The sequence below is a fragment of the Magnolia sinica genome, chromosome 7, assembly GCF_029962835.1.
Source record: "Magnolia sinica isolate HGM2019 chromosome 7, MsV1, whole genome shotgun sequence".
In the NCBI taxonomy this organism is placed as follows: domain Eukaryota; kingdom Viridiplantae; phylum Streptophyta; class Magnoliopsida; order Magnoliales; family Magnoliaceae; genus Magnolia; species Magnolia sinica.
In genome coordinates this window covers 76316254-76388342 of record NC_080579.1, presented here as the reverse complement: position 1 = coordinate 76388342, position 72089 = coordinate 76316254, and positions in this window count along the sequence as shown.

Here is a 72089-nt window from a genome sequence, read left to right as displayed (position 1 = left end):
CTTGATTGAATCGAGCTAGAGATGGGCCGAGTTGAGCTGGTAGCTGCTGACTCGCTCACCCAATTCTCTCTCTTCTCTCTCCTTTCTTTCTTACTCTCTCTTTTCTTCTCTCTCTAGTGCAAATCCCGAGGGCAACAGTAGCTTATTTAGAGGCACGAGAGAGAGCTCCAATAGCTGGGAAGAAAATAGCTCTTGTGTAATGCCTAGAATTTCGAGGGTCGAGCAAAGCTCTACTCTCGAGATCCAACACATCACTTATGCAACATGGATAATGATGTTCAGATTTCGTCCATATTAATGAGTTAAACATGAGTGAGATTATACTAAAACAACATATCATGCTCCAGAGATAATGTAATTAAGCAAGCGGGAGACTGAAACATATATATTTGAACAGGTAAGTGTTTCACAACCTCCAGAGTATGATTATGTAGCTGGGCTGAATATATACATGTGTTGTTTCAAAATAAGCAAAATATCAAAATATAAGTGTCCAACTAATCAGTGTGCCCCTGTATCCCATCGAATCAGCACGAGGTTTACATAAACCTGCCTGATAGCTGAACATAAGAGAATTCCTCCTCATCTATGAAGTCCAACTCAGCCGCATAGACTTCGCCATCACCTGCATCTATAACAGATTCTGGTTGGTGTTTTAAAACATCGTCTTAGGGTGGGAGTGAGTGATCAACTCAGTGGTACTATAAGGTAAAGGTTAACATATTATCAAGTCAATCAAGCAGTAATGATAAAGCAGTACAATAATCATTACTAACTACTCTTGTTAATGCAGGGATGGTATGCAGTAATGATGTATGCCCTCGCACAAAGCTCCCTCACAAGCGACTCCGACAACCAAGTTCGTGCATGACAACCTCCTTAAAGTGCACCTTCCTCGCTAAAGCACATGCAATGTAGTGCATGATCGTGTTAGCTGAGTACTTAATTAGGCTTATTCATATAGTAGATTTGGAAAGCTAACGTACCTCCCTTTATATCATGAACCCAAACGAAGGATCCATCTAGGATCGTCAATCCTAGTTAACCACATACGATAGGCAAGTTGTAGGGCATCACCCCTAATGGAAAACAGTCGATGAGAAAATTCATTGTTTATACTCGCGGTCACTACAGGAGGCTCGTCACCTCGGCGTAGGTCGACAGCTCGAACACGGTATCCCATACCACTATGCCTGGCTCACGAGTTTGGGTTGCTCACTGGTCACTACGGGGAGACTCTTCACCCCAGCGTAGGTCGACAGATCGATCACGGTGTCCCATACTACCATGCTCAGCTCATGAGTCTTAGTGGATCGTGGTACTATGGTTAAAATGGGCTTTTACATTGGCAAGTGGTACCTCAGATTCAAGCAGTGATGTCCATACATAATAAACACACAATAGGCCAATCGGTTTGTTTGGTAAGTTCAATTGGTATGAGCACACATTGACTCAATCGACATGGAGCGCATAAGCACCCCTTGTGGCCTAACCACTGTTGACAATCGCTGTGCGACACAATTTTATCGAGTTACTTAATGTGGCAAGACTAATCCAGCCACCTGTACAAGGATTGTTACCGATTGCCTAGGCTACGTTGTAGCCCCAATCTTACTCAAATGCAATAGGTAGACACATGTGATAATCATATCAGCATTTAACAAATAATTCAAATAAATCCCTCATTTGAGCATTTCATCAAACACATTGAACATGTCACCAAACACTTGCATTATATCCATAAATTGCATAGCAGCAAATATGAATAAATGAAAGAAACTATAAATATGATTAAGGTAATTGAGAATCCAATCTTAATACTCTTAATAAATACAAATCATCAACATTTTTCTCAGTCAGACAATTTATCAAACACTTAAGCTACGCTTCACCAAATATATAGACTAGATTAGTTACAACATATATTTTAGCAAATCCTTATACAGAGAGGTCAACATGCATATAATAACGATGAATCCTAGATTAGTAGACATGGAAAACACAAAATCATATTTTCATGTTCATTCAAACATTTCAATAAACACATGAGATGCATATTTTGTTCAACATAGTTCACACATGTATATTGTATCGAAAGTGGCATATCTAAGACAATATAACAACAATTAAGTTAGAAATAAATCACTAGCTGACAATGAAAGCATTAAAAACTATAAACTAAATGTTTATAGTCCACACCTTTTGTCGGAATACTCGATTCAGACTCGGTTCGAATTCTACGTTCTCAAAAATGAAACGATATGTACCTAAATCATGAAATAGGTTAGCTAGTTTGTTGATTACTCAATCTGGATCTTTACAATGATACTAGGGTTAGGTTTTCTTACCCAAATCGTAGCAAAAAATTATCGTGTAGAAAAGTGGGGAGGTGGATCAATACGTGGAGTAGTGGAAGAGAATTGCTACAACAATCTCTAAAGATCTCTCTTCTCTCCTTCTTCTTTTCTCTTCTTTTCTCTCTTCTCTCTCCTAGGGTTTGGAGAAATTAGTACGGGAGAGATGGGGTGGTTTAAGGGCTATATATAGGCCCAAAAGTGGTGTAAATGGCCCCAGGGCCATGTTATACTTAATTTATATCCAAAGGGCGACTGTTTTCGACAAACAAGGTTCATAGGAAGGCCCACTACTCACATACATCATAGTGTAAGTTCCCTGACAATGGATCTATGTCAGGATGTGGTTTCGGTGCGATTAGATAGGACGATTGACCGTGGAGGACCTGCGTTAGATCAACAGATGTACTTACACGATCGGGGCCACAAGTATACAGATTTGTGTAAGGAAATTTTCTTTTCCCATGGGTGAAGTTTGGTTAGAAACCAATGGTCCAAAATCCTCAATTTTGCGTGTGAGTGAATGGCCCAATTCACTTAAGTTTTAATACATTTTATAAAGATATTTGCATTTCTCACACACTTCACTTAGGGCTCAAGTTGTGTATTTCTAGATACTAATTGGGCTCGATTCCCGTGATGGTTGTCAAGCCCAGTAAGACGGATGTAACCCTATAGTTTCGCGGTCATCAGATTCTCAAATGCGGTCTAGGTCCGATATAGAGTTTCAATGTACTCTTGAGAGCGATAGGCTCTTTGGATTTTTCCCAGGTCTTTATGTTGTGTTGAGTTAGTGTTATCGATGGTTTTTAGGTCTTGCCATTTGTGAAAATGGTGGTTCGAGCTAAATCGACCGATTATTTAGTTTTGCACTTAACCTCTTTTCGCCTAAATTTCTACGGGATACGATCCTTAGGTATTTCTGCTTGAGGTGGTACTCGGGTATTTGTACGAATTTTTCCAAGATGTTATAATCTACCCCCTTAAAGAAAATTTTTATCCCCAAAATTAGTACCTTTTCATACTCATCGAGGATCTGAGGGTAGTTCTTACGGACTTCGGCTTCCATTTCCCAAGTAGCCTCTTCCTCAGTGTGGTGTGTCCATAACACTTTCATGAGCGGGATCACTTTGCTCGTAACACTTGTTCCTTCCTATCTAGAACACGCGTTGGTTACAATATATAGGTAGCATCTTCACTTAGCTGCACTTGCTCCGATTTGATAATATGAGTAGGGTCAGGAACATATTTCTTTAATATTGATACTTGAAATACGTTGTGCACGCCTGCGAGTGGTGTGGGCAAGGCGAGACGGTATGCCACCACACTCACTCGGTCTAGAATTTCGAATGGGCTAATGAATCGCGACATACATTTCCCTTTCTCGCCAAAACAAAGTACTCCTTTCATTGGAAAAACCTTAAGGAATACGTGGTCCCCAACTTCAAATTCCAACGGTCGCCATCTTGTATCAGCGTAACTCTTCTATTTACTCTGAGCTATAAGGAGTCGACGCCTGATAATATCGATCTTCTCTGAGGTCGCCTATACCAAATCTGGGCCAACCAGACTCTTCTCACCAACTTCTGCCCAATAATGTGGAGCTCGACATGGGTACCCATATAAGGCTTCGTAGGGAGCCATGCCAATGCTTGCTTAGAAGCTGTTGTTATAAGCAAACTCGGCATAAGGGAGACAATCATCCCAACTATCCTTGAAGTCAAGCACGCATGCTCATAAAATGTCCTCAAGTATTTGATTTACTCGTTCCATCTGCCCATCGGTCTGTGGTGGAACGTGGTACTGAACTTCAGTTTCACTCCCATTGCTTTTTAGATTCGAGTCCAGAAAATAGACGTGAATTGTGTGTCTCAATCTGACACAATCTCCATAGGAACTCCATGTAATCGTACTATCTCTTTAATGTACACCTTGACTAGGTCATTTGCCATATTAGAAACTCTAATCAGGAGGAAATGGGCCGATTTCATCAACCGGTCCACAATCACCCAAATGGAGTCATGCCCCTTTCTCATCTTCGGTAACCCGGAAATGAAATCCATAGATATGAAATCCCACTTCCACTCAGTTATGGGCATGCGCTAAAGTAAATCAGGGGGTCGGTGATGCTTGGCCTTGACTTGCTGGCACATGAGACAACGGGATACTTAATCTGCTATTTGGGCTTTCATGTTGTCCCACCAGTACGAACGCTTCATGTCTTGATACATCTTCGTACTACCTGGATGCATTGTCATCTTTGAATTGCGAGCAGCTTCTAGGACCCTACGTGAACACATCCCGAGGCTAAGTTCGATGTTTAAGTGATCGAAAAATTCGTTGGTCTTTTACAGTCAGTCAATCCTATTTGTAGGGTTCTTTATTGGTACCAGCGGCATATAAGCCCATCTCGAGTGTCGAGGGTCAGTAAATGATGACATGGCTAGTTATAAAAAAGAAAATTTAAGGATTTTTAAAAATTTTAAAATAGTAAAAATTCGGGGTGTTACAATCTACCCCCCTCAAAAACAATTTCGTCCGTGAAATTGCTTAAGGGTAATAAGTAAAGATATTATCATTTTATTTGCTTAATTTTGTTGGTTTTAGGTTCATATACGTGTTAGGGTATATAATAACTACACTAGCTAGCTCATTGTGGTTTACCCCCCTTAAAAATTTTCACCTTTGAGGTTTGAAAACAAATGTCAAAATCATCATTATCGTGCTAAGTGTTTGATGATAGAGTTTACCTAAGGGTGGTATATTATACTCTTTATGATTGGGCTTATACGGAAAGATAGTTGTGCTAGGCTTTGACCTGATACGTCAATTGTCTGCCTGATCAGGGCAGATAACTCGTTGTATCCCTTTCTAATCCTGATGGATCCTGGTCTTCTGCTCGGCCAAAGCAGTGAGTCCATTGGTAGTTGTCCAGGATTGAGAATTGAGTTAAGCCGCGAATGCCTCGTACGGATATGATCCTATAATTCTGAAATCTGAACATCCTAAGTATTTAAGGAGTATTATAATTCATTAGGAGGTTCAAGCCTCATGTTTATAAGGTTGTCCTTTGGGTCTTGTTCAACGAGAGTTCTGGTTTAACCTATGTTAACTTAGTGGATAATAAGTTCTTCCATGGTGCTCTAGTCAAAAGACTATCCTAGAAGGGTTTTCAATATCCTAAAATTATATTTGTATGTCACCCTTTCGATCATATGGCTAGTGGGTTATGGGCAGACTGCAGTTCAGTTTCATTAACTTCGAGAGGGAAGGAAGAGTCGAGAGTGCTAAAATATTTTAGAAGTTTTGAATGTTAGCAACATAAGGCCGTGGAAAATGAAAAAGGAGGGACATCTCCTTGACGCGGTATGAACCTTGACTTCACAAGAGAATAAAAAAAAACTTATAATATTTTAGTGTAGTCTACCTCTAACACAAGCTTACGGAGTATTAAACTATGAAACTCAATCTTACTCAAGGGTCCTAATTTAATTACACAAAAATAACTTAAACAAAAATATATATGTGTATATATATATGTATGTATAATCAAATTTAATCAAAGGTTGATTCCTAGTATGATTATAAATAATTCTTAAATAGACGTCAAATACTAAACTTTAATATGAAAAGATATGACTAGTCTATTAGCAAATCGAAGTTGTAGAAATTTTTGGTTTCAACCCTTTTATTATTTATAACATATTTGTCACCTCTAATTACCATATTATTTTTATAAATTTTATAGTAATCCATTATTAAGCTTACTTTTATTTCACAAAATTTCCTTTCATTTGAAGTTCCATAAAAATTACACAAATTCAGGAAGTACTAGATGTCTAAGACCAACGATTTTCTATATGATTCCACAATGTCTTTATTCTTTATAATATTTTCAGTTAGTGAAATATTTTTAAAATTTTTATGGTTGTTTATCATTAAGTTTAAAGTCATCCCGCAAAATTTTGTTGCCACAAACAGTTGCCCGACCATTTTTGGCAGCGAGAGAGCGTGCTCTCTAACGGCGCGTGGACGGCTGGGATTGCTTAGGAAAACCGGCCCTAGATCCCTCGTGTGGCCACACTTTGGGCCACCATTAGATGATCTTAGCCACTCATGTGTTTTTGAGAGGTGCGGATCTCAAATCTGCATCTCTTTGCATGGGTCCGGACAGACCATAAGGTTTTGGTCGTCTGGGCCCCACAAATCTGATGAATGGTTTGGATTAACCCGTTAGTGGCCGAGGTGGGCCAACTTGGAGGCTGACATTTGTCAGTTTTAAAAACTAATGGGCGGGAGAAATCCCTTTTTTTTTCGAGGTGGGTTAGGTCAGCATTGGTTTGACCCGCTTAACCCGACTGGTGCACTGGGTGCACTTGCACCCTATGTGTGGTCCACTGTGATGTTTGTAATGAATCCTGTCCATCCATCTATCTTAGGGGCCCTTGGCCCAGTTTTGAGGCGGAACTGAGGCCCAGGTGGGCTGTATCACACATCTCAGGCTCTATTTGGCCTAATATACATTGATGCAATGGTTAGATCGATTTGAGAATTTGTTTCAATGATTAATTAGGGGTTCAAGAGGCAATGATTGCTTAGTTGGCTATACACTAGCCCTCGAGGGTCGATCACCAATGCATTGTCTTGATATTTTTTGACCAGGTGATTTGTAAGTTGTTTTAAATTGAGGTGGTTCAGTTAATCTTACCCTCATAACTGTTTTAGGCTCCAACTCGGCCCTAGGGTCTCTGATGGATGGCTTCAGTGGTGACTGGAAGCCTCGTCCTGCATTTGTTGGATTTAAGTCGCCTATTAGTCAAGTTTGAAATCACCTGTTATAGTTTAAGTGGTAACACCCGCGTACCAGATGTGCGGGGTGTTACAGTCTACCCCCATAAAAATAAAAATTTTACCCTCGAAATTACCTGTGGTGTGTCTCTGAATAGGTTAGGGTACTTCTCCATAACTTCTGCTTCCCTTTCCCAAGTTGCTTCTTCTTCACCATGGTGCAACCAGAGAACCTTAACCAGCGGTATCATCTTCGTCCACAAGACCTACTCCTTACGATCCAGGATGCGGATAAGTTGCTCACTATAGGAAGCATCCTCAGAGAGCTCGACCTACTCCCAGCTGACGATATGTGACTCATCTAGTGTATACTTCTTCAGCATGGATATGTGGAAGACGTTGTGAATTTTGGCTAATGCAGTAGGCAGTGTCAAGCGGTACGCCACAGCTTCCACACGATCCAAGATCTTGAACGGCCCAATAAATCACGGTGCCAACTTTCCCTTTTGTCCAAACCTCATCAAGCCCTTCATAAGAGAAATCTTCAAGAACACATGATCACCCACTATGAATTCCAAGTCACGACATCGATTGTCCGCATAGCTCTTCTGTCTACTTTAAGCGATGCGCAGTCATTTCTGAACAATGTCAATGACTTGAGTAGTAGCTTGGACAAGCTCGGGCCCTAACAAACTTCTCTCCCTGACTTCTGCCCAGCACTGAGGGGCTCAGCAAGGGCAACCATGGAGAGCCTCATACGCCGCTATGACTATGCTGGACTGGAAGTTGTTGTTGTACGCAAACTCTGTCATATCCAAGTGATCGTCCCAGTTACCCTGAAAGTCCAAAACACATGCCCTTAACATATCCTCCAAGATTTAGTTCACCCTCTCGATCTATCCGTCTATCTGGGGATGAAATGCTATACTGAACTTGAGTTCTGTTCCCATCTCTTCCTGCAGCCTCTTTCAAAAAGCAAAAGTAAACCTGAAGTCTCGGTCTGATATGATTTCCCACGGAACTCTGTAGGATCGTATGAATTACCGAATGTATAACCTTGCCAAGCTATCGGTCGAATCGGTCGTGCAAATCGGAAGGAATCAGGCAGTTTGTCAGCCTATCAACAATGACCCAGATTGAGTCATGTTTCCTCTGTGTCCCAGGAAGTCCATCAATGAAGTCCATAGAGATACTGTCCCACTTCCATTCTGCCAGCGGCAACTGTCAAAGGAGGCGAGCAAGCTTGCGATGTTTAGCCTTGATCTTTGACACACCATACATTTCGCCACAAAGCCTGCTATGTCCCGCTTCATGTTGTTCTGCCAATACTGCCTCTTGACATCATTGTACATCTTGGTACTACCCGAGTGGATAGCTAACCTGGAATGATGGGCTTCTACCATAACCTCTTTGCTTAAATCGGCATTGTTGGGAACTCATACTCGCTCCTGATACCAAAGGCCGCCGTCCCCACCAATCCTCCAATCGGGCATTTCTTCGCCCTTACACTTCTCCTTCATCTTAACAAGCCACTCATCCTGGTCCTGGGCAGAGATTACTTATCGAATCAGGGTCGGATCTATAGTTAAGAGAGCTTTGTAAGTGTCTAGCTCGTCGAGGGTAAGCTAGATGTTGAAGTCCTGTACAAACTCCATCATCTCCCACTCCTTGACCATCAAGATGGCTATTAACTCGTGTTTCTTCTTCCAGCTCAGTGCGTCAACCACGAAGTTCGCCTTACCCGGATGGTAAGATATGTCAAAGTGGAAGTCCTTGAGCGTCTCCATCCATCGACGCTGGTGCATGTTCAAGTCCTTTTGTGTGAATATGTGCTTCAAACTCTTGTGATCGCAGAACAACTGGAATTCTTCCCCATAAAGGTAGTGCCTCCATATCTTTAGGGCGAAGACTACTCTTACCAGTTCTAGATCGTTCGTCAGATAATTCTCTTCGTGCCTCTACAACTACCTCAAAGCATAAGCTATCACTTTATCATTTTACATTAGCACACATCCCAGTCCCAACTTCGATGCATCGCTGTATACCATGAGCATCTCTCCTTCTTGGGGAAGAGTGAGTACTGGCGTGAAAGTCAGTCTCACCTTCAATTCTTGAAAGACCACTTTTGTGTTTTCATCTCACGAAAATCGATTATTCTTCTTTGTCAGTTAGGTGAGCAGCCGCGCAATCTGGGAGAATTCCTTGATAAAGCGCCTGTAGTACCCTGCCATGCCCTGAAAACTTTGAACCTTGGTGACTATATTAGGCTTCTCCCATCTAAATATTGCTTCCACCTTAGCCGGATCAACTGTTATCCCTTCAGCTTTCACCACATGTCCCAGGCACTTCACTTCTTCTTCCCATAACTCGCATTTACTCAGCTTGGCGTACAGTTGATTCTCTTTCAGAGTGTGCAAGACTATGCACATGTGTTGTTCTTGTTCTTCTCGACTCTTCGAGTAAACCAAGATGTTGTTGATGAACACAATCACGAACCGGTCCAGGTATGGCATGAATACCTAGTTCATCAGGTTCATAAACACGGTTGGGGCATTGGTGAGGCCGAAACACATAACTAAGAACTCGTAGTGCCCATAGTGAGTTCTGAATGCTATCTTAGGGATATCCTCATCCCTGATCCTCAACTGATGGTATCCCGATCGCAGATCTATCTTGGAGAAGTATCTGGCACCCTTAAGCTGATCGAATAGATCGTCGATGCGCAGCAGGGGATATCTGTTCTTTATCGTCACATCATTCAGCCTTCTGTAATCTATACAAAGGCACATCGACCCGTCCTTCTTCTTCATGAAAAGAACTGGCGCTCCCCAGGGGGAAACGCTGGGGCGGTGAAGCCTTGGGCTAGTAATTCGTCAATCTGACTCCTCAGCTCCTCCATCTCACAAGGAGGAATGCAAGATGGAGGCAGTGATATGGAGGTGGTCCCTGGCTTGTGGTCAATACAAAAATCTACTGCTCGCCTAGGGGTCAACCCTAGTATTTTCTAGAATACCTCTGAAAAATATTGCACTACTGGTATCCGGCTAATGGTGGCTTCTACTATTTCAGATTGGCTTAGAGCCTGTAAGCTCTCGAACATCTCCCGTTTGCCCCTCCCCTTCAGGGTGAAGGAGGCTTGCATGGGGACGGATATAATAACTGTCTTGTTATGATAGTCCATGACTATGCATACCAACGTAAGCCAGTCCATCCCAAGTATGAGATCAAATTGTCTAACGGGCATGACGATCAGGTCCACAATGACTTCGCGACTTGCGAGAGTGATGGGACATGCTCTACATACCTTGTCTGTTTCGACGAATTTACCCATAAGGGACGCTACAACTAAGGGGGCATTTGTTCGAGTGGTGTTCAGTTCTAGTTTAGATGCAATAACAAAATCAATGAACGATAAAGTTGCACCAGAATCAAACAAGGTGAGTACAGGGGTGCCATTAATGTGAGCGGTACCATAAATAATCTGGAGGGGGTCCTCTTCAACCTTAGTAGCGGCAACTGCATACACTCGAGGCCTGGGAGCCCTCTGCTGAGCCAGGGGTCCTTGTCTAGGCTGTTAGGGCCTGGGCACTGCCTTGGTTACCACCTAGTTCTGCTGGGGATGGTTTGTCGGGAGTGGGATGCCCTCATCCATCATCCTCTTATAGCAGTTTCAGGTGATGTGGTTTGGTCTGCCATAATAATCGTAGTTCCTGTTGGGGGGCAAGGGAGAAGCTCGCGCAGGTGACAACCTGAACCTCCCTGCTTAAATAGGTGGAGCAGGAAGAGCCTGTCTTGGTCTAACCAGGGCATCTCGGACTGGGGGGCGTGAGTGGGTGGTGCGCTCGAAGTCTTTCTCTACCCTTATCGCCTTATCTACCAATTTCGAGAAATCCCCAAAATTCCATGCACATAGCCGAGACCGTATATCAGGCTTGAATCCCTCCTTAAATTTCTGTAGCTTATACTCCTCATCCTTGAGGGCCTTGGGCATATATCGGGACATCTCATGAAATCACGCCTCGTACTGGGCGACTGTCATGTTCCCCTGCTCTAGCATGAGGAACTGTCCGATCTTCTCATTTTGGTATGATTGCTGAAAGTGTTTCTCCAGGAACTACATCCTGAAGCCAGCCCACGTCCAAGCGTACCCAACTGGCACGCTTCTCTGCACACTCTCCCACCAGTTCTCAGCCTCTCCTTCAAGTAGGTACGTGGCCAGACTGACTATCTGAGCATCGGAGCACTCTAACGGCCTCATCAACTTGGCGACCCTCACCAACTAGTGTTTTACCTAAACTGGGTCGGGTGCTCCCTCGAAGGTTGGCGGCCGAAGCCTCTGAAAGTGATCGAACACGTGAGCACCCCTGACGTCTCTATCTCGAGATGCCACCCTACGATCCCTATCCTGAAGAGTCTCCATCATTAGCTCATGCGTGTCCTGCTGCTATCATGCGATTGTATCCTGCTACTGCTACATAGTGGCGACCATCTACACAAAGGCTGCAACCCCTGTCGGTGAATCTACAGGTGCATCAGTTGAAGGTGTCTTCTGTTTGAAATACTGAGAGGGTAGCCCTGAGGGAATGACTTGAGTGGAAGGAGAGTCTCCACAGCTTCGGATCTAGTATCCATATTCGCCACTCTAGGCGAAAGGCCTGGCGTATACATGGGACTGCGCTCCCACTGGCGCTCCGTCAATGGAAGAGGGTGTATATCAATGGTATGAGTTCTCTGTGACCATAATACAGGTGGCATGATTTCCTATGAGGTCAAAATTTCATGGTTTAGGTATTAGGAAGAAGGCGATTATAGTCAAATAGTGAAATAATACAAGGGTCAGAGGCCCGCTATATTGTTTGTTGCATTCGCATTATGGTGAGCGTCTGCCTTTTCAAGGCATATGACTTTAGTCCCTAAGTCTAACCAATACTCCTGGTTGTAATTTAAGGGAACTAAGGTTTCTGTTCCTAAATTCAGACGACTAACAATATTTCCTAAGGGATCCTAAGTTCTTTTCTAGGGGACCTAAGACTTCAATTCATACTCTAAATTCCTCCTAGGTATTAGGAATTTCTTCAAACGTTCAATTGTGTTATTCTACTAATATCTAAGGGGTCTTAGGTATTTTGTTTCTGTGTTGCTCATCCTAGCTACTTCCTAAGGGAAAATTCTTGATTTTTTCCTCTAAGTTAATCACTTAAGGATTTTGTATTTTGACCCCACAGCCAAGCTATCTTAGACTCCGCTTTGATACCAACTTGTAGCGCCACGATTTTCAGGACCCGATTACGCAACTTGTTTCCTGAAAACCCAGATGTTAGCAGATTATCAAATGGTAATCAATACAAGATCAAAGTGCTATCAACGAAAATCAAGAGTAGTATAAGTATAATCAAAATGAGAACAATATCCTGGCCCACTCAACTGGGGGCCCAATACAAAACCTCAAGTTTCAAAGTGTACTAAAATAAAAATAACAACTAATTTACTAATTCAGTTCGAAATATGTGGTCACTTCCTGTTGCAGCTCATCCTCATATAGCTCTTCCTCCGTTGCGACAGTAGCGGTCCCAAGATCTGTTGCATATTCATCCATCTCTGCACCTGTATCCTTGGTACAGTTAAATAATGATGAATGAGTGGCTAGCTCAGTGTGATTTCCCCTCAAGATTACACACCGCCACCCTAGATAAGAAATAACATAAAAACATCAAGGCAAACAAAACATACTAAATGCAGTCTTATTATATGTATGGATGCGTGAATGCATTATCGACCTGGGGATGCTCATCCATTCAGAAGTTGGGCTGGTCACCCATGTAAAGGCTGGCCATTAGCGAAGCACATCACGTGCATACATCATATACCACATAATGACTGCCTATCGTACATCACGTACGTAAGTAAATATGCCATGTATGCATGATTAGCCGAGCCATTATTAGTCCAATTACAATCAACCGGTTTAATAAAACTCAAGGTCACTGCGGGGGGCCCATCACCTAGTGTAGGCTAATGGCTCAGGCATAGTGTCCTATAACCACCATCCCCAGCCCATGAGTCTACCGCCTTAAGGTGTGTATAGAGCCCATTAACACGTGGCCAATCAACTCTCAATGTAAGGGAATTACCACTGTATGCTAACTAGGAATGAAGTATTACAAACATTAAATACAGCGACTAAAGCGAGATGGTATGTGTGATTCCAATGCGAGTAAACAATAGTAATAACAAACATTGAAAAGGTCAATTCCATAGTCACATAGGTGGAATCACTCCATAGGTGGTAAATCTCATGAATTAAACTGCCACTATCCTTAACCTTCATGTTAAGGGTATAATCTCACCACAATCTATTCCATTACACCCTAAGAACGGACTCTCTTAAAATAGAGGTTTCCATAGAAAGATTTCAAATAACATGTCACTTACAACCAATACAATCATATGGGGGTGCAACATGGAGATTTACGCATGCTTCAATATTCAAAGTAAAACTCACGTATGCATATAGTTCAAGAGTCATGTGTTCATAACTTATCAGTTTCTAAAGCATGTATCTCCAGAAAGCCAATCAAGTCATTCATATGCTTGAGCAATTAGTCAATCAATATTAGAACATTTGCTCAAGCAACTGATCAAGTGTTTTAATAAATCTAAGGCATGCTTTTAAGTTAAGATAATCAAGTATTAAGATTAATTCTAGGATATTTGATTAAATAATCTAATCAATTGGTTTAATCATTGCTAAGACATGTGATAAGTTAACTAATCAAATATTCTAATCAATTCAAATCAATTGTAAGGCATGAGTTAGACTATCTAAGTATTTTAATTAATTCTAGAACATAAGTTAAAGTAAACTAACCAAGTATCAAACCACTTATAAGGCATAAGTTCAAGCAGCTACCCAAATGATTTACCATTTCTTGGTTATCATTCATAGTTACAATAAAGCTATCCTTAGCCTAGCTTGGAGATGGAAAGCCTAAGGGGAAGGAAATCATCACCTAAAGTGTCGTAGTCCTGTCAATGATTCAAGTTCCCGAGATTATGTTGCAGCCCGATATTTCGTAAACAATTCCCTACGGTCATTCCCAATTCATCAGATAGGTATTACTCAAGCCCTTTTAACTATCCAAATCATTACAATGTGTGGGGGTTTGTAAGGACCCATGGACAAGGGAATTTGGGCATGTTTTTAGGGTGTCTAGGCCCACCAATCTTTAGCCCGACCAAGTGGCCTAGGCTGCGCCTGAGATTTCCCATCACTGAGGCCTTGGGCCTAAATTAGCACAGCTACCATGTACAATATATGCCCAAAAATCTAGACCGGACTGGGCCGTTTCTGGCCCAGCGCCCAGCTTGTGGCCCAAATATGGGCCTGGTTCAGCCTAACACTTACCACCCTTTGTGGTCTAGAACTGGGCCAGGTTCGGCCCATAGTAGGTGAGGCCCACCCTTATGTGGTGTGGCCTACTAGTTTTAAACTCAGGTGTGGCCCACTGCCTTAATGTGGTGCGGCCCATTGAGTTCTAAACTCAGGTGCGGCCCACTAATTTCTAAACTCAGGTGCAGCCCACCCACTGGATATGGTGCAGCCCACTTAAGGGGTGTTTCCACTCTAACTCATGGCCCATCTGAAGTGCATTTTGGGCCCAGATTGCAGTCCTCTCTCAGTTGGGTTCAAGGCCTGATTGTGGGCCAGGTAAAGGAGGTTTTAAGGCCCATTCAAAGGCCTGTTACAACCTCATTTGCAGCCCACTCAAGGCCTTGTTTTCAACTCCATATTCGCTCCACTAGAGGCCTACTTGTATCATTTTTTTCGGCCCATCTAAGAGTTGTTTTGAGTCCACCTTATGGCCCATTGAAAGACTAACTCCAGCTCATTCTCTTGACTAGCTTCAGCCCAGAATATAGACTAGTGCTAGCCCACTATATGCAGTAGTTGAAAACCATTTCCACGACCCATTCAAAGGCCATTTTCAGCTCTGATAATGGCCTAACTGAAGGCCATTCTCGGCTCCGATTGTAGTCTAGTTCCCGGCTTCAAATCGAGGCTCAGTTGCTGCAACAGAGTCTGGCCAGAACTAGGCTCTGACCCACACTAATAGCAAACCCAACAGCTATGTGCTGCTAGAAGAAGGCAAACGAGATGAGGGAGGCCATTACTTGGTATATTTCGACGCCGGCTAAGTTAGTTCGACTCAGTTGCGGTCATAGCGGCGAATGCCTGCAAACGTGCATCCTGAATTAGCAAGATACTGTTGAAACGGAAAAACGGACTAAGGTAGCTTCACATCCTTACTTGATGGGTTCCCGGTCTTGAGACCCAGTGAGGCAGCAACCCACTTTCGATCGAGTCGAGGTAGAGATGGGCCAAGTCGAGTTGGGTAGTTGTTGACTCGCTCATCCGATTCTCTCTCTTCTCTCTCTTTCTCTCTCTCCTTCCTTTCTCTGTCTCTTTTCTTCTCTCTCTAGTGCGAATCCCGAGGGCAACAGTAGCCTATTTATAGGCATGAGAGAGAGAGCTCTAACGGCTGGGAAGAAAACAGTGCTTGCAAAGGCTATGTTCGATAATCTATAATGCATGGGTTCCATCTGACCCTGAGGATGGATTCCCATTGCAATGGCCCACCAGGAAAGTAAGTTTTTAGCCCTATTGGGGCCCATCTCGTGATCATGGGTCGGGTGGTTTAACGGAGAAGATGAAGTGGTCGTTAATGGCAAATCACTCCCTAAGGTATTTCAATACGATCTGGTCCATTTGAGCAGACTAGATTGGGCTTCTAATCATTGCAGGGCCCACTTTCTGGACCCCTAACGTGTGTTTCAGAAATTCTCGCGAGATATTCTCATTCTTGTCGATTTCTCGCGAGAGGAGACGTTTCTCTTCTCCATCTCGTACTGCCCTAAGGTGAGGAGCTAGGCTGGCTCCACGTGGGCCAGGGGATGGCCAGCAGCGTGCCAACATCCATTTCCCGAAAGGGAAAGACCGCTTTTTGCTTTTTGTTGCCATGGACGGTTGCCCGACCATTTTTGACAGCGAGAGAGCGTGCTCTCTAATGGCACTTGGACGGCTGGGATTACTTGGGAAAACTGACCCTAAATCCCTTGTGTGGCCACACTTTGGCCCACCATTAGATGATCTTAGCCACTCATGTGTTTTTGAGAGGTACGGATCTCAAATCGGCATCTCTATGCACGGGTCCGGACGGACCATAAGGTTTTGGTCGTCCTGGCCCCACAAATCTAATGAATGGTTTGGATCAACCCATTAGTGGCCGAGGTGGGCTAACTTTGAGGTTGACATTCGTCAGTTTTAAAAACCAATGGGCGGGAGAAATCCCCTTTTTTTCGAGCTGGGTTGAGTCAGCATTGGATTGACCCTCTTGGCCCGACTGGTGCACTTCGTGCACAGGTGCACTCGCACCCTATGTGCTATCCACCATGATGTTTGTGATAAATCTAGTCCATCCATTTGTCTTAGGGGTCCTAGCCCAGTTTGGGGTGGAACTGAGCCCAGGTGGGCCGTATCACACATCCCAGGCTCTATTTGGCCTAATATACACCGATCCAATGGCTGGATCGATTTGAGAATTTGTTTTAACGGTTAATTGGGGGTTTCAGAGGCAATGATTGCTTGGTTGGCTATACACTAGCCCTTGAGGGTCGATCACCAGTGCATTGTCTTGACATATTTCGACCAGGTGATTTGTAAGTTGTTTTAAATTGAGGTGGTTCAGTTAATCTTAGCCTCATGATTGTTATAGGCTCCAACCCGGCCCTAGGGTCTCTGATGGACGGCTTCAGTGGTGATTAGAAGCCCCGTCCTACATTTATTGGATTTAAGTCACCCATTAGTCAAGTTCAAATCCCCTGTTATAGTTTAAGTGGTAACACCTGCGCACCAGATGTGCAAGGTGTTACAAGAAGTCCTTAGGCATGAGGAAGAGGAAGACCCCCATAAGGGAGCCTAGTATGATTGTAAATGCCAAGTAGGGTGATTCCACACTTACCACATGCTAACTAGAAAGTATGGGTCTAATCTCTCAAGTGCTCAACCAAACTCATCAAAAGTTATAGATTGACATAGTCAAAGTAAACTGACGTCATCGCCACCAATGGGGTCTTCTCCATGATACGATTAAGGTTTGGGACCCGAAGAACCAATCCTAGTTCCTCCTGGTTCCTTGACCCTTAATATCTGGTACCCCAAGCTCGACACAAGTTGAAAGGTGTTTACCCGCTCGAGGAATATACATCGGATTAGTAGAGCAGTCAACTGAGGGATGAGCGCAACCATGGCTACACCTAGACATGGTTGCAGAAAATAAAAGCTAAGTTCTCTCTCTTTCTCTTTTAAAATTTGAATATTCCCGATCGTGTTTAAGTGGATTGTGGGAGGGGACTCACTTGATCTCAAGAATCTAATTCATACATATTTTCCCCATGGGCCCTCCTCCATGATCCAATTTGACAAGGACCTACCAAGATGAACATAGGCTAAGGAAAAGAAGTTGTGGCCAAAGAGTTAGGCCCGAGGAGAAAATATAAGGCCCACTTGGAGCACACCTTGTGCGATCCATCTCATATGGAGTCTTGTGCACATGGAATTAAGAATGAGCCAACAAAATGAGGTTATCAGGAAAGGTTGAAATTTTTTAATTCTTTAGGCCCAACGTAGGCCCATCTTATGTTTAAGAAGGCTTACTTTATAAGACAAGGTAAAGAGTGCCACATTGATAAGCATAGTTTAAGGCCTATTCTAAGAGAATAAGAGGGACATGTCTTTAGAAATGAAGAACCGAGATGAGCCAAAAGTCTAAACTTACCAATGGAAGGAAAAATATGATTAAGGTGAGATTTCAAGAGTAAGCCAAGTTGAAGATGGCTTACTCACAACCCCAAGTGTAGGGTCACGATGTAGTGATAATCTCAGTGAGACCGAGGTCGAATCCACATGGACTGATCTTGTACGTATTCTGAAAGTAATTAGAACTAGAACTAGAAAAAGATCTAAATTTAAATTTAGAATATAAGGAAGTAATTGTGAAAGGGATTTCAATAATCAAAAGAGAACTAGGGTGCCAAGGATCCACTTGTAGCTATCAGGATGCTATCTTACTTTGATTTAAGAAACACAATTGGATTGAAGTCATATCCTATCCAATTGGAAGATAAAGCAATTATACCAAATCTGAACTTGTTATTGACCTAGCCACATATAAAGGAGTATTGTGAGGACTGGAAGGGATTCCATAACCCAACCATGCCTAAGAGATGATGGTGAAAAATAGGATTACCATTCTCACAATCTTAAAACAAGAAAAGAAGATATTCAAAATTATCACAACATCTATTGTAATTCGAATCAAAGTCAATCATAAAAAAATGAAAATATTCCTTTAATATCAAACTAGAAATCAATAAGGTTTAAAAAGAATAAGAATCAAATCAAGAAAATCATCCCAACACGCTATAAGCTTCACCTCTTAACCCTAGCTAAGAGGTTTAGTCAACCATAGACATGACTGGATCTAAAACCATAAAAAGAAAGCATTAAAAATTGGAAGTAAAAGAAGAAAAACTCCTGGGAGGCTCCTCCACCCTTTTGCTCTGCTTCTCAAAACCTAATTCATGTTTAGAACTCCTATGAAAACCCATATTTATAGCCTTGTCCATCTAAAATCAGAAAATCGCCTCAAATTTATACAGTTCGTGTAACTCTACGTAACGCCTTCAATGTCATCGAACAGCCTTCGATCTCATCGAAGGTAACTTTAATGTGAAAGTTGTGCCTTTTCGCATTGTGTAACACCTTTCAGACTATGTAACTTCTCATGTCATTGAAGCTGCCTTCGATGAATCAAGAATGTGTCCAGAGTGTTCCAATGAGTTGCTCTAGAAATTTGTAAAAAATTCGATGTCATCGAACTACCTTCGATGTCATCAAACAGGTCTTCGAGCAATCGAACGATGCTTCGATGTCTTCAAGAACCGCATCCAATTAGTCTGGCAACCAGACTTGATTTTCTGTAATTCTTCGATGTCATCGAATTACCTTCGATGACATAGATAGTGTGAATTTTTGCACTTTACACTTTCGACTTTCTTCCTTCTCCATTTGGTTTTCTTGGATTTTGGGGTCTTAAAATCTTCAATCTTGGTCTCCTAAGATCTAGTCCTTGCCTTGGTGATTCTTGAGCATCAAATCCAAGTTCTTAAACTCACCTCGCAATACAAACATGTATAAAATATACCCATTAAGCGTTATCATGTTCGTAAAACCAAGATACAAATAGGGGGAAATATGCAATATTTGACACTCAACATGACCCCATTCGTTCACGAGGGCCTAAAAATTAAGTTTAGGCCCACTTGAACACCTGAAGAACCATAATGATCGGTTTTGCTCCATTCACATCATTGACATCTATATGGCTTTATAGGAAAATTGAAGACCCACTTGAGTACTTAAAGGACCAAAAGGGCCAAACTTGCCTCATGCACATTAAAAATGCCATTGTGGGCCAACGAGAGAAATTAAGGTCCACTTGAATCTCAAAAGGGCTAAAGTGACCAAGCCACTTTGATTTATGCTCATATGAACCCATAAGAGGCAACTTGTAAACCCCGCCAAAAAAAAAAATAAAAAAATACACAACTAAAGTGGGCCCCATATAGCCCCATTGGCCCCAATCATGCCTTGGAAGAAAATGAAAGAGAAGAAAAGAAAGAAAATCAAGAGAAAGTAAATGAGGTTAAGGAAGAAAGAAAGAAATAGTGAAAACTAAAATAAGTCAAGGGTCCGCCCAAATGCACATGGGCCCAAGAGCTTGCTTTGGTTTCATTTAAGTACACAAACCGACGAATCCTTCAAAGATGAGGACCTTCCCATGAAGCCTCATTCCCTTTGGAAATTCATGGGGAAGGCCGCATCTTTTACAACATAAAAAGGAAGGGAAAGAGAAAGAAAAAGGGAAGGCTCGAAAATCGAAATGGTTGTCATACACACACTTCTCTCTTGAAACAAATGTTGAACTCCTCGAAGTCAAGTGGTACCATTAACCTTGCACGTTAAAATCAAAGTATAGAGGAATGAAAAGGAGAAATGAAGGAGGTGAAAGGAAAGGAAAGAGGAGAAAAGAAGGAAACACGGAGGAGAACACATTGGAGGAGCTCGAAGTGGGAAGGGAATATATATGTAACGCCCCAAAACTTAGCTCCTGAGTATGGTGACTCAGATCCCGAATTCTGGTGTCTTAACCAATTAATGGCAGGTCGATTGACCTTGATATAGACAATGCCCTGATTTTTGCCGCTCTAGTACACTGCTCTTACTGCGTAAACTCGGGTATTGCCTAAGGATGCCACATGTGGGGAATATCTCCCACGTGTCTACATGGTCAATTTAACATTCATCTTATAATCAAAATAAATGAGAGTAGCCCATACATACAATGGATAACTAGAGATGAGCAAGGGTAACTAAACCCATTAATTAGCAAGGAAAATATCCAAATAAGAGTATACAATTCCAAAGGTGAACATAAGGATCACCATAAACCATAAACACACTATTGAACAAGATAACGCAATATTAAGGGAAAGCCATAAATAAATCTAATGGCTCGAGCTCCTGCTGCCTAGCCAGGCCGACCCCACTCCAAAATTCCCAACCACCCGCATCCACTATTTTTTTTTTTTTGAATTTAAGATGTGAGTGGCCAACTCAATGCGAAATTCCTCCAATATTACACAATGCATATTAATTAGGCATAGCTTTGTGAAAAGACACACAAAATAGTCATAATCTACATTGCCTATTATTTAAATGCTTGGGTGTATGCACATGTTCTTCACTTTGGGGATGCAGATCCAATCGGACCAAGAATGGACCTTTCAAATAGTTAGCCCATTCAATGCAAGAGAATGAATCTTTCAAATAGTCGACTCATTCAATGAAATAAGAGTCATTTGAATAGTGAGATGATTTTTTAAATAGTTAACCAATTACTCGATAATGCCATCATGCAATGAATGAATGATTAATTCAATCTTTATTAATTCGATTCGCAAACACTCCATTTATATAAAACCTTTACAACTAGTGACCAATCCCAATCCAACTAGTAGACCTTACCTGCTAGTGCACTGATTTATGCACCTTATTTGTCAATCACGTGAGTCCATGTGTCATGTAGTTGGTTGAGCCATTGAAAGATGAAGATCAAAGATATGAGTGGAGGTGGAGCATCAAGAACATGCATATGCGGTGTGTTGGTGACCTTAACCTTTGACCCAAAACAACCTAAACCTATGAATGATCTTAACCTTAATAGGTAAAGCTTTTATTGGTCATCCCTTAAGTCATAGAAGGCTAAATTAATCATCCTTAGATTGACTTTAGCGGTCCCGCATTTTTGAAAAAACTACACGATTTCAGCAACCTTTAGTCCCACCAAACCCACCTTTGGTCCGACTGAAATCAGCTAAAATAGGACAACATGCTGTGACAGAATTATAAGTAATTCGGCTACAACTAAGTGCCACATCCGGTCCCACCAACAACCATGTTCGCTGTGACTGAAGACCACCTTCGGTGGAACTAAAGGGGCCCAAGTCTGTCCAACAACTTTTTTGTCTAATTTGGTGTGACCAAACACTTATTTGATGTGATCGAAGTCTAGCCATTTCTACCTATTTTATGACCATTGAAAAATGATTCATTTATATAGAAGATCCAATCCTTAGGCATTTTGATGGGTTTTTGGTGCAGTTAAAGCTTAGGTGATTACACGATCATATCCCTCATCCCAAGCCTCTTAACGAATGAGTTCTAAGACATATTCCTTGAGATTAATACACTAATAAGGATTCTAACTTCCACCTTGAAGATGTGCTTTAAATCCACCATTTTCTAGAGTTTAGCCCTAACTTATATCCTCGTCTAAATCCTTTAGAAGACCCATCTAGGTGAATCCCTTAAGATTACAACCTTGCTTAGTTATAGGAGATTCACCCAACCTCCCATCACATTGGTCAGCACAAAGGATCATTGCATGCAAGGTGTTTGATACTAGAGTTGAAGCATTGGCAACACATTGACATTGTGATCATAAGAACAAAGGGGAGTTGATTGAAGTACGAGATATCATTGATCAACTAACCTAAGAAGGCACAGTAAAAGGGACTCGATCTGACGAGTTTTCATTTCTAAGAGTCTATGTACGTTCCTTGTGTAGGATTGAGAGTAGAGTTTGAATTGCCATACTTGATCAGGTTCTTGTGTATGACCTGAGTTGTATAAGACCTAAATCAAAGTCCTTGTGTATGCCACTGGACATGTGTGTGTACATGTTAGTCTCTGAGAGAGGCTCCGATGAGGTTCGTGGCGAGCCTATAGAAATTCACGTAAGTCTTCAAGGGAGTCAATCATTGTGTAAGATTATCAAGGTTAGAGGTGAACCAAATTTAAAACCTCCAATAGTGAAATCTAGTACACACATGTTGAGCGCGTCCACTAGGAGTAGAGTAGGAAAATTAAACCACTATATGTGCTTGTGTTTGGGATTGTCTTTGAACACTTAGATAATTATGCTTATGTGATTGAATATTAATTATATGTATGCATGATTAAACGAATGCTAAGAGATGATAGGTAGCACATCCCACACACACACGTACACTATCATTTATAAACTAGTTTCTTAAAGGTCATATTATTTTTAGTCTATGTGATTGGGCCTTCTATTGGCTTGGAAGCATTAGAGTTATTTTCCTTATCTTATTTTGTACATTAGTTTAAGTAGGCAATTGTGTTTAAAATGTGAAAAGTTTATTTGGTCCTAATCACTCACCCCCTCTAGGACATAACCACCATTCCACGCTCTGTCAAGCTTCTGTGCATAGCCAGTTGGACATCCATATGTAATTTTAATTTGTATTAGAGCAGGTAGCTCTTGAAGGGCTTAACTACCTTAAGTTGATCTAACAGGCTTAAGAATGATATCTACCCAAGAGAGGTGTAAAATGACCACCGTATTTTGACGGGTCTAATTATGCCTATTGGAAGGCTATGATGAAGGTCTTTCTAAGATCTCTTAACACTATGGTTTGGCCTATTTTCGAACAAGTATATGTCCATGAAACAAGTCGCAGTTGATAGTAAAACCATTAGCGCTCCCATAGATAAATCTAAATAGAGTGCTGATGAGAGAGCTCAGTATACCTATGATGTCAAAGCTCTAAACGCAATTTAATGTTTGGTTTCCCCCAATGAATTAAACCATATATGCATATGTGAAATGGGGATGGAAGAGTGGGACATACTAAAAGTCTTCCGCGAGGGAACTAACACAATAAAGAGATCGAAGCTTCAACTCTTAATAATCCATTTAGAAAACATTAAAATGAAAGAGTCTGAAACTTTCATAGAATTCTAATATAAATTGAATAATATTTGCAAATCCTTGTGGGGTTTAAGAAAGAGGATTCTAAAAGGATATATTTGTAGAAAAATACTTAGATCCCTACTGGATAGGTTCAGTCCAAAGCTAACCTCGATAGAAGAGTATAGAAACATAGATTATATGAAAGTAAAACTCTTAGGTTCCCTACAAACATATGAACTACACTTTAAGGCCCCCTCTAGAGCAAAAAAAAAAAAGTTGTCCTTAAAATATCACATAGGCATTCACACAAGCTTAAAACTATTAAGTCTGAAAGTGATAGTGAGTTGAGGATGAGGAAGATTTGTGATAAGAGGGATAGTACGGTTGAGAAATGGAAAAAAAGTTGTTAAACAATATTAGCTAATCTAATGCTACAAGTGTGACGATTATGGACATCTTGCCACTGATTGCACTAGCAAAACAAGGTCCAAAGGCAAGGCTATGGCAGCAACATGAGATGATACGAATGATTGCAATCCTCCTAAAGACACATTTAGGTGAATCCCCTAAGATTAAAATCTTTCATTAGTTATTGGAGATTCACCCAACCTCCCATCACCTTGGTCATTGTAAAGGAGCATCGTATGCAAGGTGTTTGATCCTGGAGTTAAAGCATTAGCAATACATCAACATTATGATTGGGGAAACAAATGGGAGCTAATTGAAGCACGAGATGACATCGATCAAGCAACCCAAGAAGGCCCTACAAAAGGGGCTCAATCCAATAAGTTACCATTTACAAGAGTTTGTGTACACTCCTTCCTTATGTAGGATTGAGTGTAGAGTTTGAGTTACTAAAATTGATTAGGCTCCTATGTAAGACCCAAATTAAAGTTCTTATGTAGGCCACTTGACACAGGTGTGTACCTGTTAATCTTCGAGAGAACCTTCGGAGGGAGTAAACGTAGGTCCTTGTATTAGGACCGAGGTTCATAACGAGCCAATAGAAAACCACATAAGTCTTCGAGGGAGTTGGTCTTTGTGTAGGATTGTAAAGGTTAGAGGTGAACCCGATTTAACACCTCTAATAGTGAAATCCAGCACACTCACGGGTTAAGTGTTTTTACTGGTAGTGGAGTAGGGAAACTGAGCCACTATACATACTTGTGTTTAGTATTATCTTTAAGCACTTGTTTAATTATGCTTATGTGATTAAATGTTTAATTATATATATGCATAATTAGATGAATGATAGGAGTTGATAAGTAGCACATCCCACACACATATGTAAACTATCATTTATAAACTCGTTGCTTGAATGTTATATCATTTGTAGTCTATGTGATTAGACACTTTATTGGCTTCAAAGCCTTAGACTTAATTCTCTTAGCTTAATTTTCACATTATTTAAGTTGGTAGTTGTGTTTAAAAGGTGAAAATTTTTATTTAGTCTTAATCACACCCCTCTATGGCATAGCCATAGTTCTTAACTCCTTCAGGCTTTCTCGCATAGCCCGTGGGACCTCCATGAACAATTTCAATATATATCAGATCAGGTAGCTCTTGAAGGGCTTAACCACAGTGAATTGATCCAAGGGCTTAAGAATGATTTCTACCCAACTGGAGTGTGCCATCACACAACCACCATATTATGACGGGTCTAACTACACCTATTAGAAGGCCAAAATGAGGGTCTTTCCAAGATCTCATGACCCTATGGTTTAAGCTATTATTGAACAAGGATGGACCATGCCCATAAAACAAGTCGTGGTTGATGATAGAAATATTATCCTCTCATAGATATGTCCAAATAGAGTGTTGATGGGAGAGTGCGGCATACCTATGATGCTAAAGCTCTCAATGATATTTACTATGTAATTTTCCCTAATGAATATAAACGTATATGCATATGTGAAATAGGAAAGGAAGCATGGGATGTATTAGATGTCTCCCACGAGGGAACTAGCATGATAAAGTGATCAACTCTTTAGCTCTTAATGACCAAGTTCAAAAACATTAAAATGAAATATTCTAAAACTTTTATAGAATTCTACTCTAAAATAAATGGTATTTGCAATTCCATGTGGAGTTTAGAAGAGATAATTCCATAAGGACGTATATGTAGGAAAATACTTAGATCCTTATCGAATAGGTTCACTCTAAAGATAACCTTGATAGAAGAGTTTAAAAACATAGATGATATGAAATTAGAAGAACTCTTAGGTTCTCTACAAATATGAAATAAACTTTAAGGCCCCCTCTAAAGCAAAGAAATTAGTCATCCTTAAAACATCACATATGCATTCACGTAAGCTTAAAGCTATTAAATTTAAAAGTGATAGTGATGTTGAGGATGAGAATGAGGATTTGAAAAGAAAATTCAAGAAATTCCTCAAATTGAGTAGATGGATGAGTTATGGAAAGATGAATAAGACAGTTGAGAAATGAAAAGAAAAACCTGTGAAACAACATAAGCCAGTTCAATGTTACAACTATAAGGGTTATGGACATCTTACTATCGATTGCCCTACCAATACAAGATCCAAAGGCATGGCTATGGCGGCAACATAGGCTGGTTTGGAAGAGTCTGAATCCAAATTAGGAGACTCATCTAGTGATGAAGACCTTAGCCAATTATGTCTCTTAACGAGCTTTACCACGGTGTCCCTCCCTAACAATTTGGGAGACTATAACACCTTAGATAGGTGGCCTCAGAAGGTCCCTATGGGATGAATTGAAAATAAGAGGATGTTATTCACGTTAATGTACGCTATAGTTAAGTCAGAGGATTAAGCTTCTTTATGGAGCACCATAGGGAAATTAAAGGATTTAGCCTCCTCTTGTGCTTAATAGTTAAATATGAGGATTAAGTATCATTCATTTTTATACTTTAAGATTTAAAGTTTTTGAATTTTAGTATCATATATTTTTACCTTAGACTATCATTGGACATTCTTTTGTTAATTGATATATCTTTTGAATGACCATAATAAGCATGCACCATATTTTAATGTTTATATACATCCTTTAATCCCCTGCTAATATGTGCCTTGTAAATGGAAAATCTATAACTTATAGAATTTTTTCATGCTATGCTTTTATTTGTATATTTATTAGAACTAACTCTTTGTCAAATATTAAAAAATTGAGAAGAAAGATCAAGTCCCACCAAAGCAATGAATTCTATTTTGCAGGATTTATTTATTGTCGTAGGAATTGATGAGATATGGGGAGTAACTATGGAGGAGCATTGCTAGTGTTATATGTCTTGTTGTATCAAGTTGTAAATAATTTATATTTGACATGTAATATTTTGAGTTATTTTGGTATGTCATTGGCATCGACCATGAAATTGTTTAGGTTAGGTTTTTGTGACATAATTGACAAAGGGGGAGATTATTAGTGCACCTTACTTGTCAATCATGTGAGTCCATGTGTCATTATTTTAATTGAGCCCATAAAAGATGAAGACCGAAGACACAAGTAGAGGTAGAGCATCAATGAGCAAAGAACAGGTATATGTGGTTCCTTGGAGACCCTAACCCTTGACCCAAAACAACCTAAACCTATAAATGATCTTAACCTTAATATGAAAATCTTTTATTGATCATCTCTCAAGAATTAGGAGCTTAAATTTACCATCCTGAGATTGACTTTAGAGTTCCCATGCTTCTGAAACAACTACACAAATTTAACAACCTTTGGTCCCACTAAACCCAACTTTAGCTTGATCAAAATCAACTAAAATAGGACAGCGTGCTACGATAGAATTTCAGGTAATATGATTGCAACTGAGTGTCAGATTTGGTCCCACTGACAAACATGTCCGATGTGACTGAAGAACACCTTTGGTGCAACCGAAGGTTCCCAAGTATGACTAGTGGCTTTCTTGTCTAATTCGATGTGACTGAACACTTATTCAGTGTGACCGGAGAGTAGCCATTTCTGATTGGTTTATGATCATTGGAACTCGATTCCTTTATATTAAAGATTCAGTCTTTAGGCATTTTGATGGGTTTTGTGTCTAATAAAAGCTTAGGTGATTCAATAATCATATCCCTCATCCTAAGCCTCTAAACTGAACAGTTCTAAGACATCTTCTTTGAGATTATCACACTAATGAAGATTTTAACCTCCACCTTGAATATGTGCCTGAACTCTATAATTTTCTAGAGTTTAGACCCAACCACTATTGGTATATCCTCATTTAATTCTCCTGAATACCCATCTAGGTGAATTACCTAAGATTATAACATTCCATTAGTTATAGAAGATTCACCCAACCTCCCATCACCTTGATCACTGAAAAAGAGCATCACATGCAAGGTGAATGATAATGGAGCTAAAGCATTGGTAATGCATCGATATCATGATATGGGGAACAAATGAAAGCTGATTGAAGCATGGGAGTGCATCGATCAAACAACCCAATAAAGCACTATAAAAGGAACTCAATCCGACAAGTTGTCATTTATAAGAGTCCATGTATATTCATTCGTTGTGTAAGATTGAATATAGAATTTGAATTGTCAAACTCAATTAAGTTCTTGTATAGGACCTAAATCAAAGTCCTTGTGTAGATCACTGGACACAGGTGTGAAAGTGTTGCTTTGCGAGGGAGCCTTTAGCGGGAGTGAACGTAGGTCATTGGACTAGGACTGAGGTTCATGGCGAGCCTATAGAAAATCAAGTACATCTCGAAGGGACCTGGTCCTTATGTAGGATTGTAAAGGTTAGAGGTGAACCAAATTTAAAACCTCCAATAGTGAAATCTGGTACACTCATAGGTTGAGTGCGTCCAGCAGGAGTGGAGTAGGGAAACTAAACCATTATACATTCTTGTGTTTGGGATTATCTTTGAGCACTTGTTTAATTATACTTATGTGATTGAAAATTTAATTATAAGCATGCATGATTAGATGAATGTTAGGAGTTGATATGTAGCATATCCCACACACACATGTACAGTATCATTTATAGACTAGTTGCTTAAATGTCACATTGATGGTATTCTATATGATTAGACCATCTGTTGGCTTGAAAACCTTAGAGTTAATTGCTTTACTTAGCTTAATTTATACATTAGTTTAAGTAGACAAATATGTTTATAAGGTGAAATTTTTATTTGGTCCTAATTACCCACCCTCTCGGACATATCCACCATTCTAAGTTCCGTCAAGCTTCTATGCATAACCCATGGGACCTCCACATGTAATTTTAATTGGTATTAGAATAGGTAACTCTTGAAGGGCTTAACCACCTTGAGTTGATGCAAGGGGCTTAAGAATGATATCTACCCAAGAGGCGTATGTCGCCACACGGCCACCGTATTTTAGTGAGTCGAACTATGCCTATTGGAACATTAGGATGAGGGTATTTCTTAGATCTCTTGACCCTATGGTTTGGGCTATTATTAAACAAGGATAGATGATGCCCATGAAATAAGTAGTGGTTAATGGTAGAACTATTAGTGCTCCAAAAGATAAATCTAAATGGAGTGCCGATGAGAGATCGCGGTATACCGATGATGTCAAAGCTCTAGATGAAATTTATTGTGTGGATTATGCCCATGAATTTAAACAGATATGCACATGTGAAACAGAGAAGTAAGCGTGAGACATATTGGAAGTCTTCCATAAGGGATCTAGCATAATAAAGATATTGAATCTTCAACTCTTAATGACCCATTTAAAAAATATTAAAATGAAAGAATCTAAATTTTTTATGGAATTCTACTCTAAATTGAATGACATTTGCAATCCCATATGGGGAAAGAGGATTCCAGAAATGCATATATGTAGGAATATACTTTGATCCCTATTAAGTGTCAAATATTACATATTTTTCCCTATTTATATCTTGGTTTTATGAACATAATAACACTTAATGGGCATATTTTATACATGTTTGTGTTGCAAAGTGAATCTGAGAGCATAGATTAAAAAGAATGTTAAAAGTATAGATTTGATGCTCAAGAATCACCAAGACAAGGGATAGATCTTAGGAGACCCAGATTGAAGATTTCAAGACCCCAAGATTCAAGGAAACGAAGTGAAGAAGGAAGGAAGTCAAAAGTGCAAAGAGCAGAAGTTCACACTATAACACCCCGATTCCCGAAACTCGAGTACACTACTCATGTTCCAAAAACCCGAGTATTAACCTTTAAAGATACTCAAATTCCACATACATTGTTTTCTCTTTTTATCAAAGTTAATAAACTAGCGGGACAGAAGCAGCTCAAGTATAAGAAAAAGTCCAAATATACATAACCAAGGTTTCAAGTGGTTACCCAAAAGCTTATAAAAACCAATGTCTTAACATTATACAAAACATGACAATGCAAATCTACTACAAATGAAGTCAGGAATAGAGAGTCGCAAGACCATCTGGCTACTCATATTCCATATGAACACCAACATGCACATCATCTGCGTCTCTTGCACACTGAGTATGGTTCGATAGGGTCAATGGTTATCGTAGTGAGGTATAACCCCTAAGATTTATCGTATCATCAAGATAATTAAGCATGGTTATCATAGACAATGTATAACAATTATTATACAATGATTATCATGGAAATCGGATAAGGTTCATCAGATACACATTCGTTAAATAAATTTCACAAAGATAATCTTGTATAAATGCATCAATGCATGCACATGCTCGTAGACCTAGGGATGCACAACCAGCTAGTGAAAAGTCGCCCAAGGAGAACTAGCCATCCGAAAAAGTACTCAAAGGTAAACCCAAGGAAAACCAGCCACCCATAAAAGACTGTGATATATAGATCGCCCAAGGAGGAATAATCACTTGAAAAAGTACACAAAGGTATGCCCAAGGAGAACTAACCACCTAAAAAAGACCATAATGATATATAGATCATCCAAGGAGGACTAGTCACTTGGAAAAGTACACAAATGTACGCACAATGAGAACTAACTACCCAGAAAAGACCATAATAATATATAGTCGCTCAAGGAGATCTAGCCACCCGAGAGAGTACTCAAGGTACGCCTAAGGAGAACTAGTCACCCGAAAAAGACCATAATAATATATAGATCACCCAAGGAGATCTAGCCACCTAAAAAAGTACTCAAAGTACGCTCAAGGAGAACTAGCCACCTGGAAAAGACCATAATAATATATAGATCGCCCAAGGAGATCTAGCCACCCGGAAAAGTACTCAAGGTACACCCAAGAGGAACTAGTCATCCGGAAAAGACCATATGCCATGAAAATGCATGATTAGCCCAACCATTATTATTCCAATTTCAAAGAATCATTTTAAGAAAGTTCAAAGGTCACTATCATTCTCTAAGTGGGTTGACTCTAATCATTGGGCCCCATTGATGTTTGCACGACCCACCTATCATATTGGGTTAACCCATAATGTTGGGCCCCCATTGGTTGCTCGTAGGATTATTTCCTTTTAATCTTAGAGTCCATCTAGGACTTATTTGGCCCCCCTAGGGCATCTAGCGGGTCATATGATAGTATGGTGAAGGAAGCCCACTCCGTATCCTTAGGAATATAGGTAGGCCACCTAAGCCTAACCTTGATATGAGGAGAGTACAACATCAACGTAGACGGAGGGATCCGTGCTATCTAATTTGGAATATTCATTCTCGAGGACCAATCCTCATATTATGGATTAGATCTGATGTCCTTCTATGGACCCCGCCATATATATAGGCCGATCATCGATTATGACTATGTTGGTATACGCACTGAGTATGTGTTAGCATAACATTATGATTATATAAGGCTCATCATGACCATGTGAGGCCCAATGTGATTACCTGAGGCCCATTGTAACCATGTGAGGCCCATTGTGATTGTATAAAGCCCATCATGACCATGTAAGGCTCATTGTGATGGTATGAGGCCTATTGTGAATGTATGAGGCCCATTGCAATGTGTGAGGACCATTGTGTTGTGATGATATGAGGCCTATTGAGAATGTATAAGGCCCATTACGAAGTGTGAGGACCATTGTGTTGTGATGGTTGAAGCCCATAGTGATCGTATGAGACCCATTGTAACTGGATGAGGCCCATTGCAATGTGAGAGGCACATTGTGATTATGTGAGACTAATCATTATCATGTTTGATAATCATGCATAGAATCATGTTACAAGCCCATACGCATCATCCGCATGTTTGATATGAGATGTAGTTGCCATTGCATATGCTATTGGGCAGAATGTTTATGGGACTCCTTGATAGGCAGAGTTGCCCCACATGAGCGAGTGGTATACGCAGGTTTGATACATGAGTGTATGGTATGACTCATACATCTCGCATTTTGTGATATGATTGTCGTACACCCTAAAAACATCAGGGTCATAGCCTCCATAGGCATATCATTGATGGTCTGATGGGACACTGAAAATCTTTTCTACATGGGGTGCCATAAATGTCCCTCGGTGAAAGTCCCTAAAATCTCTTAGTACCAGAAGACGCCCCAACGCCTAGACCGAGTGGATATATATGAGCGCATGAGGGCTATATATCAGTAGGTCGCATATCCCAATGTGTCATGGTCGGTTGGGAGGGGGTGTGGCCTTACCCACCTGAAGAAGTAGGCAATGTTAGACTGAATCTAACCAGCTCATAAATGGGTCTGCTATCAAAGAGCCGGGCCCAATAATGGTAAGAAGATAATGAGGTCTCTTTCACTTACCCAGTTGTGCGCTTGATGGGGCGATAGGTGACGTAGAGTGTACTAGACCCCGGTGATGATCCCAGAGATGTATGATACTGATATGTAGACTTATTGAGCGGGAGTTGCACACTCAACATTTTACTCATTCATTCATTCATTCACTATCTACTCAGGCAGGTGGTGCGTAATTAATTTGATATGTGTATCTTCACAATGGCTAGGATTTCGGTTAGGTACACGACTAACCTGAGATTAGGAGTTTACCACATTAAGTCTAGCTATCCAAATTTAGGTAAGGGACTGTTTTGGATAGAATTCCCTTGTGATGGACCCCATGACTTGCAATACTACATACTATCATCCCAACTTCACTCTCTAGCTTAGTCATTTCATTCACATCGCATATTACATTGCATTCTCAGCACATAGCAATTGGTTTACTATGCTTATGTATTGCATATTCTGAATGAAGTTGATGGTATTATGGACTCGCCAGGATCTGCATAGTGCATTACATCCGCGGCATATGGCATTTGAGTCACAATGTTTCTGCGTTTATATGACCTAGATGAGACTGGTAGTGTTCGTGGACTCGTTAAGATTTGCATATTGCATTACCTCCTCAGTATATGATATTTGGCTTACTATGTCTCCGCATTGCATAACTGATCTACATTGCTTCCTCAGTATATGATATTGGCTTATTATGTTTTGCATCGCATAGCCTGGATAAGGCTAATAGTATTTATGGACTTACCGGCATATTTCCACATTACTCTGATATTGAATGACTTATAGCCTTGCCAGTATTCTGCTTACGCTGATATTTGTGTGCTTGGCACTTATCTTGCGCACACACGTACACCACCCTCTAAAATTTCTATTAGTTTATGCACAATGGATGCGTGTAGGTGACGATAGGACGTGATCAAGCTGAGGCAGGAGCCTGCGGTAGAGCTTTTAGTGCTTTTGACATTTACCTTATATTTCCCTTTTAGCAATGTATTCAACTATTTATATTAGTAGATATGTGATGATGATGTTGCCTTTGTGATTTGGGTAAACTTGTTGTTATGCTCCGTATGAGATAAATGTACATTGAAAAAAAATCCTCCTTGTAGGATCCCAAGATCAGAATCTGGCATATGGGCGCTGAAAGCTGGGAATGGGATACTACGGAGGCTATCGACATCGGATTCAGCGATCGGGAATTTTGTGAGCCCGGTTTCCAAGTTTGGGGTGTGACACCAAATGACCAACACATTTTCACTACTCACTCTAATCGCCTATTACACCAACTGGAAATTTCAGGATTAGAATTTATGAAATTTGAATTTGAAATCTGCTAAACTCATCCAGGTTCTTAAATCTAATCTTAATGTGCTCGGTCTAGGGCCAAAAATTTACTAAAAATTTATAATTTCACCTTTAGTTAACCTAAGTATTGAAACTTAAGAGAATCATTGCCTTTAACTAATGAGATATATTAGGAAATTCTAATTACAATTTCTTAAGGAAGCGCTTATGTTCAATCTGATGCACAACATGGTGGGTAAATAATTTCCTAAGATGTTCAAGTTTGATTCACTCACTGAGTGATGTGACAATGTTATTTCAACTAAAGAAAATTGTAGAAAAGTTCAATTCCTAGACTTCTAAAAATGCTCTCGATGATCTTAATCGTATCATAGTGGGCATTTGTTCAACCATGATACCTAAGTTGAATTTCTAAGTCCAATAATCATCAAGGTAGTTTATAGTGGGGGCCTAAGTTTTTTTTTTTAAGTTCTATGATTATTCAAATAATTTTCTACGGAATTTAAAATTTTGAGTCTCAAGTTCACAATTTTCCCTTAACTATAAAGGAATTCTAGGTAAATTCAAATGGCTATCCTATCAATTCCAAAGGGAACTTATGTTTGGTTAAATCACCATCACAAGGTCATATGAAGATAGTTCATTTAAGCACTACGCCAAAATTGTAAAAAAAGGATGGTCCAAAACCATCTCAAATGACCAAAAAGGACGGTCATGGACCGTCGCAAGGGCCGTCAAATTTTGACGTGTCGTATTACTTAAAGGACAGTAAAAAACCGTCATTAAAAAAGACGGTCGTGGACCATCCTTCAAAAGGACGGTCATGGACCGTCTCTTATGAGCCTTTAAAGGACAGCCATTAACAATCCTTTTAAAGGACAGTCATGGACCGTCCTTAAAAAGGACTATCATAGACCGTCTCTGATGAGCCTTCAAAGGACGGCTATAGACCGTCGTTTAAAAGGACGGTCATGGACCGTCTCTTATCATCATTCAAAGGACGGCTATGGACTGTCCTTTAAAAGGATGGTCATGGACCGTCCTTAAAAAGGACTACCATGGACCGTCTCTTATGAGCCTTCAAAGGACGGCCACAAACCATCCTTAAAAAGGACTGTCATGGACCGTCCCTTTTGAGAATTTGAGAGGATCACCTGTTACAATATATTTCATCGTATTCTTCCTGATATACACCTGTTATATAATATATTTCATCATATTCACATTCATATCCATCTAAAACCAAACTACGTAAATCCAAACTACATTCATCCAAACATAAACTACATCCATCCAAACACAAATAATCTTATCCACATTACATTCATCCACACATAAATACATATAAGTTTAATTTCATAAATAAAAAAAGGAAAAAAATCAGCAACAATTTTCTTTTTGTCTTTCATCTGAAAAAAAAAAAATATTAAACCAACAAAACATTATAATTCAAAATCATGAAGAATTGCATAAATTCTTCCAAAAAAGTGGGCACTTTTTTAAAATAAAATTGATCATTAAAATAAAACTAATGCAAGCAAATAATGCAAAAAAATGTTTCAATTCAAGTTAATAGAAACAACAACAAAAATTAAAACTTGGTAAAAATGAGCATGTGTTAAAAGGGATACATTCTTGTTTCTTGCCATGATGTGATTGGGCTATATTATTATAGCAATTGGGTTTGGGTTCGGGATCGGGTTTAGGTTTGGGTTTTCAAGTTTAGGTTTAGGTTAAAGAGTTGAGATTAGGATTAGGTGTAGGTCTAGGTTTAAGGATTTGATAATACATTTAGGTTAAAGGTTTAGGTTTTGGTTTTGGGTTTTAGGTTTTAGGTTTAGGTTTAAGATTAGGTTTTAGGTTATAAGTTTAGGTTATAGGTTATCAGTTATAGGTTAAGGTTTAGGGAATTGAGAATAGGTTAAGGTTTAGGTTTAGGTTAGGGAGTTAAGGCTAGGATTAGGTGTAAGTTTAGGTTTAGGGATTCGAGAATACATTTAGGTTTTAGGTTTAGGTTTAGGTTATAGGTTATTGGTTTAGGTTAAGGTTTAGGTTTAGGTTATAAGCTATAGGTTTAGGGAATTGAGAATAGGTTAAGGTTTAGGTTTAGGAAATCAGGCTCGGGTTTAGGTTTGGGTTTTCAAGTTTAGGTTTAGGTTTAGGTTTAGGTTAGGGAGTTGAGATTAGGATTAGGTGTAGGTTTAGGTTTAGGGATTTGAGAATACATTAAGTTTTAGGTTTAGGTTTAGGTTGTATGTTATATAGGTTTAGGTTTAGGTTATAAGCTATAGGTTTAGGGAATTGAGAATAGGTTAAGGTTTAGGTTTAGGAAATCGGGTTCGGGTTCGAGATCAGGTTTAGGTTTGGGTTTTCAAGTTTAAGTTTAGGTTTAGGTTAGGGAGTTGAGATTAGGATTATGTGTAGGTTTAGGTTTAGGGAATTGAGAATACATTAAAGTTTAGGTTTAGGAAATCGGGTTCGGGTTCGAGATCGGATTTAGGTTTGAGTTTTCAAGTTTAGGTTTAGGTTAGGGAGTTGAGATTAGGATTAGGTGTAGGTTTAGGTTTAGGGATTTGAGAATACATTTAGGTTTTAGGTTTATGTTTAGGTTATAGGTTATAGGTTTAGGTTAAGGTATAGGTTTATGTTTCGGTTTAAGTTATAAGCTATAGGTTTAGGGAATTGAGAATAGGTTAAGGTTTAGGTTTAGAAAATCGGGTTCGGGATCGGGTTTAGGTTTTGGTTTTCGAGTTTAGGTTTGGGTTGAGATTAGGGAATTGAGATTAGGATTAGGTGTAGGTTTAGGTTTAGGGATTTGAGAATACATTTAGGTTTTAGGTTTAGGTTTATGTTACAGGTTACAGGTTTAGGTTTAGGTTTAAGTTTAGGCTTAGCTTTAGTTATAAGCTATAGGTTTAGGGAATTGAGAATAGGTTAAAGGTTTAGGTTTAAGAAATCGGGGTCGGGTTCAGGATCGGGTTTAAGTTTTGGTTTTCAAGTTTAGGTTTAGGTTTAGGTTAGGAAGTTGAGATTAGGAATAGGTGTAGGTTTAGGTTTAGGGATTTGAGAATACAATTAGGTTTTAGGTTTAGGTTTAGGTTATAGGTTATAGGTTTAGGTTTCGGTTTAGGTTATATGTTTTATAGTTTTAGGTTTAGGTTTAGGTTTAGGTTATATGTTATATAGGTTTAGGTTTAGGTTTAGGTTATAAGCTATAGGTTTAAGGAATTGAGAATAGGTTAAGGTTTAGGTTTAGGAAATCGGGTTCGGGTTCGAGATTGGGTTTAGTTTTGGGTTTTCAAATTTAAGTTTAGGTTTAGGTTAGGGAGTTGAGATTAGGATTAGGTGTAGGTTTAGGTTTAGGGAATTGAGAATACATTAAGGTTTAAGTTTAGGAAATCGGGTTCGGGTTCGGGATCGGGTTTATGTTTGAGTTTTTAAGTTTAGGTTTAGGTTAGGGAGTTGAGATTAGGATTAGGTGTAGGTTTAGGTTTAGGGATTTGAGAATACATTTAGGTTTTAGGTTTATGTTTAGGTTATAGGTTATAAGTTTAGGTTAAGGTATATGTTTATGTTTCGGTTTAGGTTATAAGCAATAGGTTTAGGTTTAGGAAATCAGGTTCGGGTTCAGGATCGGGTTTACGTTTTAGTTTTCAAGTTTAAGTTTAGGTTTAGGTTAGGGAGTTGAGATTAGGAATAGGTGTAGGTTTAGGTTTAGGGATTTGAAAATACATTTAGGTTTTAGTTTTAGGTTTATGTTACAGGTTACAGGTTTAGGTTTAGGTTTAGGTTTATGTTAAGGTTTAGGTTTAGGCTTAGGCTTAGCTTTAGGTTATAAGCTATAGGTTTAGGGAATTGAGAATAGGTTAAGGTTTAGGTTTAGGAAATTGGGTTCGGGTTCGGGATCGGGTTTAGGTTTTGGTTTTTAAGTTTAGGTTTAGGTTTAGGTTAGGGAGTTGATATGAGGATTAGGTGTAGGTTTAGGTTTATGGAATTGAGAATACATCAAGGTTTAGGTTTAGGAAATTGGGTTCAGGTTCGGGATCGGGTTTATGTTTGAGTTTTCAAGTTTAGGTTTAGGTTTAGGTTAGGGAGTTGAGATTAGGATTAGGTGTAGGTTTAGGTTTAGGGATTTGAGAATACAATTAGGTTTTAGGTTTATGTTTATGTTACAGGTTACAGGTTTAGGTTTAGGTTTAGGTTTAGGTTAAGGTTTAGGCTTAGTTTTAGGTTATAAGCTATAGGTTTAGGGAATTGAGAATAGGTTAAGGTTTAGGTTTAGGAAATCGGGTTCGGGTTCGGGATCGGGTTTAGGTTATAGGTTTTTGGTTAAGGTTTAGGTTATATTTATAGGTTTTGGAATTTGAGAATAGGTTATAGGTTCAGGTTATAGGTTATAGGTTATAGGTTTAGGTTAAGGTTTAGGTTATAGGTTTTGGGATTTGAGAATAGGTTTAGGTTATAAGTATAGGTTTAGGTTAGGTTGTAGGTTAAAGTTTAGGGAATTGAGTTTAGGTTATAATTTATAGGTTTAGGTTGTAGTTATAGGTTTTGAGATTTGAGAATAGGTTTAGGTTATATGTTAAGGGTGTGGTCCTTGCAAATACAGATATAAACTCGGCCTGTCCAAATGGTCAGGCCACTCCAATGTTGTCCATAGGAAATAAGCAGCTTCATTATGGTCATAACAGTGGTTATCACCTTTTAGGGACCCCCGCTCAACATCCGGATAGCTCCGACGCACATCCGAGTCTGCTCCATCAATTTCGAGCAAATACATAAACACGGCCTGTCCAAATGGCCAGGCCACTCCAATGCTATCCATAGGAAATAGACAACTTCATCATGGTCATAACAGCGGTTCCCACCTTCCAGGGACCCCTGCTCAACATCCAGATAGCTCTGACGCACATCCGGGTCTGCTCATTTAAATAAAATGGATTATCAAGATCATTTAAATAAAATCAAGTCCAATTAACAATCTGACCTGGAGGATTCTGTTAGTATTGTTGACGACACCTCAAACCTTGTTTAAATCCAAGTTACAATCTGTGGCCACTGATGTTATTTGTCTTTTTGTGAAGTTGGCAACGATTTCTGCATCAAACCTGGCGAAAGCAGCCCTAATGATAAAAAACATTTCTTTCCAGGAATTCATTATCTCTCTCTCTCTCTTTTAATTTTTTAACTTTCCATTATAATAATAACTACCTGAAATCATGGCGTTTTCTCAAGATAGAAGTCCAATCCATCCCAACTTGTGCACCTGTTAGGACAAGTAATTCAAACAACATCCTGCAACACATTTAAATGCCTAATCAATCTCACTCCAGTCTTATATATTGAATGCCTAATGTACAGTCTCTTGAATTGGTGCAAACCATACCTGAATTGTTGTACACATCACTTGATTTCCAACCTCTCTAGGGAGTAGATTGATCAGATTGAACGGGCTGCTTCATTGCTTACTTCTTTTTCATCAGCATCTGCACCTAGACATTCATTGCTTCTTTTTCACTAGAAATGGTGCTTACCAAATGGAGGAAATCATACACATCTGTTACAACATCTAGATTTGATGCCACCTAGCAAAAAGAAGAAAGAAGGTGATTCATATTTATGCTTATGAAACAAAGTCTAATTGTTTACATAGCTAGGTTATTAAACTAATAAATTCTAAGAAAAATAGCAAGTGCCAAGACCTATGGCATAAAAAAATAATTGTTGCATGGATTAACAATCAAACAACAATGGTAAAGGGAAGAAAACTAACTTCTTTCTTGCTCCACATAATCTAGTTGGGGCGTTGTATTAGTTCATGTAAGATCCGCGAACACCACATGCATATAAATTAGTTCATGTAAGACCTGAGGACACCACATGCATATAAATTAGTTCATGTAAGACCTGAGGACACCACATGCATATAAATACAATCATTAAAATCTGAAAAACATTAAAATCAATCAATGTGCATCAGATAACTAGAAAAAGCCCCTAATTACCTTAGTTCTAATCAAAACACCTGAAAACAAGTACCCGGCATCCTCAACTCCCATTGATTTTCATCAAATAAACACAAACTTTAAAAACTAATAAACAGAAAAGTATCTACATGACCACTCCATTTTTCAGATAATCCAAGTATGAAGAACATCTGGGTCAATACATATGCATCAAATTGCTTGAGAACATCCCAAGTTCCCTTTATTTTGGTCCCAAAAAAAAATAATCCCGGAAACAAGTACCCATCATCCTAAATTCCCATCAATTAATATAACATGATCACATAAACTTCAAAAACTGCCAAATGCAGAAGTACCCACATGAGCTTCGCTTACATGTAACATAAATGATGTGTACAACACTCCATTAATTATGTTAAGTCCAAATAACTTGAAAGTGCCCCAAATTCCATTGGTTTCAGTCCAAGAACACCCAAAAGCAACTACTAATCATCAAAAACTCCCATTGATTCACATCAAGTAATCCCACAAATTTTAAGAATTGATAAATGCAAAAGCACCCACACAAGATTCCATCATCTAAACCACAAAAAATTATAATAAATCTGCATAATACTTCATTTTTCAACCAATATGCATCAAACTGCTTAAGAACATCCCAAATTTCATTGCAAAAGCACCCACACAAGTTCTCTGCTGCAGCTTAATGAGTAATCACATCCAGCATGGCTGTTGGTTTGATCAAAACAGGAGAAGATACTGTCACTGTAGGCCCCATCTTGATGATGCATTGAATATTATATTGTTCATCCGTTTTTCCAGCTCATTTCTCAAATGAATTCAGCAAATCCACACATTCATTATCCAAAATAAGCAAAATTCAAGACCATATTAATGATCCAAAATAATAAAATCCACAACCATGACCACCATAAAAACTCCTGCTACCTGCAACATTTTACAAGTCTCATACCATACTGCTTAAGGTAAATACTAGGGTGCTCTTACCACACTCAATAACTTCAATTGCTACCTGCAACTTCCTTTCCATACTTTGTATTATGTTTGAACATATCAAATCAGCCTCCATAAAAGAATTCCTTTTGTAGTCCTACACCAGAGACCAATCCAAATCAATAGTACCACAATGAATGCAAAACATTACTGGTCTCATGCATAATGCAAATGAAATCATAAGAAAGCATCACAATGTTAAAAAAGAAAAAGCAAAGAAAATCCTATTAGAAAGAGAGTTGTTTTTGTTGGTGACTTTCTGTGACTCAATCTGTTCATGTTGGTGAACCAGTCACAGATGACAGAAGTTGCATAATTTGTAAATAAGAAAAGAAAGAGCTGGAAACTCCAAAGACGGATTATGTGAACAAAATAAGAATTTCAAGGTACTCGTGTTGTACTTCTATTATTATATACCTCATTTTAGACAATTGAAGCTCTTCAAGCATGGAACAACTCCACTCCAAGATCAATATGTGGTCAACAATAAGCATTATAAGATTATATTCGGCGAGGTTTAATAAACATTTAAGATGAACAGAAGCGGCTGCAACAAAACGGACGACCATCACCAACAACTCATTGTGCAATTTAACAATAAGAACATTAGAAGCTTATGAATTGTTCGGCATTGAAGAGGTCCCAAACAAGTTGCTGATGAAATACACAGAAATTTTCGGCAGCATAATATAAGAAACCATGTGAAATGAACAGTGTAAAGAAGCCATAATTACACAAGTAATCTTACAGTGTTCCTTGTGAACAATAAGTTGGTGTAGACCTATCCACTGTAAAACTATTGTAAGAAAGATCACTGCAGCACAAAATTTGATTGCAATATGAGAAACTGTATGCTGTGATAAGATGAAAACAACAATCTGGTACTACACCAAAATCATGCATTTTCTTTTTCCAAGAAACATTCATTATACGAAACAGCTCATTGGAAACAAATTATAATTGCAAATTGCACAGAGGGCAACATATCCACCTTTCTTGTATTGATCAAGATTGGGTTTCACGTCTCCTTTGGCATGATTCAATTTGGCATGATTCAAAGATTTTATCTTTTGTACATGTCCATGTAGTCCAAACCATAATTATTTTTTTTGGGTGGGATTTGCCGCTACTATTTATCTCCATAATAAAACTCTGTTGGTTGAGGAATTGTGAATATTCAGTTTAATCAAGAGGAAATGCAGAAATTTACAGATGTTTCCTAGTATTCATAATAAGGAAGTAGCCCTCAAATTGCAGTTATGTTCTTTCCATTGTTAAGAAATTTACAGATGTTTCCTAGTATGCAAATAGATGCATGTGTTTGAACGTGAAGAGAAGAAACTCGTTTATTCCTGCCATGGCTTATTTCTTGAATGTGAAAATCTAAGAATCTTTTAGTTTTTAGGTTGTGTTTGGTTGCACCACATTTCATGATATATTGCCTAAAATTTTGCAACAAATTATACAGAAATAGCATGATATTTGGTGCAACCAAACATGTGTCCTTGTGCATTATCTGAATGTGAAATAATGCTATTGTAAGCATCTTATGGAACCTCCACTTAGAACCACATGACTGTCAGTGCCATCTAGACGGCCGATCCATTAGGCCTAAAAGAAGCATCCATCTCCACCATTCATTGGCATTGATTAACTGTAGTGTGATACTGAAAATCCTGTAGATTGAAAATGGGTTATGGTGTATCATATGGTTCACTACCTACATGCATGGGGTTTTCATTGGGTGGTGTCGTCTTTGTATTTGGACTGTTTCAGGCCAATATGGAACTATACCATTCATGGACAAAATTGGTACGTTTTGAGTGAGACATACTGGTTTTTGGATGATACTTTTTTACCCCAGTTGTCGCCTAACCATGGTGGAGATGAGATACTCCCAAGGAAGATAGAAAATATTTTTTAAAAAAAAAATTTAAAAGAAAGATAAAATCCTATTTTCCCTCAACACATGGATTGTGACATAATGCAGGTGCTGATGGATTTGTGATTTGTTTCTATGTGGTATGTATTGAGACACTATGCATGGTTTGGTTAGCTAGATTATTGATCTGATGGGCCCACTTCTAATTCTGGATGCCCCAAAATTGTTCCAGATTAAAAGTTGGTAGCCATCTAATATTTGTTTCTATCTGCATACTAGGAAGCATCTGTACAATCCTTCTTAACAATTATTTAGCATGTCTGAAACATCTATGAAAGATGATTCATAGAAGTTAGTTTTCAAGCATATTAAAGACAAAAAAAAAAAAAACATTGGAATTAGGCAGGAGGATACAGGCTATGTAAAGAAAGATATCTGTTGTCAAGTAACATCTGTCGCATCCAATCCGGCACTTCTCCCATTAGCAAGTTGCCAGTCAAATACCTAATCAGAAGCCACATTGAAAACCCTTTGGTAACAACCCAATACAAGTTGATTCTCTCCCCCACAAAAAAAGATTCAAAGAATCGAAAATACACTAAAATAAAATGCTAACAAAGCAAGAGAAAATTAAAAAATCCTATTCAAAAATAAAAATCCAACAAATCATAGAATCCAAGAAGAAAAAGAAATCGAATAAATTACCCCTTAGATTGGAAAACCAAATCCAAATCCTGCATCTTGATTCTCTTGCAGGAGGTCTCTAATCTGCCTTTAGAATCCGAAATGCTCCTTTTTTCTCTGCTCAAGTGCACTCCAGAAACATAAATGACAAAAAGGAAAAGGTAATAAAAATCAAAATACCCCTGCGTTGAAGAATACAAGAAACAAACCTTGGATGGAGGACATCTAGGGCTTTATCTTATCCAGGCTGTCCATCCATTTTGAGAGATAATTTCAGGGTTTGATGTTGTGGGGAAGATGGGGTCTGCTGGTCGGGGCTGCTACTAATGAGGAAGATTGCAGGGGCTGATGATGATCAGGAGCTGAAGATTTAGGGGGAGAGCGGGAGAGAGGGTGCGCGAGAACAAAAAAAATAAAATTGCCCCTCTGTTTTTTCACAGATTGGGGAAAATGGATTGGCTACTCACGCCGCCACTAGCGAAGGGCTAGTGATCGGTGCTCTGTGGGCCCACCATGATGTGTGTGTTTCATCCATGCCGTCCACCCATTCTTCCAGGTAATTTTATGGTATGAGCCCAAAAATGAGGTTGATCCAAATCTCAAGTGGACCGCACAATGTTGATTAAACTTCTACCATTAAAAACTCTTTGGGGCCACAAAAGTTTTGAATCAAGCTGATATATATTTTTTCCCTTCATCCAAGTCTGTATGACCTAATAAATGGGTTAGATGTCAAATAACCATTATACTGGGCCCTAGGAGGTTTTTAATGGTGGAAATTCAATCACAACTGTTTTCACATGGTGTGGTCCACCTGAGATTTAGATCTATGTCATTTATGGGATCAAACCCTAAAATTATCTTTCAAAATGGATGAACAGCCTAGATAAGATAAATGCATCATGGTGGGGTCTACATAGCACCAACCACACTAGCCACCTTTTAAGTGGCAGCGTCACTGGCCAAAATGAATTCAGATTGGGTATTGAGTTACCCAGTAAGCTCCTATTTTGAAAAGTATAAAGAATACAAGATGATTTAATCTCCATGATCCTAAACATAAAGTAGATTAAAGTTTCACCATAGGAAGCATATATGATTTAATCTACATAATTCCTACCGTATGGTCCACTTGGAACTTCAATCTTGATGATTTTTTGTTTCATGTCTTATAATAATATTTCAAAATATATAGATGGCTTAGATAGAAAACATAATTTTTTTACACCCTATAAGGCCCCTTATACCGGTGTTAATTATTAATGGTGTGGCACCTTTTCAACTATGGATTAAAACCATAGTAAATGTATCCTTTGCCCCTTTTTTGGTAATGCTATCTATTCTCATTTTAATACTTCACATTATATTATTTTATCTCCTAAGATCATCTTACCACACAAAGTAGAGACCGTACTCCTATACTAGTAGATTAGGTGTCGAACACCTTCATTTTCTGTAACAGAGGTCCCTTAATCAGAATCACAGGTCGCAAATCAGGAGAAAGAAAGAAAGTCTCTGAATTCTCTGGCTTTTATAGATTTTACAAGTTCTATTTAACTACGGGTTTTTGGAGTTAATTGGCTAGTGGTAAGTCCAAGTATACTACATCATCAATTCAAATCAGCCCATACACCACAAAACAAAGATAAAAAGCGTGGCGCTCTAAGATCCGACTCGATAGAGTGTGGTAATACAATCTTAAGAGATATTCTACATACAAAATTTGCATTCATACTTCCAAAACATGATTCGAGTTCTATTTTTTAGACCAGATCAAGTTTAGCTCATGTAATTGGTTTTATTTTGTAGTAAAGGAGAGAATGAGAGAGAACAAAGGAAATAGGAGTCGTGCGTGGTGGGCAATCTAGGCAGCAGACGAGTTAGTTGGTCGGGTGTAGATAGGGAGAGCAAGATGAGATTTATCGTTGAATTGCAGAAGAGATTTCTAAATCCCTGATCCTCTTCAGTTATAGCTTCTTTACATCCAAACGCCTCATTTCCTTTCGATTTCATTCTGCTGTTGCTGCTCTGTTTGAAAATTACTAGGAATTTCATGAAATTGGAGTATTATGTTTTCTACATTTATGATTTGGAGTGGCTAGAGGTAATTTACAGTTAAATTTTCGGATCAGGTTGTGGTTTTCACTCGATTCCATCTGTAGCATATTTGTTTGTGAAATTCTACTGTTATTTTGAAAACTACAGCGTAAAAATATAGATCTGGAATTCTATAAGGCATTTGAAATTCGAGAATTCAATCTTTACTTGTAATTTCTTTTATATAGTGTTGTTGTCCTTATGTCAGTGTGATTTTGCGATCATTCATTAGAAATCTCTAAATAATACTAACAAATTGTAACCTTCAAATACTGCATTTGGAACAGCCTGGAGCTGGGAAGACATACAACATGGAGGTGAAGTGATTAAATTGTATTCATGAATGGGTTGTTTAATGAGTCATTTTTAAAAAAAATAGTGGTGTATTTTGAACTGGTTTGCTTTCAATTCAGATGATATCTACTAACATCCTCATGTTGAAGCAGGGCCCAAGTATGTCGGAGTGTGATGGACAGAAAAAAGGAATATTTTTGCCAACTGTAAATGGGCTTTTTGACTGCATAACGTTTGCCAATGACAGATCCAAGTACATAGTCAAATTGTCAATGGTATTATAAGTACTGATGTTTCATGATTTTCATGCCCTTTGAAAGTTTCGTCGCTAAAAGTTTTTTCGTCGCTAAAAACCCTCTTTCTTGTAGTGTTGGATGGATGTCGGTCATCTTTTTTTTTTCTTTTTTTTCTTTTTTTGAGATTCCATTTGGCTTAATTAACTATATTCCAGTTCCTTTTTAATTAACAAGTAGCTTAAACTATATCTAAGCTGTGCAAGTTTACATCTCATTGCTTTGGAGACGAGTTAATAGCCAAAAAATGATAACATGAGAATGGCCTATACTAATGTATGCATTTGGTACCAATTCTTAATGTTGGCAACACTTGGCATACCTATACCCTCTCTAAAGGCCACACTGATTGGATGATCTTAACTGTCTGAAATTGTCGTTGGATTAATTTGGACCATTTTCTTTTTGACTATCCTGAGGAACATTGACTTGTACTATTCTTTTTAAACATCTATATGCTTCAATCTTCTTTGGTCTGCACTTAGGTTGAAGGGCACATCTATTCTGTTGGGTAGAACACTTATTTTAATATCACAATGATTGGATAATCTCAACCATCTGATATTACCGTTGAATTTGGACCATTTTCTTTTTTACCAAGGTATTGAGGAACTCTGATTTGCACTCCTCTTTCTTAAACATGTATATTTTTTTTAACCTCGAGTTAACCCTCTTCTTTTTCTTTTTCTTTTTCTTTTTTCTTTTCACGTTTACATGTTTTTAATCCCACCTTGTGTATTGTATGCCACATCCATTCAATTTGGTATAGATCCCCCTTTTTTTTTTTCAATTTTTCTTGTCAAAATACAAAATCTAGTTTTCTTTTTTAAAAAATATATTTTTTTTACATTTTTTCAATTTTTTCACAATTTTGTTTAATTTCTTATTTTTTTTTCAAAATATCATTTTTTAATCTCACTTTTGTTATATACTTTTTAATTTTTGTTGTCAAAATACAAAATCTAGTTTTCTTTTTTTAAAAATATATATATATATTTACAATTTGTCAATTTTTTCACAATTTCATTTAATTTTTAAAATTTTCTTTTTTAAAATATCATTTTTTATCGAAATCTTGTTATATAACTTTTTAATTTTTCTTTTCAAAATACAAAATCTAGTTTTCTTTTTTAATATATATATATATATATATATATATATATATATATATATATATATATATATATATATATATATATATATATATATATAAAATTTACAATTTGTCAATTTTTTCACAATTTTGTTTAATTTTTTAAATTTTCTTTTTCAAAATATCATTTTTTAAATATCATTTTTGTTATATAACTTTTTAATTTTTCTTTTTAAAATACAAAATCTAGTTTTCTTTTTAATAATATATATTTTTTTCAATTTGTTAAATTTTTCACAATTTTGTTTAATTTTTTAAATTTTCTTTTTCAAAATATCATTTTTAAAATATCACTTTTGTTATATAACTTTTTAATTTTTCTTTTCAAAATACAAAATCTAGTTTTCTTTTTTAAAATATATTTTTTTTTACAATTTGTCAATTTTTCACAATTTTGTTTAATTTTTAAAATTTTCTTTTTTCAAAATATCATTTTTTAAATATCACTTTTGTTATACAACTTTTTAATTTTTCTTTTCGAAATACAAAATCTTGTTTTATTTTTTAAAAAATATATTTTTTTGCAATTTGACAATTTTTTTACAATTTTGTTTAATTTTTAAAATTTTCTTTTTCAAAATATCATTTTTTAAATATCACTTTTGTTATACAACTTTTTAATTTTTCTTTTCAAAATACAAAATCTAGTTTTCTTTTTTAAAATATATATTTTTTTGCAATTTGACAATTTTTTTACAATTTTGTTTAATTTTTAAAATTTTCTTTTTCAAAATATCATTTTTTTATTGATTTTTTTTTTTCATAATTATCAACATTATTAAAAGTTCTTAATTTTTATTTCAAAATCTAGATTTTTATAAAATTACATTTTTTTTTCAAAATCTAAATTTTTTTCTTAAACATTATTAGTTATTTTTCTAAGTTTTTTTTTTTCGAAATTCATAATTTCTTTTATTCTTAATGTTTGACTTGAGCATTAGAGACGGTTTAGGACTGTCTCTAATGCAGACGGTCCTTGACAGTTTCAAATAACCATAATAAGATGGCTAAAGACCGTATCTAATAGAGACGGTTATTGACAGTCTCAAATAGGGACTGCTAAGGACTGTCCCTAATATAGGCTATTTTTGAGTGGCTTATAAAACTAGTAAAAGATGGCCAATGACCGTTTATAATTGAGACGGTCAATGACAGTCTCATATTACCAATACGAGACAGTCAATGACTAATAGAGACGGTCCTTGATAGTCTCAAACAGAGACAGCTAAGAACCGTCCCTAATACAGACTCTAAATTACCAGTAAGAGACGGTCAATGACCGTCTCTAATAGGGACGGTCTTTGACCGTCTCAAATTATGTCATATAAGACGGTCAGGGACCGTCTCTTATTCCCGACGGTCAATGACCGTCTTTTATCTGCTATTTACGACTGTTTTTGACCGTTTTAAATGATTTGTCACCGTTCAAATTTTTAAGACAATAATAAGGACGGTCAAGGGCCGTCTAAAAATTTAGAGATGGCTTACGGCCATCTCTAAAGTGTCTTTAAACAAAGCAATTTTAGAGACGGTCCAGAACCGTCTCTAAATCCGTCATTTTTTCCCATTTTTCACGTAGTGAAGCCATCGCAAGGTCATATGAAGACAATTCATTTAAGCCACCTAAGGCAAATGTTACATCAAGCTGCAAGGGCAAACGGTCCATCCCAAGGATGTGATAAAAATGGGATTTTTCCTAAAAAGCCTCCTGGGCACAAATGATTTCCAAGATGGTAATTCCATGTCAACATTCTATTTAATCTTATCAGGATAAATGACCACTAGTTCGAGGACCACCAACAACACCAGAAAGTAATCTTAAGTGGTTAAGTAAGCCATGTACAATCTGAATTATACTTATACATTTAAAATGTTCATCCTAATCTAAACAGGGGTATTTGAGATCCATAGTATGTTCATATAATCGAATTGAAGTCCAATCATCAATCATTTATAAATAACTACACATGTAGAGACTAACATTTATCATCATTCTTACTAAATACTAAATTAAGCAATTAATGGAATAAATGAACTAGGATAATTATCATGATGTGGAAAAGCTTGAAGGTAATCCTCACCTTAATTGAATGTTCCTCTTGATTTGATCCTTCCTATGAGTTCCTGACTCAAGGCAAATGAGAATCAACTACCATACATGTAATGGGCTATGGGTTATTTGAGATTGTTATTACTTAATTGATTTGAAATCAGTTGAAGGCAAGTATCCTTCAAGGATTACACTTGTAAATAGCCCTGGATAGGAGGTTAGCAAGTTCCAGCGAGTCATGACTGGGTTGACTCGGTTGGACTCCTCAACTCTAAACTAGTTGTGTGAAGGCCTTAGGTAGTTGGCTTGACAGAAGATTATCAATCCCTTGGGTCTGATGAACCGCAATCCGTCTCCGGATGACTCTGGCATCAGTGAGTCATAATCAAGTCAAACCAGTTGGGAAAAGTGGATGAGTCAACTCACCAGTGAGTTAGGTGAGATCTGAAAATCAGATAGTCGGGTTGATTTCATATCTGACAGTGGCCCTCTCTAACTGATGGTGTGGAGGAGGTTGAGGCACGACTCGCAACGAGTCTGATTGCTGGCCTTGAGGACACGACTCGATTGGGATGTTTATTCAAAACCAGCTGAGTTGAGATCTCTTTTGGGAGAGGTTACCCATTGAAGTAACCAGCCATTGATCTCTAGATCTGTAGCAGGGGATGTTTTCGAATGCTGAAAGAGGTGGGATGAGTTGCCACTTGATCCGAGTTCGACCAAGTCACTGAACTCAGTCACAGACTCAGTTCGAGTCGTTGAGTCTGCATAGAGATCCAGTCGGCTCATCGAACCGAGTGGATGGATAGAACTTTGATTTGAGATTTAATTGATGGTGTTAATGAAGCGGGAGAGCGGACATGGAAGGCTTACCAACTGACGTGAGCGGGATGAGGGAGAAGCAGCGGGCTGGCTCAGCTAGTGCGGGCTGAGTTGGGTATACACCAGCAGCACCTACCACAAGGTTCTTCTTCTTCTTTCTCCTTCCTTTCTTTCTCTGCTAGAAAGGCCAGGTGAAACCCTGGACTCATCCCGAGCATGCAGCGACTCAGACCGAGTCAACTCGACTCAAAGTGGCAGCGTGAATCTCGCTCCCTCACACGAAATCTCTTTCTATTTCTTTCCTTATCTCTCCTTGGGAGTCGCCCTAAAATCTGGTGATTTATAGCCTTACCCTTTCCAGAACTTTCTACGGCTAATCCTAAGGATTAGCGCACCGTTAGTAAAAAAAATGTCGAGAAAAGCTCACCATCAGGGTCTCTTCTTACCGTTGATCTCGTGCATGGGCCTCTGAAGTAACCTATAATGGATATTAAATGGGGTGGGCCACATGATGGACGTTTCGGATGTGTTAGGATTGCTATTACAGAAAGTGGCTTTCACAGCTGCTATAAGGAAGATGGTCAGCTGATCATGGCGTTTTCGAATGGGTCGGCTGATCCGATGATCTGATGCATTTAGACGGTCCAGATGCTACTTATAAGGCTCGTGGGTCCCACTTTACGGAGAAACAGGGACCCTTACAAGTACACTCTTCCAAACGGCAATGACTCGCGCTGTAGTGAAGTTCTTGCTAAAATATCATTTTGCTTATGATATTTTCGAGTCGCCATAAATCCTACGCCTCAGATCATTCGTAGTTTACTTCTTGAAGAGGGAGAAATGGCTGGGATTATCGTTTCTTAAAAAGGAAAGATTCCCTCCGCCTTTCGCCAGATAGGTGGCTGTTTCTAGAAATAGTAGGCGTGACGAGGCCTCCATTGCGTGCATGGGTGGCGTCCAACTTTTCCGAACGAATGGATTTGCCAGCATGATGGTGTGACGTGGATTTTCTCTCTTCATTTGATGTCTTTGTGAAATACGATGCTTGTCTCTGTTTTGTGGTCACTAGCGTGCTCAGCGCCAGGGTTTTTCACCATGATTGTGGTCAATGGCCCTTGTTGATCATGATGGACGGCCCCGATCGTTGTGATGATCACTGATGACAGGCCACAATTCAAAACAGCGGGCCCCTTCTTTTCACCGGGAAAGAAAGAAAACGAGAGGAAAATCCTCTTTACCAGATTTTCATCGGGTCAATAGCTTGTTGACCTGAGCTATAGTTTGGTGCACCGCGAGTGCACCACTTGCAGGTGCATGTGCAGGCTTAGAGTGGGGTCCACAAAGATGTATGGTGCGATTTGCACCGTCCATTTGATTTTACTTGTCCTGCTAGGACATCTATCCATTTACTAGGCAATTCTTAGGTGGACCATATTTACTAAAATATCAGCTGTTAAGTGACCATTTCGTCGATTCGATGGTTGGATCAGTTCTAATTTGTACATTAAGTGTGCTAGTAGTCCACTTACATTATATTTTAATTTTTCTGAAATCGTCTTCGAGTTTATTCTTACATTAGGGCATTTTGGTAATGTTTGGATGGATTCCAAATCGTCGATTTACCATAAATTGATGATCAATGGTTTCCTTAGGATTGCAAGGTATAGGTGTATAGCTAGACTCCTAAATCAATGGTCAAATTGACTTTGAATCAGAGATGAAGTGACCACGGGGTTTCTTCCCAAGGATCCATGGTTAGATGATTTGATTAAAACAGAAAAAATGATCATTTAGTCCTTTTAGGATCCTATGATGTAAAAGTTATCAATTTACGGTTTTAGGATCTCTTAGGATTATTCAGGTGAATTTGAATGATTAATTTGGTAATCATTTGTCGACAACCCTAGTAGCTCTACTATCCATCCAAGTGGACTTTAATGTTTGGATAAACATTTAGATTGTTTGATTAGTGTGATTAGGTGGTGAATCGCTTTATGGGATGTTGTTAGCTTGATGGACTGTATATTTGATGATGAGTCTTGATATTAAAATAATTGGTTTAATTTATGTACGATTGAGTCACATGTAGATCTCGACATCGATTGCTCAATTAGACCCATTCTATGATTACGATGTGAATCAATCAAGTCGATTTAGGACAAAGTTAAGAGATTGGTTTATGTTTGTAACCGTATCAATTATGGGTTTGATCACCATTGTTGGTGTAGTCTTATGTTGAAAGGTCAAAGGTTAATTCAAAATACCTTATAGATACATTGTGGGTTGTTTAGTCTGGATCTAATGGTCAAGATGGATAGATTGAGAATTGTTGGATGGAGGTGTGTGGTCTAAATTACATGTATTCCCACACATGTGTAAAGTTATCTAGATCTCCATAGTAACACCCGAGTATAGAAAATACGAAGTGTTACACTATCTATATCATTGACCGCCATTCGATGACATCGAAGCTAGTGTTCTATGACACCGAGCACAGGTTATTGAGGCATAAAAAATATTCTAATCTCATTACATGCTTATTGCGTCAGCAAGGGAATTCCATTTTGTAGATCCTTCCCAGGGCTGCGTACCCATAATAAGTATAGAAGCTTTGTGAAGCATTGCTCCATGATAGAAGAGGTTGTGCACTCCTCATTCTGATATAGAGGAATGGATGGGTGTCATCTAATATAGAGGAATGGATGGGCGTCATCTGATATAGAGGAATGGACAGGCGTCATCTGATATAGAGGAATGGACAGGCGTCATCTGATTATTGATCATGAAAATGCCAAGATCAGAAAGGCCAAGCATCGCTCCTTCAAAAGAAGCAATATTGTATTGATGCTTGAAAGACTGATAGTGGTCACTCATAAGACTAGGGGCAAGTTTAACCTTAAGTAGGATGGCCCATACATAATATCAAAAGTTTACATAATATCGGTAATATAATATTAGAAGTATACGTAATATCGGGTGATAGATCAAGATGGGCAAGGCATAAGTATACCGGTCAATGCCTGTTTCATGAAAATATATCATCTTTGACTGTACATGAAGTTTTAATTCAGAAGATTTATAACATAATTCTTCTCAATCAAAAGGGGGCAGACAAAAGCATACAAAGGTAAGAACTCTGTATTTCTTTCTAATATTGTATTTATCTTTGAATACTAATGAAATGCAGGCCTTCAAAGAATTTCAAATCCAAGTGAGTCAATATAAAGCGCCAATGATCATTGCGATATCGCTAATGCAAATCGCCAATGATTATTACCAAATCACCAAAGCTTGCCAATGTAGTAATGATTATCATCGAATTGCCAAAGCTATTATTATTATCATCATCTTGCTAGCACAAGGCCATTTAAATTTATCAAAATCAATAACACCACTAGGCTGATATACTATCTTAATTGTAAAATTTTGTTTCATATCACCATCAAATGCGGTATATTAATTTCAATTCATAGGTCGATTCATCATTTACAGATGGCAGAATTAGCTTATAAAGTTAAGTACGAGAATCGCGACAACAATGATGATTTATCACGTATGATAGCGAGAAAGACGCCGCTATGAAGCCGAACACGTATATGGCTTATCATTATGGGCGATGGTGATCTGGCAAAACTATACAGGTAGCGGTGTCGCTTATGGCTTTAAAAAGCCCAGAAAGAGCATCATGCACACCCATGCGGGCAGTGACTTATGCCATCTATAGAGCTTCAAGCAACATCACATGGTCGGCCAGAGAGCGCCCCCTCGTGAATGGGTCTGACCTTGGAGGCGAAGGAAAAGTGAGTCTCCGAAGCAGGATGACTCCTCAGATCCCTAGTTTGATTTCAGTAATAACGCATGGGGGCAGGTCTCTGAAGCAAGATGACAAGTCTCTGAAGCAAGAGACCCCTTATTGATGGACTGTCGACCTTGAATTTGGTACCTCACGGTATCCTTGTACGCCCCACGAACTCTAGAGAGTTACTGTGGCCAACCTTATGTGTAAATCCTATTGAGTTCATTACCCCAGTAGCTTCACAGGCCCCTCTGATGGATCATGGTTTGTGAACTCCCCGGCTGCAATAAGCCGCATGAACTCTAGAGAGTTACAGCGGTCATTCATGTAAGACCAACTCCAACTACTTACGAGCTTAAAATGTTATTGCTCCAACTACTTACGAGCCTAAACTATGTGTGAGAGTGTCTAGTTCAATCTGGTCAAGTTTAGTCTAGTTAAGTCCAGACAAGTTTAGTCCAGTTAAGTCTAGTCATGTCCAGTCAAATGTGTGCAGGTAGCAGTATATTTATCCTTTCGACAAGAGCCGCGAGATCTTTCTATCTCTTACCTTCTTGATGACGAAGAAATATTATCTTGCAAAATCTTCAAAGACGGCAGAGAATAAAATAACAATGAATTATCATTTTCTTCTGGGCGGCTTGATGACTCATATATATATTCTTTAAAGTCCTTAAAGGAACGCTAAGTGCTATCCATCTTTCAAGAGTAGCAGCATGCTTTGCTTCATCAGTATTATCTTCCAAAGAAATCCTTATGCAAAGCTGACCTAGATAGGGCATGATCTATCTCTTCAAAGTAACTTATGCCTTGGTCTTTCTGATAATTTCTTACGAGTGGTGGAAGAATATGTATGACATAGTCTACTAGGCACACCAACACATCCAGCAATAAGAAGTATGGACTAGATAGTTATTGCCGGGAATTATGAAGCGAGATCCAGTATTGATATTCAAAGGTCGCCCTCATATCAAAGCTCAGTTATATGAGTAATAGATCTAATGGAGGCAAGGAATGAATGTTCGCAGAAAAAGATGGAATCATTGTTGATAACTTCTTCTATATCCTCTAGAAAGCTAGTAAACAAAAAGGAGTGTTCTCTATTTTCTAAATCAGCAAAGGTTTAAGAGAAATATACTCTTAACCAGCCTATGAAGAGATGCTAAGGAGTACAAATTAGGGTTGAACTTTTAGAGCCTGAAATGACATTTCTGAAGGCACGATATAATGAGCAGAGCAAAGAATATGCAAAGCACGCTGACAAGCAGAAAGATGGAATGGACAAATCATTATTATATTGCGAATATTACAATCATTCTAAAAGCTTTCAATATATTTCAATATTATCAATACTTCATTAAAATAAATTGGAAAATTATGATATCTTGAGATACTAATTCTGATTAATTTGGCAGGAAAGATTACCATTTGAAATCTTGGATTATGAAGACTATGAATAGAGGAGAAATCGAAGGAATTGTTGCAATAGGAGCAGCATTAAAGAACAATTCCCTAGCCACAGAGTTCAAAGAAAGAGTCACTGAAGTTTATTGAAGAGATTGTTGTGGCAGGAGCAGCATTGAAAGAACAATTCTCTAATCAAAGATGGATCGCAATAGCTCTTAGAGTAGCAAGTTTCGATGAAAAGAGAATTGTGCGAATAAAGAAGTTGAAGTTGTGGAAGATGCAATTATAGGTCTATTTGTGGAAAGGCGTTCTATCCAATTGACCGCTATGAAGACAGAGTGCTTTCATTGCCGCATTATCCTCCCAATTGAATCATTCACTCGATGCTTCTGACTGGGGGTATTTAATCTTCTAGTCGAGCATGATCATTCAGTCTTTCGTACAAGCATGATTATCCAGAAATCCTTCAGTCGCAATTCATTCGGTTCTTTAGTAAGGCGATTCTTCTCCATTAATGCGACTATGTTTTATGAAGAATCATTCTCTAAAGTGAAATGGTTTTTATGCAGAAGAAGATTGATCCTCTATTTGATCTCATAAATCAATCAAAGAAGGATTAAGAGGGCATCTATTGAGGCACAAAAAATATTATAATCTCATTACATGCTTATTACGTCAGCAAGGGAATTACATTTTGCAGATCCTTCGTAGGGTTACGTGCCCATAAAAAGTATAAAAGATTTGTGAAGGGTTGCTCCAAGATAGAAGAGGTTGTGCGCTCCACATTCTGATTATAGTAATGGATGGGCATCATCTGATATAGAGGAATGGATAGACGTCATCTGATATAGAGGAATGGATGAGTGTCATCTGATATAGTGGAATGAATGGGAGTCATTTGATATAGAGGAATTGACAAGCATAATTTGATATAAAAGAATTTACAGGCGTCATTTGATATAGAGGAATGGACAAGCATCATCTGATATAAAGGAATTGACAGGCATCATTTGATATAGAGGAATAGATAGGCGTCATCTGATGTAGAAGGATGGATGAGCATCATCTGATATGGAGGGGTGCATAGCCATCATTTGACAAGAAGAAGGGATGGATGTTATCTTTTATGAAGGAATGAGTAGTTATACACCACTATTTAAGGGAGAGGTTGGTGAACACCTGTAAGGCCCGTATCCTAGTCCTTACCGTTCCGTTGGCTTCCGCGGTCCTTCTGGTCGAATTTCAAAAACCCTCGACCTATATCCGACGTTTGTGCGTGAACCTAAGCCAAGTCCTGTATACCGAAGTCAGCTCGACCCAAAATTAATACCTTAGCGACTGCGCCGTCGTAGCGGTTCCAAAGACATGATTCGCGCACCGAACCGATACACAGGCCAAGAGATGTGGGCCTGCGTTCATTCTGAAGAAACGACGCGCGTTGCGAATATCGAGGGAATCTCTACGATATGTCCCATCAATCAATGTTAAGTATAAGCCTTACCCCAAGTACAACAACCCATCCCTACCTTTTCAAAAGTCAACTCTCTCTCTCCCCTCACCATTCCTCTTTTTCCCCATTTTCAACCACAACTATACCTCCCATCACCCTTTACTTACAACCACCACATCATCCCTTAAGCCACTACTTCTCTTTCTCTCTCTCATTTTAACTCTTCACTACCCAAGCAACACACCATCCCACGTCCAAGCTCTCCCCCTCCCAAACAACAAGTGTGGTCCACTTTCCCTACCCTCTCATCTCACATCTCAACCGTTCATTCATCATCTACCACCATCAAACTTGAAGGTAAGGAGCTAAGGAATCTAGGGGAGCAAGGAGAAGGCCTAGAGGTGGGTGATCTTCCGTTAATTTCAATTTTTAAGGGCCCACTTGTTGTGGGACCCATTTGATGTATGTGTTGTATCCATGAGGGGCCCATAGTGGCGGGGTCCCTCTATCACCGTCTCTCTCTCTCTCTCTCCCTCTCTCTTTCTTTGAATGGTGATGATGATGAAGGGGTGACTGTGGCCCACCATGAATCACATATTGCATGCGGGACCCATCGGATGAATGTGTTGGATCTAGGCCATCCAGCCCATTAGTGGGCTCGGATGGAAGGAAAACATAAATATCAGGTGGTCCACACAGGTGGGCCACGTGCATGTGGGACCCACCATGATGTCCCATTTATCCATGCCATCCAGCGTCTCTGGACGCTGGACGTGGGTCCAAGTGATGTGTGTAGCTAACATGGGGTGTGTGTACTGACATGGGTGTGTACTAACAAAGCTAACACAAGAAAAAAACTACTTTTGGGGTGGGACGCTCATGTTGGCCCCACCTTGACGTATGTATACAATCCACGCTGTCTATCCCATTTCCCAGATCATTTTAGGCGTTGAACCAAAAAAATGAAGTGAATCCGAGTAACTGGCGGGCCGTATCTTGGAAAATGGTGGTCTTTATAGTTAAAAATCCACCTGATGATCCCATACACCAAAATACCTCGGATATTAGACTCGTTTGGCTTGTCTTGAGCCATAGGAATGAGTGGACGGAGTGGATTTTGTTGATGTGGGCCCCACCTAGGAGAAACCCCAAGAAAACATAAAATAAAAAAACAAACAATGAGGCAGCAACGCCTGCTGCTGCCCCTGACGACGCGGCGGCGTCTGCGTGGACGCTGGGCGGGCTGGGACCCATGGCCCTAACTGTGGACCCCACCATGATGTGTATCGACCATCAACACCTTGCATTTGGTGGGCTCTTTTCCCAGCTGTGGGCCGCTCAAAAATCAACCACATGTGGCGCTCAGGTGGCCCACATCATAGGGAATAGTTGGATTGGACGCCTACCATTAAAACCCTTTTGGGTTGCAAAAGTTTTGGATCAGATATGATATTTGTTTTGCCTCTTCATTCGGTCTGCGTGACCTCATCCACAGGTTGGATGGCATATAGACAGTACGGTGGGCCCCATGTTTGAGTGGCCTTATCAACAGTTTGGATGGCAGACAAACATCACCGTGAACCCCAGGTCCACGTGACCTCATGAACAGTTTGGATGGAAAATAAACATTACTGTGGGCCCCCAGGTCTGAATGACCTTATCAACGGGTCGGATGGAAAACAAACACTATAGTGGGCCCCATGTCTGTGTAACCTTGTCAACAGGCTGCATGGAAAATAAACGTTATGGTGGGCCCCACATGGGACCCACTGATGCATGTATTGTGATCCACACCTTCCATTAGTGTGGGCCCCACCATGAGGTATGTACCTCATCGATGCCGTACATCCTTCCCATCCCTATGGGATCCACTATGGTGCATGTGTTGCATCCAATCGTCTAACCATTTTTTTTAAAAGATAATTTTTAGGTTTGAGACCAAAATAAGACAGATCTATTTATCATGCAGACCACACTCTTCATCCAAACTGTCCAACCATTGAAATCCTTGGGACCTTATGATCAGGTTGAATGAGAAATAAATGTTATGGCGGGCCTTGAGAATTTTAATAGTGGTAATTATTATCACCAATCATATTGGGTGCGGCTCAGTTGTTAAACATGAGACCCATTGACATAGCCCATTTGATATACGCGAGGCCCATTGTTGAGGCCCACCTTGAATTGTATAAGGCCCATTGTGAATGGCCCATTGCAATGTACATAAGGCCCGTTGGTGCGGCTCACTGATACGGCCCACTTGATGAACATAAGGCCCATGTGATACGGCCCATTTGATGTACTTAAGGCCCAATGGGATGTATTTAGGTCCATTTCAATGTGTGATTCCTCCATGATGTATATAATGATGTTTGCAATGAGCCTTGCCTTGGGAGTAATGATGGTTTGACGTCCACATTGTATTGATGATGCTGGTTAAATGTCTGCATTGTCACTCTCCCTAAGGCCCATTGATAGGCTCATACTTGTAGTGTGTAGGCCGTCTAGGCCCATTTTCGCTATGCACAGAGCCCATCACTATATAACATGCTTAGTATAGATCCATGATTCATGATCATACGCATCATATGTGTACTTGATATGATGAGTGACTAATCATAACATATGCCCTCGGGCAGATTGTTTGTGGGCTCCCTGATATGCGAAGTTCCCTTCATGAGCGCGCGGTATGCGCAGGATTTGTTACATGTCTGGTAGAGTGATTCATGCACTTGCATGTGTGTCATTATGATTATTGTATACCCTAGCGACATCAGGGCCATAGCCTCCACAGACACATCGTGGGTGGCCGGATTGGATACTAAAAATACTGTTTCTAGCATCGGGGCACCATAGATGTCCCTGGGTGAAAATCTCCGAACCCGATGGTACCAGGGATAACTCCAACGTCGAGACCGAGTGGATACATGAGCGCGTGAGGGCCGTATTCTAGTAGGCCGTGTCTCCCACTATGTCGTGGTTGGTTGGAAAGGGGTGTGACCTTACCCACATGAGTGAGGGGGCAATTTCTAGATTGAGTTTGACTAGCTTGAGGAATGGGTCCGCTATCAATGAGCCGAACCCGATATTAGTAGGCGGATAGTGAGGTCTCTTCCACTCTCCCAGTTGTGCTTTCGGATAGGGACGGCAAGCTAGCGTAGAGTATACAAGACCCCGATGATTATTCAGAATGAGAACTGTACTGATTTTGATATTATGAATGAAGATTGGCTTGCTTGAGTTGTATCTCACATTACATAGTCTTGATATGGCCAATAGCATTCATATCTTGTACTACATAGCCTTGGTACGGCTGATTGCATAGCATGATTCCATATTATTCTGACCTTGCATTCTGAGCACGCTCATATTGCGCACACACTTACACCACTCTCTAAGCTTTCTATAAGCTTATGCACGATTGATACGTGCAAGTGACGCCAGGACGCAGCCGTAGTATATGAGTAGTAGGACCGTGCAGTTGAGCTTTTGGAGTTTTCGTTATTTGCATCATATTGTATTTCCCCTTTCATACGCCTTGTACTCAAAGTTTTTTATCATAGTGGATTTTTTTATGGTGTTCTTGTGGTTATTACTCATAGGTTATGCTTATGGTTATGCTTATACAGAATCAAAATCAGATTTGAAATCCTCCTTATAAGATCTCATGATCGGAACTTGGTGTATAGATGCTAGGAGCTGAGAATGGGGTACTTTGGAGGCTGTCGCACTGGATTCGGCGATCGGAAATTTTGTGAGCCCGGTTTCCGATTTCGGGGCGTGACAGCACCACTATTTAAGGAAGGAGGTTGGATGTTATGTGAAGGAAGAAGTGGTGGTGATCACCACTATTTAAGGAGTGAGGGGCCTGGGAGGCCTATAAATACCCCTCCCCACTCCTCATTTGTAAAGGATGAAAGTCAGGAGAATGTTGGAGAGAGAGTTGCGTTGGAGGGAGAGTTGCGCTGGAGGGAGAGTTGCGCTAGAGAGAGAGAGTTGCCCTGGGATGGAGAGAGAAAGAAGGTGCGCGCCACTATTTGTGGAGCCAAGAAGGAGTTGCGCGCCACCTTATGTGCATCCTTGTCTTGATGCAAGAAGTTGAATGCCACCTTATGTGCATCCTTGTCTTGATGTAACGAGTTGCGCGCCACATTATGTGCATCCTTGTCTTGATGCAAGGAGTTGCGTGCCACTTATGTGCATTCTTATCTTGATGTAAGGAGTTGCGCGCCACTCCTCATGGAGGCTTGTCCAAAGGGGAGGCCTTGTACGCCACTTATGGTGGAAGATTGTCCCAATGTGAAGGAGTTGCATGAAAATGAGAGAGAAAGTGTTATGCGCTTTTGCACAACTCAAGGAGAGAGGGAGAGTGTTACGCACACATTTGTCTTAAAGGCTAGGCTATGCGCCACTTCTCATGAATCCTTGTCCTGAGACAAGGCCTCTTGTGCCACTTTGAGTGGAACTATGTCCTGAGATAAGGCCTCTTGCATCACTTTGAGTGGGACCATGTCCTAAAGTAGGCCTCTTGCGCCACTTTGAGTGGAACTATGTCCTAAAGTAGGCCTCTTATGCCATTTGATGTGGAAGACTGTCCATACATGGCTTTTACGCCACTTTGCATAGAAGATTGTTCTGATGCATGACTCTTGTACCATTTTCCATGCTCTCTTGTCTTAATACAGACGACCTATACACCTGTCGAATGTCTATAAATACCTCTCTTATTTCTATTTGGAGAAGGCATTGAGAGAGAGAAGCAAGAAAGAGAAGTGAGAGAAAATAGAAGTTAGGGAGTCTCAAGGAGTTCGCAGAAGAGAAAGAAAACTGAAGTATGATAGCATGATAGAAGATTTGGACGACCCAAGTTTGAGAAATCTCCACCGTTTCCTCAATTGTGCACCTATGTAATTCATCTGCCTTTGCGATGAACATCAAAAGCGTCAAAATGCTGCTAAACTTGCCATCAGACTGCCTTTTTCTTTCATTCGTTATATTGATTCATTGTACTCTGTTTCAGAATGAGAGGAGATGTGAGGATGTAAAAGAACTCAGATTGAATAAAATACTCTATGATATTTGTTCTCGCATACTTTCTTTATTATCATTGAATGAATTCCCCCAAATCAAATGTTTTTCGTTTCTGGTTGAAGCATGGGTCAATGACATTGAAGCATTACATAAAAATTAAGTTGGATGCTGAACAAATTGGATTTAGTTCTTGATGACATCAAAGCCCTATTCAATTGCTCGAAGATCTGTTCGATGACATCGAAGGCAGTTCAATGACATTGAGATTTTTGTAGATTTTTGAAACAATCTAGACACATCCTCGATTCATCGAAGGAAGTTCAATGACATTAAAGACAGTTTGATGACATCAAAGGTACGTTCGATGACATGAAGAGTTATGCAGTGTGAAAAGGCGCGACTTCCAGATTCAAGTTACGTTCGATGATATCGAAGGTGTTACGTAGAGTTACGTGGACTATATAAATTTGAGGCAGTTTTTCAAAAATTAGACGTATAATGCTATAATTATGGGTTTTCCAAGGACTTCTAAACATGAATTAGGTTTTTAGAAGTAAAGTCAAAGGGTGGAGCAATCTCCTAAGAGTTTGTCTTATTCCCTTTTATATTTTTAGTGCTTTCTTTTAGGATTTTATATCCAATCATGTCTATGGTTGGCTAAACCTCTTAGCTAAGTCTAAGAGGTGAAGCTTGTAGCGTGTTGGGATGATTTTCTTGCTTTGATTCTTGTTCTTGTTGAACCTTATTTATTTCTAGTTTAATATTAAAGGAATATTTTCAGTTTTCTATGATTTATTGTGATTCAAATTATAATAGATGTTGTAATAGTTTTGAATATCTTCTTTTCTTATTTTGAGATTGTGAGATTGTTAAATCCTGTTGTTCACCATATTCTCTTGGGCATGGTAGGGAGATGGAATCCCTTCAAATCATCACAATACTCCTTTATGTGTGGCTAGATCAATGAAAAGTTCAAATATTTAATTTAATTGTTTTATCTTCCAATTGGATAGGATATGACTCCAATTCCAATTGTGTTTCTTGAATCAAGTAAGGTAGCATCCTGATAGCTCCAAGTGAATCCTTGGTACCCTAGTTTCCACCTTTCAATTGATTGTTTTAATCAACATTATTCACAATTAATCTCTTTTATTTCATATTTTTATTTAGATCTTCTTCTAATTCTAATTTTAGTTACTTTCAGAATACATATAAGTTTAGTCCCTGTGGATTCGACCTTGGTCTCACTGAGTTATTACTACATCACGACCCTACACTTGAGGTTTTGAACAATCCCTCTTAGATAGGTTTACTCTAAAGATAACCTTTATAGAAGAGTTTAAAAATATAAATTATATGAAAATAGAATAACTCTTAGGTTCCCAACAAACATATGAACTACACTTTAAAGCCCTCTCTAGAGAAAAGAAACTACCCATCCTTAAAACATTGTATAGGCATTTGCATAAGCTTAAATCTATTATGTTTGAATGTGATAGTGATGTTGAGGATGAGGATTTTGAAAGAAAATTCAAGAAATTTCCTAAATTGACTTGAGGGAAGATTTGTGATAAGATGGACAAGATGCTTAATAAACAAAAAGAAAAATTAGTTAAGTAACTTAAGCCAGTCCAATGTTATAATGGTGAGAGTTATGAACATAATGGCATCGATTGCCCTAACAAAACAAGATCAAAAGGCAAGGCTATGATGGCAACATGGAATGTTACAGAGGAGTCCGAATCCATTTTAGGAGACTCCTTTAGTGATGAAGACCCTAGCCAATTATCTGTCTTAACAACCTCCATCATGGTGTCCCTCCCTAAAGATTTAGAAGACCATAACACCTTACATATGTGGCTTCGAAAGGTCCATATGGGATGAATTGAAAATCAGACGATTTCAACCTCTTTCGTATGCTTTAGGATTAAGCCTTTTTAAGGAGCACCATTGGAAAATCATAGGATTTAGCCTCATCTCGTGTTGAATAGTTAAATCTGAGAATTAAGCCTCATTCATTTTTATAATATAAAATTTAAAGTTGAATTTTAATATCAAATGTTTTTATGTTTGACTATCATTGGTCATTCTTATGTTAATTGGTGTATTGTTTGAATGACCATAATAAGCATGCTCCATGTTTTAATATTTATATGCACCATTTAATCCCTTATGAGTAAGTGCCTTGTAATTTACTAAATTTATGACTTATAAAGTTGTTCCATGATATGTTTTTATTGATATATTTATTAGAACTAACTTTTTATCAAATACTGACAAAATGGATAGAAAGGTCAAGTCCCACCAAAATAATGAATTCCATTTTACAGGGTTTATTTGTTGTTGCAGGTATTGATAAGATAGGGAAAGAAATTATGGGGGAGCATTGCTAGCGGAAAATGTATTATTGTATCGAACTGTAATTCATTTGTATTTGGCATGTAATATTTTGAGTTGTTTTAGTATGCCATTGGTATGGAAGATGACATCGTCTAAGTTAGGTTTTTATTACGTACTTGACAAAGGAGAAGATTGTTAATGCAACTTATTTTCAATCACGTGAGTATATGTGTCATGTAGTTGGTTGAGCCCTTTGAAGCTGAAGATCAAAGACACAGGAAGATGTGAAACATTAAGGAGCAAAGAACAGGTATATGAGGTGCCTTAGTGACCCTAACCCTTGACCCAAAACGGTTTAAACCTCTAGATGATCTTAACCCTGATAGGTAAATATTTTATTGGTCTTTCCTTAAGCCATAAGAGACTAAATTGATCATATTAAGATTAGCTTTAGAGGTCCCATGTTTTTGGAGAAACTGCACAATTTCAGCAGCTTTAGAGGTCTGACCAAAATCGACTAAAAAAACACAACGTGCTGTGACAAAATTCTAGGTAATTCGCCTACAATTGAGTGCCACATTCGGTCCCATCAATGACCATGTTTGGTGTGATCGAAGGTAACCAGGTCTGTCCAGTGGTTTTCCTGTCTAACTTGGTGCAACTGAACACATATTCGGTGTGACTGAAGACTAGCCATTTCAATCCATTTTATGACTGATGAAACTCGATTCCTTTATACAGAAGATCCAGTCCTTGGGCATTTGATGGGTTTTTGGTACAATAAAAGCCCAAGTGATTCCATGATTATATCCCTCATCTTCAGCCTCTAAACCAATGAGTTCTAAGATATCTTCCTTGAGATTAGCACTTTAATGAGAATTCCACCCTCCGCCTTGAAGATATGCTTAAAGTCCATAATTTTCTAGATTTTAGATCCAATCTATATATATATATATATATATATATATATATCTTAATCTAAATCCTCTAAAAGACACATCTAAGTGAATCCCTAAGTATTACAACCTTCCATTAATTGTAGGAGATTCACCCAACCTCCCATCACCTTGGTCACCGCAAAGGAGCATCACATGCAAGGTATTTGATCGAGGGAGCAAAGGAGGGCTCATTAAAGCACGAGAGAGCATCAATCAAGAAACTCAAGAAGGAGCTACAAAATGGGCTCAATTCGACAAGTAAGTTGTTATTTGTAGAAGTCCATGTACACTCTTTCCTTATGTAGGATTGAGTATAGAGTTTGAATTACCAAACTCGATTAGGTTCTTATGTAGAACTTAAATCAAATTCTTGTGTAGGCAACTGGACACGGGTGTGTACGTGTTAGTCTCTGAGGGAGCATCTGGAGGGAGTAAATGTAAATCTTTGGACTAAGACCAAGGTTCATAGCGAGCTAATAAAAAACTACACAAGTCTCCAAGGAAGCCAGTTGTAACATCCCGAATTTTCACGGCCAAAGTTTGTACTCACGCCCAAGAAAATCGGGTGTTAATAATTGAATGAATTGGATGCTTTAAAAATCACACCATATTTTTTTCATTTAAATCATATTCAGTTACATTCATGAAGGTAACCATTCACGAGAATGAATTCAATTATATTGATTTCATTAGAGTAATAGAATTTAGTAAATAATCAAATGCCTTCTCAATGGAAGCTTATTACATTTATTGAGTTTGCAGTAGAAGTATAAAACTAAATCATAAAACTATTTTCGTATATTCTTTCAATATAGTCTTTCATAGGGAGATGGTCCTCTAGGTCTTCAATCTGTATATCACCTGCATCATCTATACGGTTGGAGAGGGTCAATGTTGTAATCATAGTGATGGTTGTCCTTTAATAATAATTCAAGAGATTCATAAAAGTATTGTAAGGGTTCTGATACGCCATGTACTCCACTACTACGAGAGATATCAGTATGCATAAATAATTTACATGAATGTATGCCTAGCAAAGTGTGTGCAGCTCATCATACATAGTGATCACTATCACAATGTGGAAAATAGTTCATAATATCCAACTCAACCCGCATTCTCACATTATGGATATTCGCCAGCGTGTCTAATGTTAACGTGGATTTATGCAAGCATCTTAAGGCGACATACTAACGCGATTGGGGGATTTACATAACACGATGTGTTCATGAAGCAACTATTTGTGACATCCAATCTAGAGAAGTAATGTAACACGCATGATAATTTACTTACATCGATTGTGCACAACGCCAACCAAGAGGGCTGCTACCTATAACGCATTACGTCCATGATAAATATTTGAATCACTACTTGTAATACCTCTAATACATCACTTGCATTGATAGACAATGTAAATTGAATCATGGGGGTTTTCAAATATCAAGATACATGCCCACGCCTTAAAGGTAGATAGCAAAAGGCTAAACAAATAAAGAGAAGAGTGATAATGGTCAACTCAATAAAGAGAAAAGTGGCACTGGCCAATTTAATAAAGAGGAGAGTGGCAAGGGCCAAGTTAATAAAGAGAAAAGTGGCAAGGGCCAACTCAATAAAGAGGAGAGTGACAAGGGCCAACTCAATAAAGAGAAGAGTAGCAAGGGCTAACTCAATAAAGTTGGTAAAGGCAAGGGCAAGGCTTATATCTATCGCCCCACATAACTTCATAGAGATCACTCGTAATCAACATTATACCATAATCCTAAAGGGCAAATAATTATTGATGATAAATTAAATAATTATAGAGAGAAAATCATAAGAACAAGTAAAAGGCAATATGATTCATATCAACTTAAATCGAAGCAAGCTTAAAAGATAAAACCGTCACCTTGGTGATGATGTCGTCTCTTACTTAAGTTAGATGTTCAGGGCCGTATGATTAGGTTCTACTATGTTCGCCTGGTTTAAATTGATTAAGTTAAATGTCAGATTAGAATAGGGGAAAGACATGATCTAAACTATTCCTTAAATGGGTTTACAGGTTGCCTAAGTTGATAGGCTTTCAACTTATGTGTTTTAGGCCCTTCCTATCATCGACTGAACTTGGCTTTTGATATAAATGGATTCCCATTGTTGAAGGATAGAATAATTCTGGAAGCGGACGGTCACTCTCAGCCTTCATGTTTTCTTTCTTTCCTTCCTCCTCCTTCCTTCTTGACGTGGAACTGGGCTTGCGGCTAGGCACCTCCTTCCCTTCTTCCTCTCTCTCTCTCTCTCTCTCTCTCTCTCTTGTTGAAGGTATCTCCTTAGTTGTTACTGGTTAGCTGTTACTCTCTTTCTTTCTCTCTTTCCTTCTCTCACGTTTATCTTCTCCTCCTCTCCCACCATTGGATAAGGGACTCTTATAGGTATGAGGCCCTCCAGGTCTATCTAGAATTTCCCTTGTGCCAACCCATGTACGTAGCACCGTGCGAGGGGGAAAGATGGATGCAGGTCTTATGAACTGAAAAGCGAAATAGCTTAGTTGTTGTTTGACCGGTGATGTCCCTTGTTCCTTACATAGAACCGATCGGATCTTGGATGGTATTGAGTTGCCCCTGGGTGGGCCTTTGAATGGAAGGCCTTGATCACGTCTCTGAAAACATGATTGATCAACACTGCAGAGAGTTTCAACTCATTCGTTTGCATGAAAACCAAGGGTGTGATTTCTTCCATAAACTTTCTCTCTTAATCTTAATGTGGGTGTGGTCAGAATTTTCTTTGCCCAGATTTGAACGGCTCTGATCGGACCAGGTGTTCCCTTTGGGATTTCCTTACGCGGAGAGTTGGAACCATGATGGTTGCTGTTTGCGGAGGAAATTTCGGTGACCACTATGCGTTGTTTCTTGATAGAGTTGGGGGTGAAAAGGACTAAGGCTTGGTCGACTCCGCCCCATAAACATGATGAACGGTTCAGATCATTATGGATGATCATGGTGGTGGGCCACCAGTCTCTCAAACGGACTCTGTCCGTTAACGTTGCAGCACAGAGGTCCTTCCTTTGCTAGGAATCGTATGCACACACGTGTACAGTTCCACACAAGAACACCTAGGGTTGGGACAGAGGTGGCTCCTGATCATGATGGACGGTTTAGATCATCCCAAGGGATGATCATGGTGGGCCACCAACGTCATAAACCAACGTTGTTCATTCGGACTTCGCTCGAGCAAAAATCACGTTGAAAGAGGAGTCTTCCTCTTTTGGTCGGGAGGTGTCGGGTCAAACCTAGTTTGACCAACCCCAGCGTCCAGTGCTCCACAAGTGCACGCACACTTGCAAATATACACACTAAGGTGGGGTCCACATTGATGTTTTTTAAGAAATCCACTCCATCCATGATACTCCATGGGCCCATCTAAGTCATCTGACCGGAGATGAGACAAATCCAAAGCTTAGGTAAGCCATACTTTGGGATTTATGCATCTAGTTGTCATTTCCATGTGATCTTACGGTTTAATAGGTTTCAAATCTAATCTACACCTACCATTTGATCCCCTAGGTCCACATAAAGCCACGAGTCCAAGAATGAGGCTAATTTAACATTCCAGTGGGCCCTACAACTCGGTCTTTGGCCTTCACTCACCAATCTATGTTGATCAAACAGTTAGACTACTACCTAAATTGACCATCAATGTTCTAAGATCTCCTTCCTAGTATAGATCAAAATTACTAGCAGATTGAATGATCAGATGGCTTGATTGTAGTGGTCAAGTAATGGATTTCCACATTGAGCAGTGTGAATATGATGAATGGTGGCTTTCATGCTTCGGGTCCCATTTACAGATTCTCGTCAATCCAACGGTCATGTCAACTTCAGCTCTAACCTTCATGGTTTATAAGGGTTCGTAATCAATCCTAGTTAAAATCTAACGGTTGTTTCTATAATCAGATGGTTAGATTATCTTGTTATGTAATGGATTTCAACATTGGGTGACATGGCATGGTAAACGATGGATTTGATGATTTAAGATATGGATGGAGATTATTCCCAATGGTCCGATTCACGTTGGAGATTAAATATAAGGTTAGGATGGATAGGTTGGTATCGTCCACATGTACATATTAAGTTAACTTCATGGTAACACTCGAGAACTTTCAATACTTGGGTATTGAAATGTTTAGGGTGTTACACTAATCCTTATGTAGGACTGTAAAGGTTAGAGGTAAACCTGATTTAGAACCTCTGATAGTAAAACTTGGTACACTCATGAGTTGAGTGATTCCACCGATAGTGGACTAAGGAAATCAAACCACTATAAATTATTGTGTTTAGGATTTTTTAGAGCCATTGTTTTATTATTCTTATGTGATTAAATGTTTAATTATATGTATGCATGATTAGATTAATAGTAGGAGTTGATAGGTAGCACATCCCACACACACATATACACTATCATTTATAGACTAGTTGCTTAAATGTCATATTATTTGTAGTCTATGTGATTGGACTTTCTTTAAGCTTGGAAGCCTTAGAGTTAATTCCCTTACTTGGCTTAATTTACACATTAGTTTAAGTAGGTAATTGTGTTTAAAATGTGAAATTTTTATTTGGTCCTAATCACCCCCCTCTCTTGGACATATCCACCATTTTAAGCTTCGCAAAGCTTCCGTACATAGCCCGTGGAACCTCCACGTACAAATTCATTACCATCGCCATGTAATATATGATTCCAAGTAAAGGGTTTCTCCCAACAATGGCCGATAATGCAACCATCGTGAGCATAATGATTCACAAAATAGAAAATCTACAACCCTATTTCCATTTAAGTCTTATACCAGGTGGATAAAAGCTTGAAGTATAATCTTATGTGTGTATCACAATTATATGAATCATGAATGGGCCAGTCCGAGTCACATTAGTCAATCCACAATCTCCTATAATTCCCGTAGATATCACATGTGAATTCAGCTTGTCGCATCTTGTGATTCCAAACATTTAGCATACAACACATGTGGATCACACTAAGCATATTATAATTCAGGTTCAAGTAAATCATATGAGGCAAGTGATAAAATCAAGTAGATTTAAGCATGCTGAGTGCTCATGTGTGAATCAACCTCTACGATGAACTAAACATGTTATGTGTTCATATACAAGATTCTAAACATGTAAGAATCCTAATAAGGTGTTAAGCAATGATTGAATTTAACAAATGATCCCTAATTTAGTACATATGAGGTAGATTACAATGGTTATTACATTATTCATAGGTTAATTAACATGATTATCAAATGCTAAGACTATTACAAGACTAAAAATGTCGCAGAAAAGCTTAAAGGGTAAACATCACCTTAGAGTCAAAAGTCCTTGACTCAAAAGCATCCCCAGTATAAGAAATTTAGGGAAAATGCTCGAAACCCTAAATGTAAGGACAAATTTATTTTTAATGGCTTAGATTTGATGTTAATAAAATATTTAATAAGGGATTAAGTGTTACCTACCTTGATTAGGATGAATCCCAAACCGATTCGGCAAATCGGGGCCCGAACTTGGCGCACCACCAAAACGCTTATGAAATCACACCTAAATATGGTTCCCTTAAGATAAGGGATTGTCCTAATCAACTAGGATTCAAAGCCCTAAGATACATAAACCCTAAATATTAGGGTTCAAAGAAACAAAGGAATGCAAAGGGTTTTTTAACCCTAATAGCTTTAAAAGGGTAGGAGTTAGCGGAAGGGCACGTAAGAATGGTTAGAAAGCTTCTTACCTATCAAATGAAGGTGAATCCAGCTAAGGATGATGATTTCCAGCCTAGGGATGACTATTTCCAGCCAGAGAAGACACCAAAAAGCTTATACAATCCGGATCTTGGAGAGGAATGGCCTGAACTGATGGATATTCTTCCGCTACTCTCACTCTCTCTTGATTTCCATCAATTTCTCTCTCTCTCTCTCTCTCTCTCTCTCTCTCTCTCTCTCTCTAAAAAACCCTAAAATTTTGATGAGTTTCTCAAATGAGAGAGATGAAAGAAAGAATGGGAATTTATACCCTCAGAAGTTCCCCCCAAATCAGTCACTCATGTGGCCCGTTAGTTGATTACTTGCCTCCAAGTGCAGAGGTTCATAAGTAATATCCTCTGAATATAGGGTTGATCCCATAGGGAGATGATCTATGAGAATAAGAAAATCAAATGTAAAACTAACTAAGTAATGGAAACTAAATAGATGAAATGATTTTGAAAGTTTTGAAGGTATGAAATTCAATTAAATTAAAACAACACCCAAGCTTCAAAGTTCCACACATAAGTTAATGATCAATAAATTATGATGACTTTATAACACAATTAGGATCCAAGCACTATGATCGGCCTAATGGGAAAATAAAACAGTTTAAATATTTTAATAAATGATTAAAAGATTAGAGAATCATGGGTTAACACTATTAATTTATATTCTCAAGCGCCGGTGATTTTAAGCATTAAATATCCATGAGATAATGAATCAAAGAAATGTAGTAGGTTGAGAATATCTCCCATCTAAGAAATCTGATAGATTCAGGTAAGCTTATCCATCAATATGGATCTCACATGAGGATAAAAAACTTAAACCTAGATACTTGATAGCACGCATACGCCATTCATCTCATCATTAAAAATAATCAATCATCATAATTTATAAAATCATTAAACCAATGTGCTTCCCTTCTAGCTTGGGTTAGAGGGAATTAAAAACATATAACTAAATTGTAAAAATATAAAAGCAATAAGAAAGAAAGAAAATAAATTAATAAATATCTAAAAAAGACTTATAAAGATATAAAAACCCTAGAAAAAATCATAGATCTTTCCTTTGAATGCTCTTAATAATGCCCAGGAATACCCTAGGAAGTCCTATTTATAAGTGGGGAACTCCCTCCTTCAAACTGATTTGAAAAATTAGGAAATCACTTCAAATTTTCTCACTTTGCGTATGCTCCGCTTAAACCCTACTATGACATCTAACTACTTTCGATGTCATCTAAGACTGACTTCGATGTCATTGAAGACTGCATCCAATTTGTCCGCAACCAAACTCAATTTTTCTGTAATTCTTCGATGTCATCTAAGACTCCTTCAATATCATTGAAGACTGGCTTTTATGTCATCGAACCTGCTTCAATGTCATCGAACCTAGTTCGATGTCATCTAAGCTCAGATCCTCTGAATTTCTGCACTAATTTCTGCTGTTCCTTCCTTTTCCACTTGATTTTCTTAACTCTTGGGGTCTTGTAATCTTCAATCTTGATCTCTAAATGTCCATTCTTTGTCGTAGTGATTCTTGAGCATCAAATTCATGCTTTTAACATTCTTTTCAATCTAAGCTCTTAAACTCACC